Source organism: Hemiscyllium ocellatum, chromosome 21, assembly GCF_020745735.1.
Source record: "Hemiscyllium ocellatum isolate sHemOce1 chromosome 21, sHemOce1.pat.X.cur, whole genome shotgun sequence".
Lineage (NCBI taxonomy): Eukaryota > Metazoa > Chordata > Chondrichthyes > Orectolobiformes > Hemiscylliidae > Hemiscyllium > Hemiscyllium ocellatum.
Window position 1 is genome coordinate 66830629 of NC_083421.1, and position 72089 is coordinate 66902717.

Genomic DNA, 72089 nt, shown 5'->3' on the forward strand with positions numbered 1-72089 from the left:
GTGCTGCGCCTCGATGACACACCAAGAGTCCAGGCTCTGAGGCCTACTGCCACTACTGCGAGGAGTGTTGGTCCACATTACCGACGCTGTAGCCATCACCCTGCCAACACCACTCTAGCCTCAAAGATGAAGATGAAATGAAGAAAAGAAAAATGATGGAAAATACATAGAGAAAACAATGCTGCCAGTCTCAATCGGTCAGGTTCTAATGAGCCAGAACACTACCTGCCCTACCTCGCTGTAATGCAGAGACTCGAACAAACAGCTCTGCTAACCATCCACCCTAAACTTGGGGTCTGCTACATGGATGACACCTTTGTCATCACTAAACGAAACAAATTAGAGGAAACCTTCAAGACCACCAATAATACCCTTACTGGCATAAAAGTCACTAAAGAGGAGGAAAGCAACAACAAACTGCCATTCCTAGATGTCACAGTGGAATGAACAGCCAATAGGGAACTTCAAACCAGCATCTACAGGAAAACAACACATACAGACCAAATATTGAACTACAGAAGCAATCATCCCAACATCCACAAACGAAGCTGCATCAGAACATTATTTCAACAAGCCAACACACACTGCAGCACAGAGGAACTATCCAGAACAGAGGAGAATCACCTATACCGTGTATTAAAAAAGAATGGGTACCCAGTGAACACAGTACGCAGATTTCTGAGCATAAAAACCCAAACGCGCAGACAAAACACATTCAGAAACACTAGCCACTCTCCCTTACATCAAAGACATCTGGGAAATGACTGCCAGATTACTCAGACCTTTTGGCATCATGGTAGCCCACAAACCCACCAACACACTAAAACAGCAGCTAATGAACTTGAAATACCCTACACAGACAACAAGCAAAACTAATGTCATTTACAAAATATCTTGCAAGAACTATAACAAACACGTCATTGGACAAACAGGCAGAAAACTAGCCACCAGGATACATGAACATCAATTAGCCACAAAAATGCATAATCCTCTCTTAATAGTATCTATACATACAGATGAGGAAGGACACCACTTTGACCGGGACAACACATCCATCCTAGGACAAGCCAAACAAAGACATGTGCGAGAATTTCCAGAAGCATGGCATTTCAATCTGAACTCTGTCAACAAACACACTGACTTGGATCCCATTTACCACCCCTGAGAAAAAAAACAAGAAATGACATCACCACAGGAAACTACATCACCAACCAAGGAAACCTAAAACCATAAATAAAAAGCAGGCCATACCACCAATGCTTTATCCGGAGGCTCACTGATGATGGTGATGAAATGTCTGAAACCAAGCCTTCCAGCTCAGTGAGCAAACCTACACCCACTACCTGCCCTACTGGCACCAAAAATAGGTGGGAAGGCAAGTGATGAAGACAACTCAAAGAATTTACAGAGGGATACAGACAAGTGGGCAAAAAAAGGGGTTATAGACTTTTCAGGAAGAATGGAGGAGCTGAATATTATTTAAGTGGAGAAAGACTACAGAAAGCTGCAGCACAGAGTTATTTTGGGGTTTTGTGCAATGGTCAAAAAAGCTAGCATACAAGTTAAGTGAGTAATAGGGAAGGCAAATGAACTAGACTGCAGTGGTTCAAGAAGGCAACTCGCCATCACTTTCTCCAGGGTAACTAGAGGTGGGCAATACTGCTGGCCCAGACAGCAATGCCCTGGCCCATGAATGAATGAAAGCGAGAAATAAAAAATAGGGAAGCTGTGCTAAACATTTATAAAGTTCTATTAAGGTCACAACTTGAATATTGTGTCCAGCTGTAGTCCCTGTACCTAAGGAATGATGTGAGAGTCTGAGTGAGTGGATGAATATTCTAAGGATGATGTGCCTAAGTTCCAGGATTAACTAGCAGAAACTGGCGGTTGTTTCCCTTGTAGGTTGGGGGAGATATGATTCACATGATTATGACAAGTTTAAATAAGGCAGACAAAGAAAAGCTGTTCAAATAAGCCTATGGGGCAACGTTTTAGAAGATACAATAGAAGAGAATTTGAGTTGTCTAGACATCGTAATCAGCACCTGGGACATTATGACAAAGAATGTATGGCAAAGAACAAGGTGTTTTTTTTTAGCTTGTGTTTATGCTTCACATGCGACAATGCTGTCACTTTAAAAAGGTTTTGTCCTCTGTTTTGAAGAGAATATATAAAGGCAGAGGTGCTGAAGTGTCTACTGGAGACATCTTAAGTCAATAAATTAAGTCAATAAATTGTAACAATGGAAGGGGAGTGGTTAGTTCTCATAGATCAGGCTTTCTAGTTTTTGTAGCTGTAGCAGTCAGAAGATGTTTGGGTCCCAGAAGGGTTGGAGTTTCAGAAAATGATTCCAAGCTGCTACTTCTTCTGAAATCTCTCTTGATGTTGTTTCCTCCTGGACTGGAGAACTGCATCTAAGAATCGGTGCCTGAATTTACCTTTCTTGCCAAGGCATGTGTTTATGGGATGGTACTATATTAGAACAATTAATTAGTAATTGGCACTGTATCTATTATTCAGTTAAGTTTTCCAATAATAGTTATTCTAAATTCCAATGTTCTTTTGTTTATATTTTAACTATAGTGTTTAAATAAATTTTGTTTTGCTTAATATCGAGTAGTTTGACCAGTTGCATCACAACAGGAAATGCACTTCACATCTACCTATAAAATAAGAAAAGGTTTGGGTCTAGACTATCTTCTTAAAATATTTTGAGGGGGTCTGGTCTTGTCTACAACACATGTAAGTCTCAACTGATCGTCTTCAAGCCAAAACTACTTTGCTCCATATATTCTTCTCACTCATGTTTCTCTAAGTATGTAACTGGTTAGTGTTTGGAATGCACTGCCTAAAATATTGTGCTGGATACAGATTTATTAGTAGCCTTCCACAGGAAAATAATAAAGAAGAAAAAAAACCTTCAAAGGCATAGAGAAATGATGGAATAGAACTAACTAAATTGTTCTTTGGTACAGCCAGACCAAATGGTCAGAATTTCCTCCTGTTTTGTGATACTGTTGTATGATTTGCCTTAACTACTCCTGTGGAAGTGAGTTCCTTAGCCACCTCTCTCAGCAACAAAGCATGAGGCCTCACTTCCCAAGCTCCAGTTTAAGCAGCAGCTTGGAGCTGATCTGATCAATGATGCCCTTTCAAAATATTTCTCTTTCCAAAAATCCCTGCCATTAATTTCAGCTAAAATTAAAATATGCAGCTTATGACACACCTCTCTGTGACAATATATGAAATGAATAAGTGTTTACAGTTTGGATAGAAAGTTACATTTATTTAGTTTGTTATGAATGAGATGTGTTTATTTGAATATTGAATCTGCAAACTGTACGTGACTAAATCCTGGGCAGCAGATTGCAACAAAGTGCAAGTGACTTGAGGAGAAAGATGTCAAGTGGAGAATCCCAGCCTGTACATTCTGTTAGATATATCAATCACTTTGTTGCTTCATTTTGTTCATTTTAGAATTGGTTATTATTCATTATGTATCTGAAATTACATGAGAGATTTCTATATTAAAATGTGAGGCATAGATGCAAGTTTTGAACATAACAGGAACTGTTTCCACAGTGTCTATATTTTGCTTGCCCACTTTTTCTTCCTAATTCAGATTTTTAAAGAATGCAGATAAATTGACAAATAGTGAACAAATTGACAAACTCACACATGGGACCAGTGTTTAACAGAACAGAAATACAATATAACTTCAATTAAGCAAGTTTGGAAAAGATTGAATAGGGTAAATATTAGAATTGGGGCCAGCTAAAACAGGAAATTAAGAAATATAGAGAATGTGGCAGTTCAGGAGATGGTTGCAGTTGGTGAGAAAGAGAGGCCAGGTTTGGCATGAGAGAGAAAAAGAGAATTCAAGAGGGAGTTGGAATGATACAAATCAAAGGTGTATGCGTGGCATTGTATTTATGCAAGAGATTGAAAACTTAGGCATCAATGTGTAGGAAATTATCATTTGAATTTTGTGATTACATGAGGGTGAAGGAAGCACTGGAGCATGAAGAAGACAGAAACATAGGGTTTGGCATTTGTGTCCATGCCTGCTCTCTGCAACACAATTCACCGAGTGGTGAGGGAATTGCTGAAAGGTGAGGGAGCTGTAGGAGGGAGAGGACATTGCTGGAGAAGAGGAAATTGATGGAGAGAGAGGGAGAGGGAGATGCTGTGAGCTGAAGAGGTTGCTGGAAGGGAAAGCGTTGACCGAGATGATGAGAGTTGCTGGAGGTAGAGAAAGAGGGAGTTGCTGGAGACTGAGGGGATTGCTAGAGGAGGAGTTGTTGGAGGGAATTGGCGAGAGTTGTCAAATACCAAGGGAATTGTTGAGGCAGAGGGTGAGGAACCTGCTGTGTCTTTTATGGATGAGATTCCACTGAATGGTTCAGTAAATAACAACAGTGAGACACAAGAGGGTTGTTGTCTAAGTCCAGTGAAACATGACAATTAAATGAAGAGAATGTTTCTTGTTACATGATTCCTGTATTTCACCTTTAATCATGTTTGCAAACCAGGCTTATGGTTTGACATGGCATTAACAGGTTATTATAAGTTGATTCACTAGTCCCACAATTGCTTGCCTAGAGCTTCACTTCAGGCTGTGATACAGTAGATACAATACATAAATTACATTAGACAGAACCTCCAGATATAATACAATATTCCTTCATGAATATTTAGAGTTTGAAATCTTTTTCCAAAGAAGAGTTTTGATGTTGTTTAACAGCAAAGAATGATGAACCTCCATCTGCCTCGCCAACCCATTCAGTCTCATGCAGATCTGGAGTTGTTTTTGTAATTCATCTCTGAAATTGATGGGTGCCCCATATAACAAATACTCCTGTAATAAGCCACAAATCTTGGCCAGATTTGGTTGTATCAGTTCAGTATTGCATTGCTTCACTAGTTTGTCACAGGTTGCTGTGCAGTCTTTCCCATGTGTGCAGTCTGTGTTATGCTCACAGTAGCGTCCTTTATAGAATCCTTTAAGAGTCATTTCTGTCACCATCATCCTTAAGTTCACCATCTTAAAATCATACTTGTCATCGTAGCCAATGTTACCTGGGTCCGTGTCACAGATGTAAAAGCTCCCATAAGTGCCATGAAAAATTTCCTCCACAAATTCCAAGAGGCCAATGGTGATTTCTGCTCTGTGTGGCCATGCTGGAGCAAACCATTGGTTTAGGCTCGTCCGTACGATCGAGGGCAAGACTACTTCAAGGAAACGTGGCAGCTTGAGGCTGTAAAGTGAGTGGTATGGGATCTTCTCAGTGATGTACAGATCTCCACAGTAGCCCAGCAACTGCGCTGTATGCTCCTTTTCATGCAGTGAAATAATCAGCAAAAACTCATTGAGCTGAAGCAATGCCCAGATAGACTTTGCTTCAGCTAAGGACACCTTGTTGTCCCGGTTGATATCTGCCATGCTGATTATTCTGTTGACAAGATTTCCAAGTGATTGCTGATCTCCAAGACTGGACTGAAAAAATGAGAGCATTATGAATGTCAGCATTATCAGAATCCTGCATAAAGCCCGAGGGTCACTACAGCTGAAAGCTGATCACAGAATTGGGGAAATTTCCTGAACAAAGTAGTGACAGAAATTTGGTGAATGTGTGATTCCCTGGTAAAGAATAGGTGGGGAGTACAGGCATTTAAAAGTGTGAAACTGCAAGCCAATGAGCTATAAGTGGTTGATTGACCTTCGTATCATTTATTGTAACTGGCGGTTGTTAGAACAATTGACGTCCAAGGGGATGACAAGTTATTTGGTGATGTGCAGGAATGTAATATTGAGGTTAAAATCAAATCAAACAAAGAAAGTACAGTACAGGAACATGCTCAAGGCCACCAAGACTGTCCTGGCACACAATACCTTTCTAAACTAGAAACCTTTTGCCTCTACGCAGTCCATATGCCTCTGTTCCCTGCCTATTCATGTATCTTCAAGATGCATCTTAAACAAGTATTCACTTCCACCATCTCTTCTAGCACTGCATTCCAGGCACTACACCTGCTGTGTAAAAAACTCAACTCTCACATCTCCTTTAAACTTTCCCCGTTTCATCTTAAACTTATGTCCCTGAGTAATTGGCATTTCTACCTTGGGAAAAGGACTCTGACTATCCATTCTATCCACAGCTCGCATACTTTTGTTAACTTCTATCATGTTACTGCCCAATGTTCAACGTTCAAGTGAACACAAACCGTTTGTTCAAACTCAGCTCATAGCTAATGCCCTCCAAACCAGTCAACATTCTGGTAAACAAAAACAGAAATTGCTGGAAAAACTCAACAAGTTTGGCAGCATCTTTAGAGAGAAAGCAGAGTTCATGTTTCAGATCCAGTGACCTTTCTTGAGTTAACTTTACTTTCTCTCAACAGATGCTGTCAGACCTGCTGAGTTTTTCCAGCAATTTCTTTTTTGCTTCTGATATCCAGCATCCACGGAACATAGAATGTTACAGTGCAGTACAGGCCCTTCAGCCCTTGATGTTGCATCATCCTGTGAAATTAATCTGATGCCCATCTAACCTATACCGTTCTAATATTATCCATATCTATGTCCAATGCCCATTTAAATTGCCTTAACATCAGCGAGTCTACTACTTTTGCAGGCAGGCCATTCCACACCCCTACTACTCTCTGAGTAAAGAAACTACCCCGATGTCTGTCCTAAATCTATCATCCCTCAGTTTAAAGCTATGTCCCCTCATGTAAGCCTTCACCATCTGAGGGAAAAGGCTCTCACTGTCCACCTATCTAACCCTCTGGTTCATCTTATATGTCTCAATTAAGTCGCTTCTCAACCTTCTTCTCTTGAAAGAAAACAGCCTCAGTTTCCTCAGCCTTTCCTCGTAAAACCTTCCCTCCATACACGGCAACATCCTAGTAAATCTCCTCTGAACCCTTTCGAAAGCTTCCACATCCTTCCTATAATGCGGTGACCAGAACTGCACGGGATGCTCCAAGTGTGGCCTTATCAGTGTCTTGTACAGCTGAAGCATGACCTTATGGCTCCGAAACTCAATTCACCTACCAATAAATGCCAACACACCATATATCTTCTTAACAACTCTAATCAACCTGGGTGGCAATTTTCAGGGATTTATGCACCCGGACACCAAGATCTCGCTGCTCATCTACACTGCCAAGAATTTTACCATTAGCCCAGTATTCTGCATTCCTCTTAGTTCTTCCAAAATGAATTACCTCATACTTTTTCACATTAAACTCCATTTGCCACATCTCAGCCCAGGTCTGCATCTTATCTATGTCCCTCTGTAACCTAGAACATCCTTTGACACTATCCACAACTCTGCCTACCTTAGTGTCATCTGCAAATTTACTAACCCAACCTTCTACGCCCATATCCAGATCATTTATAAAAATGACAAATAGCAGTGGCCCCAAATTAGATCCTTGCAGCACCCACTGCTAACTGAGCTCCAGGGTGAACATTTCCCATCAACCACCACCCTCTGTCTTCTTTCAGCTAGCTAATTTCTGATCCAAACCGCTAAATCACCTTAAATCCTGAAACGCCGTATATTATGCAATAGCCTACCATGTGAAAACTTATCAAACACTGTACTGAAGTTCATATACACCACATCAACTGTTTTTCTTTCATCCATCTGTTTTGTCACCTCCTCGAAGAACTCAATAAGGTTTGGAGGCACGACTACCCTTCACAAAACCATGTTGACTATCCCTAATCAAATTATTCCTTTCCAGATGATTATAAATCCTATCTCTTACAACCTTTTTCAGCATCTTATCCACAATTGAAGTAAGGCTCACTGGCCTATAATTACAGGACTGCAATCTCCTCCCTGGCTTCCCAGAGAATCTGAGGATAAATTCCATCCAGCGCAGGAGTCTTACCTATTTTCAGATCTTCCAAAATTGGTAAAACCTCCTTTGTCAACTGCAATCCCATCTAATCTAGTAGCCTGTATCTCTGTATTCTCACTAACATTGCTCTTTTCCAGCGTGAATACTGACAAAAAGTATTCATTAAGTGCTTCTCCTATGTCCTCAGATTCCACACATAACTTCCAACTACTGTCTTTGATTGACCCTAATCCTACTCTAGTCATTCTTTTATTCCTGATATACTGACAGAAGGCCTTAGGGTTTTCCTTGATCCCATCTGCCAACAATGTCTCATGTTCCCTCCTGGCTCTTCTTAGCTCTCTCTTTAGATCTTTTCTGGCTAACCTATAACTCTCAAGCCCCCTAACTTAGCCTTATGCCGCATTCTCACATAAACCTCATCCTCACATAAACCTTCTTCTTCCTCTGGACAAGAGCTTCAACTTCTTTAGCAAACTATGGCTCCCTCTCTCGACAAATTCCTCCCTGCTTGAGGTATATCCTTTTCAAGGACCCACAGTAACTGTTCCTTGAATAAGCTCCACATTCCAAGTGTGTCCATCCCCTGCAGTTTCCTTCCCCACCCTATGCATCCTAAATCTTGCCTAATCGCATCATAATTGCCTTTTCTCCAGTTATACCTCTTTCCCTGCGGTATATACCTATCCCATTTCATTGCTGTTGTAAACGTAACTGAATTGTGGTCACTATCGCCAAAGTGCTCACTTACCTCCAAATCTAACACCAGGCCAGGCCCATTCCCCAGTACCATATCCAAAATGGCCTCGCCCCGGGTTTACTGTGTCAGAAAACCCTCCTGCACACATTGAACAAAAACTGACCCATCTAAACTACTTGAACTATAGTATTCCCAGTCAATACTGGGAACGTTAAAGTCTCCCATAACAACTACCCTGTTACTCTCGCTCCTATTGAGAACCATCTTTCCTATCCTTTCCTCTACATCCCTGGAAGAATTCAGAGGCCTATAGAAAACGCCCAACAGGGTGACTTCTCCTTTCCTGTTTCTAACCTCAGCCCAAACTCCCTCAGTAGACAAGTTCTCAAAGATTCTCTCAGCTGCTGTAATACTACCCTTGATTAACAATGACACACCCCCACCTCTTTTACCATTTTCTCTGTTCTTGCTGAAACATCTAAATCCCGGAATCTGTAGCAACCATTCCTGTCCCTCCTCTAGCCATGTCTCTGAAAAGGCCACAACATCAAAATTCCAGGTACCATCCCATGCTGCAAGTTCACCCACCTTATTCTGGATGCTCCTGGCATTGAGGTACACACATTTCAAACCAACATCCTGATTGTCTGTGCCCTCTCGTGACCTTGTAAACCTTTCCCTGACCTCACTACCCTCAACCTCCTGTACACTGGAACTACAATTCAGGTTCCCATCCCCCCGCTGCATTGGTTTAATCCCCTCCAAAGACCATAAGCATATATTCTCCCTCGGATAGTGGTACCCCTCTGGTTCAGGTGAAGACTATCTTGTTTGTAGAAGTCCCACCTTCCCCAGAAAGATCTCCAATTATCCGAAACCCTCCCTATTGCATCTTCCCTGCAGCCACGTGTTTAGCTCTGCACTCTCCATATTCCTCACTTTACTAGCACGTGGCACAAGCAACAAACCAGAGATAACAACTCTGTTTGTTCTAGCTCTAAGCTTCCACTCTAGCTCCCTGAATTTCAGCCTTAAATCCCCACCTTTCTTCCTACCTATTTTGTTGGTGCCAATGTGGACGACGACCTGGAGCTGCTCCCCCTCCCCCTCAAGGATCCTGAAAACACTGATCAGAGACATCACAAACCCTGGCACCTGGGAGGCAGCACACCAACCGTGTGCACATGGGAGGCAACACTACAGGTGACCCTTACCTCCCACATACTGCAGGAGGAACATTCAACTGCCCTAACCTCTATTCCCACTGTTCTAAATTCCCAAATAGACCGCTGAAAATAAGCGAAAGAAAACACTTGTCACCTTACCGACCGACACACATAACTTTTTTTTGGTTAGAGGAAGAGGATGGGTAGGAGACGCTACCCAAGGAGTGTTTTGGACAAAGCAACCACCCAAATATGTGACCTCGTGACCTCTCCAACTGCCAGGAACTGAAGAAAACCAGAACTAAGAAGAAATTTAAACTGTATACTCATGTATCCCAACAGGCTCCGTTGCTTTTTGGTGACCTCATGACCTCTCCAACAGCCTTCTGGAACATCTTGGTAAACCTTTTCTGTACCATCTCTAAAGCATCCACATCCTTCTGGTAGCATATACACCAAATTCAACACGTGGCCTCCACTTGACGACAGGAGGAAGAACGCCTCATCTTCTCAGCACATGGCATCAACCTCGATTTCAACTGTTTCCCCATCTCCACTCCCCACACTTCATCCTAGATCCAACCCTCCAACTCGGTACCGCCCTCTTCAACTGTCCTACCTGACCATCTTCTTTCCCACCTATCCGCTCCACCCTCTCCACCGACTATCACAATGGCCCATTCCTGCTCATAATTTCTATCTTTTATGGACAGGTCATTCCCATCTCAAGGCAGAAAACAAAGTCAGTTGCATAAAAGATTGAAGCTTGATGGATAAGGTCTATTTACCCTATCCATGACCCTCATGATTTTATAAACCTCTATAAGGTCACACCTCAGCCTCTGACACTCTAGGGGAAACAGCCCCAGCCTGTTCAGCCTGTCCCTATAGCTGAAACCCTTCGACCCTTGCTACATCCTTGTAAATCTTTTATGAACCTTTTCAAACTTCATGACATCCATCTATAGAAGGGAAAACCAGAATTGCTCACAATATTCCGAAACTGGCCTAACCATAGTCTTGTACAGCTGCAACGTGATCTCCCAGCTCTTACACTCAATGGTGCTCTGACCAATAAAGGAAAGCAGAGTTAGAACATAGAACAATACAGCACAGAAGAGGCCCTTCGGCCCTCGATGTTGCGCCAACCTGTGAACTATTCTCAGCTCATTCCCCTACAGTATCCCACCATCATCCATGTGCTTATCTAAGGACTGTTTAAATCTCCCTAATGTGGCTGCGTTGATTACATTGGCAGGTAGGGCATTCCACACCCTTACCACTCTCTGCGTAAAGAACCTGCCTCTGACATCTGTCTGAAATCTATCACCCCTCAATTTGTAGTTATGCCCCCTCATACAACCTGACATCATCATCCTCGGAAAAAGAATCTCCCTGTCTACCCTACCTAATCCTCTGATCATCTTGTATGTCTCTATCAAATCCCCTCTCAGCCTTCTTCTTTCCAATGAGAACAGAGCCAAGTCTCTCAGCCTTTCCTCAGAAGACCAGGCAACATCCTGGTAAATCTCCTCTGCACCTTTTCCAATGCTTCCACATCCTTCCCGAAATATAGCAACCAGAACTGTACACAATATTCCAAGTGCGGCTGCACTAGCAGTTTGTATAGTTTCAGCCTGAGATTGCAGCTCCGGAACTCAATCCCTCTACGAATAAAACCTAACACACCGTACACCTTCCTCACAGCACTATCAACCTGGGTGGCAACTTTCAGGGATCTGTGTGCATGGACTCCAAGATCTCTCTGCACATCTACACTACCAAGAATCTTCCCATTGACCCAATACTCTGCCTTCCTGTTATTCTTCCCAAACTGCATCACCTCACATTTAGCTGCATTGAACTCCATTTGCCACCTCTCAGCCCAATTCTGCAGTTTATCTAAGTCTCCCTGCAACCTGTAACATTCTTCCACACTGTCCACTACTCCACCGACTTTAGTGTTGTCTGCAAATTTACTGATCCATCCACTTATGCCTGCATCTAAGTCATTTATAAAAATGACCAACAGCAGTGGTCCCAAAACAGATCCTTGTGGCACACCACTAGTAACCGGACTCCAGGCTGAATATTTTCTATCAACCATCACTCACTGCCTTCTTTCAGAAAGCCAGTTTCTAATCTAAATCACCCTCAATTCCATGCCTCTGCATTTTCTCCAACAGCCTACCCTATGGAACCTTATCAAAGGCTTTACTGAAGTCCATATATACCACGTCAACTGCCCTACCCCCATCTACATGCTTGGTCACCTTCTCAAAATACTCAATGGAGGTTTGCGAGACATGACCTGCCCTTGTTCAATGCTATTCAGGGGAAAGAGAATTGTTGGGATGGGGGGTGGTTGCAGTTCAGGGAAGGGCAGGGGTCTCATGGGGAGTCATTCACTCAGACGGTATTGACATTCACTGGGCGAAGGTTGCAAGGAAAGAAATTGGAGACTTATAGGGAAATACTATTGAACCAACCTTCAAGAATGTCAGCACCATCTCCTTGAATTCGTCCATTGAGGTCCCTCTAGTTGGTTTGTCAAACAGTACAAGATCCTTCCGAGGTAATGTCTCAGAATTGAGATCTACTCTGAAGGCTTCTTCTATCCCACATTTGATAATGACCTCTTTATTTCTCCAGACTCCCCCGTAAACCTGTGGGGGTGAAACATGGAAACATGACACAAAAACCCAGGTTGGCCAAGGTGCTTCTTACTTTCCTTATGAACTCCCAAATTTGCATTTTGTTAGATCATTTGATATCTGTATTCACTAGTTTTTGTTTCTCAATGTCATCTCCTATGATTCGAGGATGATAAAAAAAAACAAAGTTTATCTAGTTTACCTTCTACCATCCTGTTCATCATCTGATACACAAATAATTGGCTTGTTGACTAATTCTGTCCATGAACAGTTAATATTGTTCAATGAATTGACACCAGGGCCAAATATTAACCGAGGAAGTCTCAGGCCTGCTCAAGCCTGGGGAGATAAAGCTCAGAATGGGTGATTGCATTACATATCACCTAATTTCTGTATGCAGAAATGATATTGAGCTTCCTGGTGCCTGCCACTTCACCACCTCACCGTGTTCACTGGCCAACGTCTCTGTCTCAGGTTTGCTACAGTACTCCGGTGAAGTCCAGAGCAAGCTGGAAGAATGGCATCACATTTTCCACTTTGGGACTTTGCAGCCTTCAGAACTCAAAATCAAGTTCAATAACTTTAGAGTCTGAGCATCATCCCCCATGTCTATATCCCAATACCTACACATCAGCCTTATCATCACATGAGCTGCTACCACACCATCCTATCACCAGCTATTGATGATCCCAGGATGACCTTTACCCATTCCTCCATGCAAAGGCAATGGCTTTGTGGTAATATTACAAGCATATTAATCCAGAGACCAGGTAATATTCTGGGGACCTGGGTTTTAATCCCATGGGGCAGGTGGTAGAATGCAAATTCAATAAAATTCTGGAATTAAAAATCTACAGATGGCCATGAAACTATTATCAATTGGCAGAAAATTCCATCTGGTTCACTAAAGTTCTTTCAGAAAGGAAATTGTGATGTCTGCCTGGTCTGATAACATGTGACTCCAAATCCAAAGCAATATGACTGACTCTCAACTTCCTTATGGGCAATTAGGGATGAGCAATGAACACTGGCTTGATCAGCAACACTCACGTCCTGTGGGTACAGTCATATAATCATCAAGTCAAACAGCACAGAAACAGACCCTTCAATCCAGCCAGTCCACGCTGAACATAATCCCAACTAAACCAGTCCCACCTGCCTGCTCCTGGCCCATATCCTCCAGAACTTTCCTATTCATGGATCTATCCAAATGTCTTTGAAATATTGTAACTGTATTTGTATCCACCCACTTCCTCAGGAAGTTCATTTCACATGTGAACCACCCTCTGTGTAAAAAAAAGTCTCTTATGTCTTTTTTAAATCTCTCCTCTCACCTCAAAAATGTGCCCCGTTGTCTTGAAATTTGCCATCTTAGGGAAAAGACAACTACTGTTAACTCTATCTATACCTCTCAGTACTTTACAAACGTCTATCAGATCACCTCTCAACCTTCCATGCTCTAATGAAAAAAGTCCCAGCCTATCCAGCCTTCCTTTATGACTTCAATTCCTGGCAATATCCTGTTAATTCTCTTCTGAACCCTCCCTAATAAAATTAAGAACCATTTCTTGCAATGAATACCAAGTCATACAAGCGATGGAGCCACATCTGACTCCTAATGAGCATGGTTACAACTATGCGTTGACCTCTTCATTCTCACAGCAGCTGATTGTCCTGTCAATGTTGAGTACTATTCTGACTATATGGGAGGTGAATCAGCTGCCATAATGACTCCGGGAGATTGTAGATTGCCTGACACAGCACCATGGTGCAGAAGGCCATTCAAGAGGGGGGAGCAAATAGACAAGTAGTGGTTATAGGGGATTCTGTAATTAGGGGGACAGATAGTATCCTTTGCAAGCCGGATCGGGAGTCTCGCATGGTGTGTTGCCTGCCCGGTGCCAGGGTGCGGGACATCTCCGACCGGCTTGAAAGGATATTGGAGCGGGAGGGGGAGGATCCAGTTGTTGTGGTCCATGTTGGTACTAACAACATAGGCAAGACTAGGGTGGAGGACCTGTTTGAGCATTACAAAGCACTAGGCAGGAAATTGAAGCACAGGCCCTCAAGGGTCATAATCTCCGGATTACTGCCCGAGCCACGTGCCAATTGGCATAGGGATAAGAAAATTAGGCAAGTAAACACGTGGCTAAGAGATTGGTGATGGAAAGAGGGATTCCACTTCATGGGACATTGGCATCAGTTTTAGAACAGGGGGGATCTGTACCGTTGGGACGGTCTCCACCTGAACCGATCAGGTACCAATGTTCTAGCGAAGAGGATAAATAGGGTGGTCAGTAGGACTTTAAACTTCTGAGCTGGGGGAAGGGAAAGTGAAAGCGACAGGGAGTATGGAGTTAAATGGAAAGATAAGCAACAGGATAGCATATGTGCAGGCGGATCTAAACTCGAGGCAGACTGGAATGCAGTAAAAAGGAAGGATAACTTAGGACATCTTATGACTTCCAATATCTCTAATGATAAAGTTAGCATTAAGGCACTTTACCTGAATGCTCGTAGCATTCGTAGCAAAGCAGATGAACTAATGGCACAGATCATTGTGAATGATTATGATGTGGTAGGCATCACGGAGACGTGGTTACGGGGGGGTCAGGACTGGCAGTTAAACCTCCAAGGATTTTCAACTTATCGAAAAGACAGAGAGGTGGGCAGAGGGGGTGGGGTTGCCTTGTTAGTTAAGAACAAAATTAAATCTATGGCACTGAATGACATAGCGTCGGATGATGTGGGGTCTGTGTGGGTGGAATTGAGGAACCACAAAGGCAAAAAAAAACCATAATGGGAGTTATGTACAGACCTCCTAACAGTGGTCAGGACCAGGGCGCAACATGTACCGGGAAATAGAGAAGTCATGTCAGAAAGGCAAGGTCACGGTGATCACGGGAGACTTCAATATGCAGGTGGACTGGGTAAATAATGTTGCCACTGGATCCAAAGAAAGGGAATTCATGGAATGCTTACAGGATGGCTTTTTGGAACAGCTTGTCATGGAGCCCACAAGGGAGCAGGCTATTCTGGACCTAGTGCTTTGTAATGAATTTATAAAAGATCTTAAAGTAAGGGAACCCTTAGGAATTAGCGATCATAGTATGGTAGAGTTCAGTCTGGAGTTTGAAAGCGAGAAGACAAAATCGGATGTAATGGTATTACAGTTAAATAAAGGTAATTATGAGGGCATGAGAGAGGAACTGATGAAAATAGACTGGAAGCAGAGCCTAGTAGGGAAGACAGTAGAGCAAAAATGGCAGGGGTTTGTGCGTATAATTGAGGACACTGTACAGAGGTTCATCCCCAAGAAAAGAAAGATTATCCGGGGAGGGATTAGACAGCCATGGCTGACAAAGGAAGTCAGGAAATGTATTAAAGAAAAAGAGAGATCCTATAAAGTGGCCAAGAGCACTGGGGAGTCAGAAGATTGGGAAGGATACAAAAACAAACAGAGGATAACAAAGAGAGAAATATGGAAGGAGAGGATCAAATATGAAGGTAGGCTAGCCAGTAATATTAGAAATGATAGTAAAAGTTTCTTTCAATACATAAGAAACAAATGCCAGGCAAAAGTAGACATTGGGCCACTTCAAACTGATGCGGGAAGCCTAGTGATGGGAGATAAGGAAATAGCAGGAGAACTTAACAAGTACTTTGCGTCAGTCTTCACAGTGGAAGACATGAGTAATATCCCAACAATTAAAGGGAGTCAGGGGGCTGAGTTGAATATGGTTGCCATTACAAAAGAGAAAGTGCTAGAAAAGCTAAAAGGTCTTAAAATTGATAAATCTCCTGGCCCCAATGGGATACATCCTAGACTTCTGAGAGAGGTGGCTGAGGAAATAGCGGAGGCATTATTTGAGATCTTTCTAAAGTCACTGGGGTCAGAGAAAGTCCCGGATGATTGGAAGATCACTGTTGTAACCCCATTGTTCAAGAAAGGATCAAGACAAAAGATGGAAAATTATAGGCCAATTAGCCTAACCTCGGTTGTTGGTAAAATACTAGAATCCATCATTAAGGATGAGATTTCTAAATTTTTGGAAGAGCAGAGTCTGATTAGAACAAGTCAACATGGATTTAGTAAGGGGAGGTTGTGCCTGACAAACCTGTTGGAATTCTTTGAAGAGGTGACAAGTAGGTTAGACCAGGGAAACCCAGTGGATGTGGTCTATCTAGACTTCCAAAAGGCCTTTGATAAGCTGCCACACGGGAGGCTGCTGAGCAAGGTGAGGGCCCATGGTGTTCGAGGTGAGCTACTGGTATGGACTGAGGATTGGCTGCCTGACAGAAGGCAGAGAGTTGGGATAAAAGGTTCTTTTTCGGAATGGCAGCCGGTGACAAGCGGTGTCCTGCAGGGTTCAGTGTTGGGGCCGCAGCTATTCACATTATATATTAATGATCTGGATGAAGGGACTGGGGGCATTCTAGCAAAGCTTGCTGATGATACGAAGTTAGGTGGACAGGCAGGTAGTACTGAGGAAGTGGGGAGGCTGCAGAAAGATCTAGACAGTTTGGGAGAGTGGTCCAGGAAATGGCTGATGGAATTCAACGTGAACAAATGCAAGGTCTTGCACTTTGGAAAAAAGAATAAAAGCATAGACTACTTTGTAAATGGTGAGAAAATTCATAAAGCCAAAGTACAAAGGGATCTGGGAGTGCTAGTCGAGGATTCTCTATAGGTAAACATGCAGGTTGAGCCCGTGATTAAGAAAGCGAATGCAATGTTGTCACTTATCTCAAGAGGGTTAGAATATAAAAACACCGTTGTGCTACTGAGACTTTATAAAGCCCTGGTTAGGCCCCATTTGGAGTACTGTGTCCAGTTTTGGGCCCCACACCTCAGGAAGGACATACTGGCACTGGAACGTGTCCAGCGGAGATTCACACGGATGATCCTGGAATGGTAGGTCTAACATACGAAGAATGGCTGAGGATCCTGGGATTGTATTCATTGAAGTTTAGAAGATTAAGGGGAGACTTAATAGAAACTTACAAGATAATACATGGCTTGGAAAGGGTGGACACTAGGAAATTGTTTCCGTTAGGCGAGGAGACTAGGACTCTTGGACACAGCCTTAAAATTAGAGGGGGTCAATTCAGAACAGAAATGCGGAGACATTTCTTCAGCCAGAGAGTGGTGGGCCTGTGGAATTCATTGCCGCAGACTGCAGTGGAGGCCGGGACGCTAAATGTCTTCAAGGCAGAGATTGATAGATTCTTGATGTCACGAGGAATTAAGGGCTACGGGGAGAACGCTGGTAAGTGGAGTTGAAATGCCCATCAGCCATGATTGAATAGTGGAGTGGACTCAATGGGCCGAATGGCCTTACTTCCACTCCTATGTCTTATGGTCTTATGACTGCACACTTCAACTGTTCTGACATCCCTGACATTGTGATGAGTGAGAATGCATTTCAATTTACAAGGAAAGGATTCAGCCACTTCATAAAGTACAGGGAAATTCAACACCATTATTCATCCCCAGACTTTCACCAGTCAAATAGAAAAGCTTCTAAATCATTAAAAAAATCAAGCAATGAGGGGTGTATTGAAGGCAATCCTTGAGTGGTGAAACACACCTACTGAAGATGTGGAGGATCATTTAGTACAAAGACTAACGTCATGCTGTACCCAAACTGGTCCTCAAATAGCAAAGACATTGCTGATGTCAAAAGTAGTTACAGGCATGAGTGAAACAAATCAAGGTGAAACATTTCAGCAAGACTGTCATAACATTGCCAGAATTGAGCAATGGAAGGTACAAATCTTCAGTGCTCTCATCAAGAGTCAGCTCAATGCCAACTTGTGATAAGCATAGAAGAGTTTTTCCATTTTTCAGACCCAATGACATGAATGACCAGACACACCACTGCAACTGCTGGGACATTTGCAAAGCAGGAGAACCTGTTCCTCAACTCCCAACACCAGATTACGAAGATGTGAACTTATTTCCTGCACAGACCACAAATAAACCACCAATCCAGAAGCCCCCCAGCAGCCCACCAATGGAATAGGAATACCATTAATTACCGTGGAGCCAAGTGACACAAAATCGATACTCCCTAGAGAAGGAACATCACCCACATGAACAAGGCACAACTTTACCGTGAAGAAGCTAGTATGATTTTGAGACTGTGTGCACAATATGTGCAGAGACTAATGGGAATAATGAACTGATGATGCTTGAGAACAGTTGTGCTCAAGAAGGATAACTTGAGGAATTCACAGTGTAGATGATTATGTATAGTATTATTTTTTGTGTTTTTGTACAAGAAAGGTTTCATGATAGAAATGCAATCCTCTCCTAATATAGATCTTGGTTTGACATTGTCATGGGATGTCCACCCATAAGGCACTCCCTTCAGGCAACCAGTTTAATTCAGTAACTGCACAAGCCAGACTGTTTTCCTGTGAGCCTGCAACAAAACGTGAACCTTGCCAGTGACACTCAAGTCTCTTGAACAAATAAAGATCTCATATTCTCGAAAATATCTGTTGTACAAAAATGGCAATGACATTTTCTTGAATCATATAATTTCCTGGGCTCAGTTGCCTCTCTGATTCAAATGTTCATCACTTACTGCACGAGGAAATCATATCTTCACTAAACATTCACCTTTTCACTTCAAAATCCAGGGGCCAATTTCACTTGATGTTTTGCTGTGATCTAACATGGTTCACTGAGAGTTCAAGTTCTGAGTCATGATGAAGAGCTGTTTAAATTAATCTTTTATACTCTTCAAGTTTTAGCCGCATTGGGACATTTGAAATGTTGCTTATGACTTTTGGCTGCACATTTTGTCTGTATTTAAACACTTGCTTCATAGGCTGCAACATGGAAACCACTTCACAAACACTCAAAGATGGAATCACCAAAAGATCAAATACCTGATGCACTGGGCTTGACGACAAACACTGTTGGAACAGCAGCGTTTTTTCCTCACACAAGTCCTTGCAGGCAGAGCCAGAAATGATGCCTTTCTTATAACGATCACACTGGGGGGATAAAATTAAACTCTGCAGATTATAGTTTGTTAAATAACTGTTCCCCAGATCAACAAAAGAAAGATTCCAGATTCATAACAAATATCCAAATTCTTCATACTTACAATTATCATCTGACAGATGTGACCACGGCATAATTCTGAGTAGGACGAGTAGTGCAAGTAAAGTACCCAACCACCCAGGAGGATTCCTAACCACAGCAAGAATAGGTACTTCACTTTAAAACCAGGGAGACGCTTCTATCAAAAATACACAGAGGTTTTAGTTATAAATACCAAACATTAAAGCTCATACATTTTTCCTTGAGCAGTTAAAGTAAAGATGGCAAGTGATGTTCATTCCATCTTGGCCGAGGGTGAGAAATTTCTCCCACAGTCTTCCCCTTTCCACCCTCATGAATGATGTAGCTGAGCTGTTTGGGTTTTTCTCTGGGAATCATGCAGTGAGTGAGGCACAACTGGTCCCACTGCAAAGATTTTACAGCTTCAGAAATTCTGGCATCACATTTCAAGGCCAGCTGAAGACCAGGGCAGATGCTCCCTGTCTCAGACTGCAAGACTCGACCCTGAAACTGTCTCAGAAACTTCTGAAGCTTTTGGTAGATTGGGGGGGTGGGGATGGGAATGTTTCTCCTGCTGATCATCACATGAGGCCATTTCAATCGAGCCAGCTTGTCTGAATTCACATTGCAGCATGGGTCAGTGTTGTGTCCTGAATGAAGCAGACTATTCAGCAGAAAGAAGATCAGTGACTTTCTGCCCTCCACAAAAGTACCACCATTTTCTCTCTAACTTTCATTCATGCAGAGAGGAACACAGTTAACATTTCAAGCTGATTATGACTCTTCTACTACAGAATTCAGTCATATTAGACTTGAGATAGAACATAGGACATAGAAGGATACAGCGCAGTACAGGCCCTTCGGCCCTCGATGTTGCGCCGACCGAATCCTACCTAACCTATACTAGCCCAATAACTTCCAAATGCCTATCCAATGCCCGCTTAAATGAACATAAAGAAGGAGAGTTCACCACTGATACGAGCAGGACATTCCATGAACTCACAACCCACTGTGTGAAGAATCTACCCCTAACATCTGTCCTATACCTACCACCCCTTAATTTAAAGCTATGTCCCCTAGTAACACCTGACTCCATTAGCGGTAAAAGGTTCTTAGTATCTACCCTATCTAAACCCCTAATCATCTTATACACTTCTATCAGATCTCCCCTAAACCTTCTCTTCTCCAATGAGAACAGCCCCAAGTGCCTCAGCCTTTCCTCATAAGATTTTCCTACCATTCCAGGCAACATCCTGGTAAACCTCCTCTGCACTCGTTCTAAAGCTTCCACATCCTTCCTATAGTATGGCGACCAAAACTGCACACAATACTCCAGATGAGGCCTCACCAGAGTCTTATACAACTGCAACATGACCTCAGGACTCCGGAACTCAATTCCTCTGCCAATAAAGCCCAGTACACCATATGCCTTCCTCACAGCACTATTTACCTGGGTGGCAACTTTCAGAGATCTGTGTACATAGACACCAAGATCCCTCTGCTCATCCACACTTCCAAGTAGCCTACCATTAGCCCAGTAATCCATCATCTTGTTATTCCTACCAAAGTGAACAACTTCGCACTTAGCTACATTGAATTCCATTTGCCACATTTCCGCCCAGCTCTGCAACTTATCTATATCCCGCTGTAACCTACCACTTCCTTCCTCACTATCCACAACTCCACCGACTTTCGTGTCATCCGCAAACTTGCTTACCCAGCTTTCAAGTCCTTCCTCTAGATCATTTATAAAGATAACAAAAAGCAATGGTCCCAAAACAGATCCTTGTGGTACACCGCTAGTAACTGCGCTCCAAGATGAACATAATCCATCAACTACTACCCTCTGTCTCCTTCCAGCCAGCCAATTCCTAATCCAAACCTCTAATGTATCCTCAATGCCATACCTCCGAAGTTTTAGCATTAGCCTACCATGGGGAACCTTATCGAACGCCTTACTAAAATCCATATACACAACATCTACTGCTTTACCCTCATCCACTTCCTTAGTCACCTTCTCAAAGAACTCAATAAGGTTTGTGAGGCACGACCTGCCCTTCACAAAACCATGCTGGCTATCCCTGATCACGTTATTCCTACCCAGATGTTCATAAATCTTATCCCTTACCATTCTCTCTAAGACTTTGCCCACCACTGAAGTCAGACTCACTGGCCTATAGTTACTAGGGCTATCCCTACTCCCTTTCTTGAACAATGGGACCACATTCGCTATCCTCCAGTCCTCTGGTACTATTCCCGTTGACAATGACGACATAAAAATCCAGGCCAATGGCTCTGCTATCTCCTCCCTAGCTTCCCATAGGATCCTGGGGTAAATGCCATCAGGCCCAGGAGACTTATCTATATTCATCCTTTCCAATATTCCCAAAACCTCTTCCCTGCATATTTCCAGGGCATCCATTCTAATTATTTGTGATTCCATATTCACATCAGCAACAGTGTCCTGTTCCTGAGTGAATACTGATGAAAAGTACTGATTTAATGTCTCTCCAATCTCCTCCGCCTCCACACACAACTTCCCACTACTATCCTTGACTGGACCGATACCTACCCTAGTCATCCTTTTATTCTTGACATACCTATAGAAAGCCTTTGGGTTTTCCCTAATCCTACCAGCTAAAGACTTTTCATGTCCCCTTCTCGCTTCTCTTAGCTCCCTCTTTAGCTCCTTCCTGGCTACCTTATAACTCTCAATCGCCCCTACTGAACCTTCACGCCTCATCTTTACATATGCCGCCTTCTTCCCTTTCACAAGGGACTCCAATTCCTTACTAAACCACGGCTGCCTCACAAGGCCCTTTACACCATGCCTGACTGGTACATACCTATCGAGGACACGCAGTAGCTGCTCCTTGAACAATCCCCACATCTCATTAGTGTTCTTCACTTGAAGCCTGTTTTTCCAATCCACACAACCTAAGTCATGCCTCACTGCATCATAATTTCCCTGCCCCCAGCTATAGCTCTTGCCCTGCGGCGCACGATTATCCCTCTCCATCACTAAAGTAAAAGTCACCGAGTTGTGGTCACTGTCCCCGAAGTGCTCACCTACCTCCAAGTCTAACACCTGGCCTGGTTCATTACCTAGAACCAAATCCAATATAGCCTCCCCTCTTGTTGGCCTGTCGACATATTGTGTCAGGAAACCCTCCTGCACACATTGTACAAACACCGACCCATCTAATGAACTCGAGCTGTAGCTCTCCCAGTCAATATCTGGGAAGTTAAAGTCCCCCATAACAACCACCCTGCTACCTTCACTCTTTTCCTGAATCATCCTCGCAATATTATCCTCTACTTCTCTAGGACTATTAGGAGGCCTGTAGAAAACACCTAACAGGGTGACCTCACCTTTCCTATTTCTAACCTCAGCCCAAACTACCTCAGATGGCAAGTCCTCTTCCATCGTCCATTCCACTGCTGTGATACTGTCTTTGACAAGTAATGCCACGCCTCCCCCTTTTTTACCACCATGTCTGATCCTACTAAAACATTTGAACCCTGGAACGTGCAACAGCCATTCTTGTCCCTGTTCTACCCACGTCTCTGTAATGGCCACAACATCGATGTTAACACTGTTTTTCTCTCCAAAGATACTACCAGACATTCTGAGTTTCTCCAACACTTCTTGTCTTTATTTTGGTATCCACAGTATTTTGCTTTTATTATCAATGCCTTTCTGTTTTCCTGCAGGAAAATCTGCCCCTCACCACCTGGACTGACTCCACATCAGCCCAACTGACTTACCTGTAATTCCCACCCTACTTGGACTTGATCTGCAGGACTGACCAGGGCCCAATCCCAGTACTTACAGATTCATGTAGGACCAAGTGCCTGTCTCAGCGAGTGTAATAGGACATGCCGTTTGACTGATGTGGCGGTACCCCATGATTAAGTGCAGTCTCCCTTTAACCCACTGAGGACTCTTTCCATTTGCCTTTCACACATCATCATTTGTTTAAACCACATTCAGTCTGTTGCTGCACAAACTGCTGACCAACGATGTAGCACGATGCTACACAAAAATTGGTTCACCCCCATCTGACTAATAGATGACAGATCAATGCTCCCCACTGTCACAAACTGGCACCTCGCTCTCTACATTCAAACAAAAGCTAAATTACAGAAGCTGGCAAGAGAAAATGAGAACTGCAGATGCTGGAGGTCAGAGTCAAGAGTGTGGTGCTGGAAAAGCACAGCAGGTCAGGCAGCATCCGAGGGGCAGGAGAATCTATGTTTCAGGTATGAGCCCTTCATCAGGAATGAGGCTTATGGGTCAGGGAGGCTGAGAGATAAATGGGAGGGGGGTGGGGCTGGTGGCGAAGGTAGAAGGGCATGCAGGTCTTGGGCCTCCTTCATTGTCCAACCCTTACCACCCAACACTTGGAGGAGGAATGCCTCATATTAGAACATAGAACATAGAAGGATACAGCGCAGTACAGGCCCTTCGGCCCTCGATGTTGCGCCGACCGAATCCTACCTAACCTATACTAGCCCAATAACTTCCAAATGCCTATCCAATGCCCGCTTAAATGACTATAAAGAAGGAGAGTTCACCACTGATACGGGCAGGGCATTCCATGAACTCACAACCCGCTGTGTGAAGAATCTACCCCTAACATCTGTCCTATACCTACCACCCCTTAATTTAAAGCTATGTCCCCTAGTAACACCTGACTCCATTAGCGGTAAAAGGTTCTTAGTATCTACCCTATCTAAACTCCTAATCATCTTATACACTTCTATCAGATCTCCCCTAAACCTTCTCTTCTCCAATGAGAACAGCCCCAAGTGCCTCAGCCTTTCCTCATAAGATTTTCCTACCATTCCAGGCAACATCCTGGTAAACCTCCTCTGCACTCGTTCTAAAGCTTCCACATCCTTCCTATAGTATGGCGACCAAAACTGCACACAATACTCCAGATGAGGCCTCACCAGAGTCTTATACAACTGCAACATGACCTCAGGACTCCGGAACTCAATTCCTCTGCCAATAAAGCCCAGTACACCATATGCCTTCCTCACAGCACTATTTACCTGGGTGGCAACTTTCAGAGATCTGTGTACATGGACACCAAGATCCCTCTGCTCATCCACACTACCAAGTAGCCTACCATTAGCCCAGTAATCCATCATCTTGTTATTCCTACCAAAGTGAACGACTTCGCACTTAGCTACATTGAATTCCATTTGCCACATTTCCGCCCAGCTCTGCAACTTATCTATAACTCCGCGGGGGCATGGGAACCAGGACTGTAGCTTTAGGGTACAGGACCTTGAGTGTAGGGAGGTTAGGAATAATGCAGCGATCTCTAAGGAGGGTGCCTGTAACCAGAAAGGAGGATTGAAGTGTGTATACTTCAATGCCAGAAGTATAAGGAATAAGGTAGGTGAACTTGCAGCGTGGGTTGGTACCTGGGACTTCGATGTTGTGGCCATTACAGAGACGTGGGTAGAACAGGGACAAGAATGGCTGTTGCACGTTCCAGGGTTCAAATGTTTTAGTAGGATCAGACATGGGGGTAAAAAAGGGGGAGGCGTGGCATTACTTGTCAAAGACAGTATCACAGCAGTGGAATGGACGATGGAAGAGGACTTGCCATCTGAGGTGGTTTGGGCTGAGGTTAGAAATAGGAAAGGTGAGGTCACCCTGTTAGGTGTTTTCTACAGGCCTCCTAATAGTCCTAGAGAAGTAGAGGATAATATTGCGAGGATGATTCAGGAAAAGAGTGAAGGTAGCAGGGTGGTTGTTATGGGGGACTTTAACTTCCCAGATATTGACTGGGAGAGCTATAGCTCGAGTTCATTAGATGGGTCGGTGTTTGTACAATGTGTGCAGGAGGGTTTCCTGACACAATATGTCGACAGGCCAACAAGAGGGGAGGCTATATTGGATTTGGTTCTAGGTAATGAACCAGGCCAGGTGTTAGACTTGGAGGTAGGTGAGCACTTCGGGGACAGTGACCACAACTCGGTGACTTTTACTTTAGTGATGGAGAGGGATAATCGTGCGCCGCAGGGCAAGAGCTATGGCTGGGGGCAGGGAAATTATGATGCAGTGAGGCATGACTTAGGTTGTGTGGATTGGAAAAACAGGCTTCAAGAGAAGAACACTAATGAGATGTGGGGATTGTTCAAGGAGCAGCTACTGCGTGTCCTCGATAGGTATGTACCAGTCAGGCATGGTGTAAAGGGCCTTGTGAGGCAGCCGTGGTTTAGTAAGGAATTGGAGTCCCTTGTGAAAGGGAAGAAGGCGGCATATGTAAAGATGAGGCGTGAAGGTTCAGTAGGGGCGATTGAGAGTTATAAGGTAGCCAGGAAGGAGCTAAAGAGGGAGCTAAGAAAAGCGAGAAGGGGACATGAAAAGTCTTTAGCTGGTAGGATTAGGGAAAACCCAAAGGCTTTCTATAGGTATGTCAAGAATAAAAGGATGACTAGGGTAGGTATCGGTCCAGTCAAGGATAGTAGTGGGAAGTTGTGTGTGGAGGCGGAGGAGATTGGAGAGACATTAAATCAGTACTTTTCATCAGTATTCACTCAGGAACAGGACATTGTTGCTGATGTGAATATGGAATCACAAATAATTAGAATGGATGCCCTGGAAATATGCAGGGAAGAGGTTTTGGGAATATTGGAAAGGATGAATATAGATAAGTCTCCTGGGCCTGATGGCATTTACCCCAGGATCCTATGGGAAGCTAGGGAGGAGATAGCAGAGCCATTGGCCTGGATTTTTATGTCGTCATTGTCAACGGGAATAGTACCAGAGGATTGGAGGATAGCGAATGTGGTCCCATTGTTCAAGAAAGGGAGTAGGGATAGCCCTAGTAACTATAGGCCAGTGAGTCTGACTTCAGTGGTGGGCAAAGTCTTAGAGAGAATGGTAAGGGATAAGATTTATGAACATCTGGGTAGGAATAACGTGATCAGGGATAGCCAGCATGGTTTTGTGAAGGGCAGGTCGTGCCTCACAAACCTTATTGAGTTCTTTGAGAAGGTGACTAAGGAAGTGGATGAGGGTAAAGCAGTAGATGTTGTGTATATGGATTTTAGTAAGGCGTTCGATAAGGTTCCCCATGGTAGGCTAATGCTAAAACTTCGGAGGTATGGCATTGAGGATACATTAGAGGTTTGGATTAGGAATTGGCTGGCTGGAAGGAGACAGAGGGTAGTAGTTGATGGATTATGTTCATCTTGGAGCGCAGTTACTAGCGGTGTACCACAAGGATCTGTTTTGGGACCATTGCTTTTTGTTATCTTTATAAATGATCTAGAGGAAGGACTTGAAAGCTGGGTAAGCAAGTTTGCGGATGACACGAAAGTCGGTGGAGTTGTGGATAGTGAGGAAGGAAGTGGTAGGTTACAGCGGGATATAGATAAGTTGCAGAGCTGGGCGGAAATGTGGCAAATGGAATTCAATGTAGCTAAGTGCGAAGTCGTTCACTTTGGTAGGAATAACAAGATGATGGATTACTGGGCTAATGGTAGGCTACTTGGTAGTGTGGACGAGCAGAGGGATCTTGGTGTCTATGTACACAGATCTCTGAAAGTTGCCACCCAGGTAAATAGTGCTGTGAGGAAGGCATATGGTGTACTGGGCTTTATTGGCAGAGGAATTGAGTTCCGGAGTCCTGAGGTCATGTTGCAGTTGTATAAGACTCTGGTGAGGCCTCATCTGGAGTATTGTGTGCAGTTTTGGTCGCCATACTATAGGAAGGATGTGGAAGCTTTAGAACGAGTGCAGAGGAGGTTTACCAGGATGTTGCCTGGAATGGTAGGAAGATCGTATGAGGAAAGGCTGAGGCACTTGGGGCTGTTCTCATTGGAGAAGAGAAGGTTTAGGGGAGATCTGATAGAAGTGTATAAGATGATTAGGGGTTTAGATAGGGTAGATACTAAGAACCTTTTACCGCTAATGGAGTCAGGTGTTACTAGGGGACATAGCTTTAAATTAAGGGGTGGTAGGTATAGGACAGATGTTAGGGGTAGATTCTTTACACAGCGGGTTGTGAGTTCATGGAATGCCCTGCCCGTATCAGTGGTGAACTCTCCTTCTTTATGTTCATTTAAGCGGGCATTGGATAGGCATTTGGAAGTTATTGGGCTAGTATAGGTTAGGTAGGACTCGGTCGGCGCAACATCGAGGGCCGAAGGGCCTGTACTGCGCTGTATCCTTCTATGTTCTATGTTCTATGTTCTATGTTCTATATCCCGCTGTAACCTACCACTTCCTTCCTCACTATCCACAACTCCACCGACTTTTGTGTCATCCGCAAACTTGCTTACCCAGCTTTCAAGTCCTTCCTCTAGATCATTTATAAAGATAACAAAAAGCAATGGTCCCAAAACAGATCCTTGTGGTACACCGCTAGTAACTGCGCTCCAAGATGAACATAATCCATCAACTACTACCCTCTGTCTCCTTCCAGCCAGCCAATTCCTAATCCAAACCTCTAATGTATCCTCAATGCCATACCTCCGTAGTTTTAGCATTAGCCTACCATGGGGAACCTTATCGAACGCCTTACTAAAATCCATATACACAACATCTACTGCTTTACCCTCGTCCACTTCCTTAGTCATCTTCTCAAAGAACTCAATAAGGTTTGTGAGGCACGACCTGCCCTTCACAAAACCATGCTGGCTATCCCTGATCACGTTATTCCTACCCAGATGTTCATAAATCTTATCCCTTACCATTCTCTCTAAGACTTTGCCCACCACTGAAGTCAGACTCACTGGCCTATAGTTACTAGGGCTATCCCTACTCCCTTTCTTGAACAATGGGACCACATTCGCTATCCTCCAGTCCTCTGGTACTATTCCCGTTGACAATGACGACATAAAAATCCAGGCCAATGGCTCTGCTATCTCCTCCCTAGCTTCCCATAGGATCCTGGGGTAAATGCCATCAGGCCCAGGAGACTTATCTATATTCATCCTTTCCAATATTCCCAAAACCTCTTCCCTGCATATTTCCAGGGCATCCATTCTAATTATTTGTGATTCCATATTCACATCAGCAACAGTGTCCTGTTCCTGAGTGAATACTGATGAAAAGTACTGATTTAATGTCTCTCCAATCTCCTCCGCCTCCACACACAACTTCCCACTACTATCCTTGACTGGACCGATACCTACCCTAGTCATCCTTTTATTCTTGACATACCTATAGAAAGCCTTTGGGTTTTCCCTAATCCTACCAGCTAAAGACTTTTCATGTCCCCTTCTCGCTTCTCTTAGCTCCCTCTTTAGCTCCTTCCTGGCTACCTTATAACTCTCAATCGCCCCTACTGAACCTTCACGCCTCATCTTTACATATGCCGCCTTCTTCCCTTTCACAAGGGACTCCAATTCCTTACTAAACCACGGCTGCCTCACAAGGCCCTTTACACCATGCCTGACTGGTACATACCTATCGAGGACACGCAGTAGCTGCTCCTTGAACAATCCCCACATCTCATTAGTGTTCTTCTCTTGAAGCCTGTTTTTCCAATCCACACATCCTAAGTCATGCCTCACTGCATCATAATTTCCCTGCCCCCAGCTATAACTCTTGCCCTGCGGCGCACGATTATCCCTCTCCATTACTAAAGTAAAAGTCACCGAGTTGTGGTCACTGTCCCCGAAGTGCTCACCTACCTCCAAGTCTAACACCTGGCCTGGTTCATTACCTAGAACCAAATCCAATATAGCCTCCCCTCTTGTTGGCCTGTCGACATATTGTGTCAGGAAACCCTCCTGCACACATTGTACAAACACCGACCCATCTAATGAACTCGAGCTATAGCTCTCCCAGTCAATATCTGGGAAGTTAAAGTCCCCCATAACAACCACCCTGCTACCTTCACTCTTTTCCTGAATCATCCTCGCAATATTATCCTCTACTTCTCTAGGACTATTAGGAGGCCTGTAGAAAACACCTAACAGGGTGACCTCACCTTTCCTATTTCTAACCTCAGCCCAAACTACCTCAGATGGCAAGTCCTCTTCCATCGTCCATTCCACTGCTGTGATACTATCTTTGACAAGTAATGCCACGCCTCCCCCTTTTTTACCCCCATGTCTGATCCTACTAAAACATTTGAACCCTGGAACGTGCAACAGCCATTCTTGTCCCTGTTCTACCCACGTCTCTGTAATGGCCACAACATCGAAGTCCCAGGTACCAACCCACGCTGCAAGTTCACCTACCTTATTCCTTATACTTCTGGCATTGAAGTATACACACTTCAATCCACCCTTCTGGTTACAGGCACCCTCCTTAGAGATCACTGCATTATTCCTAACCTCCCTACACTCAAGGTCCTGTACCCTAAAGCTACAGTCCTGGTTCCCATGCCCCCGCGGAGTTAGTTTAAACCCTCCCAAAGAGCACTAGCAAACCTCCCCCCAAGGATACTGGTGCCCCTCAGGTTCAGGTGTAGCCCATCCTTTTTATAGAGGTCCCACCTTCCCCAGAAAGGACCCCAGTTGTCCAGAAACCGGAATCCCTCCCTCCTGCACCATCCCTGTAGCCACGCATTTAACTGCTCTCTCTCCCTATTCCTCGACTCTCTATCACGTGGCACGGGTAACAAACCAGAGACTACAACTCTGTTTGTTCTAACTCTGAGCTTCCAAGCTAGCTCCCTGAAAGCCTGTCTGACATCCTCACCCTTCTTCCTACCTATATCGTTGGTGCCAACGTGGACCACGATCTGGGGCTGCTCCCCCTCCCCCTTAAGGACCCGGAAAACACGATCAGCGACATCACGTACCCTTGCACCTGGGAGGCAACATACCAAACGTGAGTCCCTGTCGCCCCCACAAAACCGTCTGTCTGTACCCCTCACTATCGAGTCCCCAAGAACTATTGCTCTACCTTTCTCCACCCTACCCTTCTGAGCAACGGGGCCAGGCTCCGTGCCAGAGGCCTGAACCTCGTTGCTTGCCCCTGGTAAGTCATCCCCCCCACAAGTATCCAAAACGGTATACTTGTTCTTGAGGGGAATGACCACAGGGGGTCCCTGCACTGGCTTCCTCCTCCCACTCCCCCTCACTGTCACCCATCTATCTTGAACTTTCGGAGTAACTACTTGCCTAAAGCTCCGATCTATGACCTCCTCTGCCTCCCGAATGATCCGCAGTTCATCCAACTCCAGCTCCAGTTCCCTAACACGGGCTTGGAGGAGCTGGAGATGGGTGCACTTCTTGCAAGTGTAATCAGCAGGGACGCTAATGGCTTCCCTCACCTCAAACATGTTGCAAGAGGAACATTGCCCTCTCTGCACTGCCATCCCTCTAAAAGTAAGCTTTCCTTAAAAAAAAACAACAAAACCAACTAAATCTAAAGAAACAAACAAGGAAAATGCAGCACTTACCCGCTAGTCACAATCGGTCTTATTATTAGGTTAGAGGAGGTGGAAGGGTGGGAGGCACTACTCGTGTAGTGCTTTGGGTGACTCTCCTGCGTGTTTAAATAAGGGGAGAAAAAAAAACCTTACCCAAGTAACCTAGTGCGCCTTCCGGGTCTGCTACCGCTTTTTTTGAAAGAAAACTTTAAATTTTTAACTATTAAATAAACGACCAAACTTACCCACCAGCCGTCGCGAAGTCTTCCGCCTTGGGATCCTGCAACTACACGGGATCAATGTGGATTTCAACAGTTTCTTCATTTCTCCTCCCCTCACATTATCCCGGTCCCAAGCCTCCAACTAGGCACCCCCCTCTGGACCTGTCCATCACCGTTCCCATCTATCTGCTCCACCCTCCTCTCCAGCCAATCACCTTCCCTCTCACCTTCATCTATCTATTACATTCTCAACTCCAACCCCAAACCCCTCCCATTTATCTCTCAGCCCCCCAGCACACAAGCTTCATTCCTGATGAAGGGCTTATGCCTGAAATGTCAATTCTCCTGCTCCGCGGATGCTGGCTGACCTACTGTGCTTTTCCAGCATCACACTGTTGACTGCAGAGGCTGGCACCCTTGAACTGAGTACCAAAACCCTTGGACATTAAGAAAGGAATGTGAGTGAACCATAGACTGGGACCCTCTAATACAAAGATACCTTAAATCCAAAGTGTTGAAGGTCTAAAGTGGTATCTGAGCTGATCCAAGAGCAAGCAGGATGATGTGGTGAGGCTGGTGGTTCCCTGACACTAACATGCGTTGATGAAGGATCAATGATGATGGTAGTCAGAGAGCATGCTGCAATGTTGTACCATTCAAGATCAGAGACAGTTACAGAGAGTGGTGAACTCGGCCCAGACAATCACAAAGGCCAACCTCCCATCTATAGAATCCATCTACCAGGCCCGCTGTCAGGGAAAGGCCACCAGCATTCTCAAAGATCCATCCCACCCTGGCAATGTTTTTCTACAACCTCTACCATCGGGGAGAAGGTACAGAAACCTGAACACACACCAGCCGGTTTCACAACAGTGTCTACCCTCCTGTTTTAGATTACTGAATGGACTCTCAAACTCATAACATTCGCCTGTACCTGTGTTTTTGTTTTTGCCACTGTTCATCTATTATTTATTTATCTGTTGTACTAACTCGGTGACCTGCCTGTATTGCTCGCAAAACAAAGTTTTTCCCTGTGCCTTTGTACACGTGACAATAAATTCAATTCAATGTTGTTAAGATCATAAGACATAGGAGTGGGCATTAGGACATTCAGCTGATCCAGTCTGCTCCACCATTCAATCATGGCTGATACGTTTCTCAACCCCAATTTCTCGCTTTCTCCCTGTAATCCTAAATCCCCCGATACTCAAGAACCTTTGTATCTCAGTCTTAAATATATTCAATGACTTGGCCTCCACAGCCTTCTGTGGCAATGAATTCCATAAATTCACTGCTCTCTGGCTGAAGAAGTTTCTCCTTATCTCTGTTCTAAAAGGTCTATGACAGGGTGCCATACAAGAGGCCACTGAGTAAGATAAGGGCCCATGGTATCAGAGGCAAGGTGCTAGCATGGATAGAAGATTGACTCTCTGGCAGAAAGCAGAGAGTGGGGATAAAAGGGTCCTTCTCAGGATGGCAGTTGGTGACAAGTGGTGTTCCCTTTACTCTAAGGTTGTACCCTTGGTTCTGAGCTTCTCCGACCAATGGAAGCATCTTCCCAACATTCATTCTGTGCAGATCTTTCAGAATTTTGTACGTTTCAATTAGATTGCCCCCTCATCCTTCTAAACTCCATCGAGCATATACCAGAGTCTTCAAATGTTCCTCATATGTTAAGCTTTTCATTCCTGGGACCATTCTCATGAACCTCCTCTGAACACGCTCCAGGGCCAGTACATCCTTCCTGAGGTTTGGGGGTCCAAAACTGCACACAATTCTCCGAATGTGGTCTGACCACAGCCTTACAGAGCCTCAGAAATACATCTTTGGTTTTATATTTAAGTCCTCTCAAAATAAATGCCATCATTGCATTTGCCTTCCTAACTACTGACTCAACCTGGAAGCTTACCGTGAGAGAATCCTGGACTAGAACTCCCAAGTCTCTTTGCACTTCAGACTTGAGAATTTTCTCCCCACTTAGAAAATAGCCCACGTCTCTTTTCTTCCTACTAAAGTGCATGACCTCTCACTTTAACACATTGTACACCATATGCCACTTCTTTGCCCGCTCTCTAACCTGTTCAATCCTTCTACAGCCTCCCTGCCTCCTCAATACTACATGTTCTTCTACCTATCTGTGTATCATCTGAAAACTAAACCAGAATGCCTTCAGTTCCTTCAACTAGATTGTTAATGTATAAAGTGAAAAGTTGTGGTCCCAACACTAAGCCTTGTGGAACACCATCCCAAGAAGAACCTTTTATCCCCACTCTCTGCTTTCTGCCAGACAGCCAAGCTTCTATCCATGCTAGCAACTTGCCTCCAACACCATGGGCTCTTATCTTAGTCAGTAGCCTCCTTTGTGATACCTTGTCAAAGACCTTCTTGAAGTCCAGATAGGTAAGGGGTGGTAGGTATAGGACAGATGTTAGGGGTAGATTCTTCACACAGCGGGTTGTGAGTTCATGGAATGCCCTGCCCGTATCAGTGGTGAACTCTCCTTCTTTATGTTCATTTAAGCGGGCATTGGATAGGCATTTGGAAGTTATTGGGCTAGTATAGGTTAGGTAGGACTCGGTCGGCGCAACATCGAGGGCCGAAGGGCCTGTACTGCGCTGTATCCTTCTATGTTCTATGTTCTATGTAACATCTATTAGCTCTCCTCGGTCTAACCTACTTGTTACTTCCCCAAATAATTCTAGCAGATTTGTCTGACACTACCTCCCCTTGGTGAACCCATACTGACTTTGCCCTATTTTAATAAACACTTCCAAGTATTGTTCTGGAGAAGCAGAAGACATGCCAAGATGTGCATTCAGCAAGTTGCAGTTGCCAAATACCCATTTTGTTTCACCTGCTGGGGATTTGCACCATCTAACTTCTTGGCAGGAGAAAGGGAAATTGAATTTGCAAACAAGTCAGGTGAGTTGGGCTTTAATGAGATGAAATGTGTGGAAATAAGGTAGTTACCATTCAAGGGTAAGATTTTGAAGATCCAGTTTAAGGCTTGAGGGAAAATTTCAGAAAACCTTTCTCCAAATCAAGAATCTGTTCCTTTCAAACTGACCTCACTCTCACCATCACTCGAGTTAATACTGTCCCATACAATATCTCCCATGGTTTTCACCAATAGGCTAGACAATGCAGTCACCAATACTACTGCTGTTATTCTCACCAGTACTCTGACAATATTCTCACCAGTACTCTGACAATATTCTCACCAGTACTCTGTCAATATTCTCACCAGTACTCTGTCAATATTCTCACCAGTACTCTGTCAATATTCTCACCAGTACCCTGTCAATACTCTCACCAGTACTCTGACAATATTCTCACCAGTACTCTGTCAATATTCTCACCAGTACTCTGACAATACTCTCAACAGTACTGTCAATATTCTCACCAGTACTCTGACAATATTCTCACCAGTACTCTGTCAATATTCGCACTATTACTCTGACAATATTCTCACCAGTACTCTGTCAATATTCTCACCAGTACTCTGTCAATATTCTCACCAGTACTCTGTCAATACTCTCACCAGTACTCTGACAATATTCTCACTATTACTCTGTCAATATTCTCACCAGTACTCTGACAATATTCTCAACAGTACTCTGACAATACTCTCACCAGTACTCTGACAATACTCTCACCAGTACTCTGACAATATTCTCACCAGTACTCTGACAATACTCTCACCAGTACTCTGTCAATATTCTCACTATTACTCTGACAATATTCTCACCAGTACTCTGACAATATTCTCACCAGTACCCTGACAATATTCTCACCAGTACTCTGACAATATTCTCACTATTACTCTGTCAATATTCTCACCAGTACTCTGACAATACTCTCAACAGTACTGTCAATATTCTCACCAGTACTCTGACAATATTCTCACCAGTACTCTGACAATATTCGCACCAGTACTCTGACAATATTCTCACTATTACTCTGACAATATTCTCACCAGTACTCTGTCAATATTCTCACCAGTACTCTGTCAATACTCTCACCAGTACTCTGACAATATTCTCACTATTACTCTGTCAATATTCTCACCAGTACTCTGACAATATTCTCAACAGTACTCTGACAATACTCTCACCAGTACTCTGTCAATACTCTCACCAGTACTCTGACAATATTCTCACTATTACTCTGACAATATTCTCACCAGTACTCTGTCAATATTCTCACCAGTACTCTGTCAATACTCTCACCAGTACTCTGACAATATTCTCACTATTACTCTGTCAATATTCTCACCAGTACTCTGACAATATTCTCAACAGTACTCTGACAATACTCTCACCAGTACTCTGTCAATACTCTCACCAGTACTCTGACAATATTCTCACTATTACTCTGACAATATTCTCACCAGTACTCTGTCAATATTCTCACCAGTACTCTGTCAATACTCTCAGCAGTACTCTGACAATATTCTCACTATTACTCTGTCAATATTCTCACCAGTACTCTGACAATATTCTCAACAGTACTCTGACAATACTCTCACCAGTACTCTGTCAATACTCTCACCAGTACTCTGACAATATTCTCACTATTACTCTGACAATATTCTCACCAGTACTCTGTCAATATTCTCACCAGTACTCTGTCAATACTCTCACCAGTACTCTGACAATACTCTCACCAGTACTCTGTCAATATTCTCACCAGTACTCTGACAATATTCTCACCAGTACTCTGTCAATACTCTCAGCAATACTCTGACAATATTCTCACCAGTACTCTGACAATACTCTCACCAGTACTCTGACAATATTCTCACTATTACTCTGACAATATTCTCACCAGTACTCTGTCAATATTCTCACCAGTACTCTGACAATATTCTCACCAGTACTCTGTCAATACTCTCAGCAGTACTCTGACAATATTCTCACTATTACTCTGTCAATATTCTCACCAGTACTCTGACAATATTCTCAACAGTACTCTGACAATACTCTCACCAGTACTCTGTCAATACTCTCACCAGTACTCTGACAATATTCTCACTATTACTCTGACAATATTCTCACTATTACTCTGTCAATATTCTCACCAGTACTCTGACAATATTCTCAACAGTACTCTGACAATACTCTCACCAGTACTCTGTCAATATTCTCACCAGTACTCTGACAATATTCTCACCAGTACTCTGTCAATACTCTCAGCAGTACTCTGACAATATTCTCACCAGTACTCTGACAATACTCTCACCAGTACTCTGTCAATATTCTCACTATTACTCTGACAATATTCTCACCAGTACTCTGACAATATTCTCACTATTACTCTGACAATATTCTCAGCAGTACTCTGTTAATACTCTCACCAGTACTCTGTCAATACTCTCACCAGTACTCTGTCAATACTCTCACCAGTACTCTGTCAATACTCTCACCAGTACTCTGACAATATTCTCACTATTACTCTGACAATATTCTCACTATTACTCTGTCAATATTCTCACCAGTACTCTGACAATATTCTCAACAGTACTCTGACAATACTCTCACCAGTACTCTGACAATATTCTCACCAGTACTCTGACAATACTCTCACCAGTACTCTGTCAATATTCTCACTATTACTCTGACAATATTCTCACCAGTACTCTGACAATATTCTCACTATTACTCTGACAATATTCTCAGCAGTACTCTGTTAATACTCTCACCAGTACTCTGTCAATATTCTCACCAGTACTCTGTCAATACTCTCACCAGTACTCTGTCAATACTCTCACCAGTACTCTGTCAATATTCTCACCAGTACCCTGACAATACTCTCACCAGTACTCTGACAATATTCTCACCAGTACTCTGACAATATTCTCACCAGTACTCTGACAATATTCTCACCAGTACTCTGTCAATATTCTGATCATTAATGTTACCATTACACGCATCAATATCCTTGTCAAGGCTCTCGACAGTACTCCATAAATACTCTCATCATTATTCTTGTTATTACTCTAGTCACACTAAGACCATAAGACCTAGGAGTGGAAGTAAGGCCATTTGGCCCATCGAGTCCACTCCGCCATTCAATCATGGCTGATGGGCATTTCAACTCCACCTACCCTCATTCTCCCAGTAGCCCTTAATTCCTCGTGACATCAAGAATCTATCAATCTCTGCCTTGAAGACATTTAGCGTCCCGGTCTCCACTGCACTCTGCGGCAATGAATTCCACAGGCCCACCACTCTCTGGCTGAAGAAATGTCTCCGCATTTCTGTTCTGAATTGACCCCCTCTAATTTTAAGGCTGTGTCCAAGAGTCCTAGTCTCCTCGCCTAACGGAAACATTTTCCTAGCGTCCACCCTTTCCAAGCCATGTATTATCTTGTAAGTTGCTATTAAGTCTCCCCTTAATCTTCTAAACTCCAATGAATACAATCCCAGGATCCTCAGCCATTCCTCGTATGTTAGACCAACCATTCCAGGGATCATCCGTGTGAATCTCCGCTGGACACGTTCCAGTGCCAGTATGTCCTTCCTGAGGTGTGGTGACCAAAACTGGACACAGTACTCCAAATAGGGCCTAACCAGAGCTTTATATAGTCTCAGTAGCACAACGGTGCTTTTATATTCTAACCCTCTTGAGATAAGTGACAACATTGCATTCGCTTTCTTAATCACGGACTCAACCTGCATGTTTACCTATAGAGAATCCTCAACTAGCACTCCCAGATCCCTTTGTACTTTGGCTTTACGAATTTTCTCACCATTTACAAAGTAGTCTATGCTTTTATTCTTTTTTCCAAAGTGCAAGACCTCGCATTTGTTCACGTTGAATTCCATCAGCCATTTCCTGGACCACTCTCCCAAACTGTCTAGATCCTTCTGCAGCCTCCCCACTTCCTCAGTACTACCTGCCTGTCCACCTAACTTTGTATCATCGGCAAACTTCGCTAGAATGCCCCCAGTCCCTTCATCCAGATAATTAATATATAATGTGAACAGCTGTGGCCTCAACACTGAACCCTGCAGGACACCGCTTGTCACCGGCTGCCATTCCGAAAAAGAACCTTTTATCCCAACTCTCTGCCTTCTGTCAGACAGCCAATCCTCAATCCATACCAGTAGCTCTCCTCGAACACCATAGGCCCTCACCTTGCTCAGCAGCCTCCCGTGTGGCACCTTATCAAAGGCCTTTTGGAAGTCTAGATAGACCACATCCACTGGGTTTCCCTGGTCTAACCTACTAAGGAGGTGTTAATGTCAGGGTTTCCACTGCTGAAGGCTGCATTGGTCTTGGAGCAATGAATTGAATAAGTAGAGCCACCAATCAGACAGAAACAGAACAATATCAGTGTTGCTGACTTCAAGATGGTAACAGGCAAAAAAAGGAGATAAGGCTGCTACAGGATACAGAGGAGAAGTGGGGAAGAGGTCTGTCACCCAATGAATACAATTCCAGACTTCCAGTGGGGACTGTGGCTGGGTTTGGAATTTCTGACCAAAACCCCTGATTGTTCAAAGTTTGTGAAAAGATTTGTAGCTCGGGTGCTCGTTGTTGTGGTTCTGTTCGCCGAGCTGGGAATTTGTGTTGCAGGACAAAAGACCCGATACCCAGCACGAGCCAAACCAATGTATTGTACAAAATCCCATGCAAAGACTGCACAAAACACTGCATAGGACAAACAGGAAGACAGCTAACAACCCGCATCCATGAACACCAACTAGCCACGAAACGACACCACCAGCTATCCCTAGTAGTCATACACTCAGATGACAAACAACATGAATTCGATTGGGACAACATCACTATTATAGGTCAGGCCAAACAGAGAACAGCCAGGGAATTCCTAGAAGCATGGCACTCATCCACAAATTCTATAAACAGACACATCGAACTAGACCCTATATACCGACCACTGCAGCGGACAGCAACTGACAACTGGAAGCGGCAGATTCAAACCACTATAAATGCCGGAGGAATCAGCACAGAAGCGCTTCACAGGAGGCTCCCAAGCACTGAAGATGTCACCTAGAAAGGGGACGAAACGTTTGCAACAAAAACTCCCAGCTCGGTGAACAGAACCACAACGACCCTGATTGTATTAGAAGGCTGATAGCCAAGTTCAGCACCCAGGAACTTGACCTCAAGCGGGATCTTGGATTCATGCTGCACTCCAGGTGACCTCATCACACTATACACTCTCACACATACAAACACACCCTCAGGTGCGCGCACACACACACACACACACACACACACTCTTCTCCTCACATGCACACATACTCTGCTCCATTCACACAGACACACACACACAGACACACACACGCATACTCTTCTCCTCACATGCGCACATACTCTGCTCCATTCACACAGACACACACACACACACACACACACACACTCTCTCACACAGACACACCCTCTCACACAGACACACACATGCACACTCTCAGATGCATATACTCCCTCACTCTCACATACTCTCTCAGATGCATGTACACCCTCAGACTCACTCTCTCAAACACACACATTTTCCTCTCTCCCTCTCACACTTACACTCTCTCCATCCTCCACACAAACACACACACGCGCACGCGTACATACATATAAATCTCTGGGGTGAGTTTGCATTTGCAGATATATTCTATTTTGTTCAAAAAGCCACAATTTATAGACAATCAATGTGGTATCTTATAAACTCCTATTTTGGATATAAAACCCCAGACTGAATTCAGATAAAGACACAGACAGACTCCAGATAAGATCTCATGATAAAATACATTGTTTGATCACATGTGTCACCTCCTTTACATTGATAACATCTTAAGTTATCTCAAGTCAGTGACTTGAAAGAAGTTCTGGGATTTGTATATTAATCAATCGAAACCCATACCTCCATTATAACCGATTAAAGATTTAAGAGCCATCTTATGTGTTCAATTCGTTCGCAAATGTTGTATGACCCTTTGATATTTTCCTTATAAATTCTGTGTCTAAGGACTTCGTCTCTCACTAACACCTGATGAATGAGCAGTGCTCTGAAAGCTACTGACTTCAAATAAATCCATTAGAATATTACCTGGTGTGGTGTGATTTTTGACCTTTGGTATTGGAATGCGTTATAGATCATTTAAAAAGAACAAGTTCAGAGAAATGAAAAGCCCAGGCATGTCCAAGGAGATGGGGCAGAAAGAACAGTAAAATGGAGGATGGACCAAAGTTAAAAGGCAGAAGAGGTTCTCTGGCGGCAAGGGGAGATAAAATGAGTGAAATCAAGTAAGTTGGAATATGCTTGTGACCTTTCATCTGATGTTGGACTGGAGCCTGGCTCATTCATTGTCATTGTTTGAACATTGTCATGACCCATCTGAGAAAATGCATTGACCCTCACTACTGCTGATGTTACCAAAAACTTAATGATTTAATCAGTGTATGCAAAATCCCCTGTCTGATAGAATCAAAACACTGACCAGGTGCCTGCACTTAAAAAGAACTATTGTATATTACAAATAAGTAAATTCTAGTCACAAGTAAACAGCCATGAATTATCAACAAATGGCTCTACAATAATACCCTTACTGGCATGAAATTCACTAAAGAGGAGGAAAGCAACAACAAACTGCCATTCCTAGATGTCACAGTGGAGCGAACAGCCAATGGGGAACTTCAAACCAGCATCTACAGGAAAACAACACATACCAACCAAATATTGAACTATAGAAGCAATCATCCCAACATTCACAAACGTAGCTGCATCAGAACACTATTTCAATGAGCCAACACACACTGCAGCACAGAGGAACTACAACTACAGAGCAGAGGAAAATCACCTATACCGTGTATTAAAAAAGAATGGGTACCCAATGAACACAGTTCATCGATTTCTCAGCAACAAACTCAAATAAATTGACAAAACACATTCAGAAACACTAGCCACTCTCCCTTACATCAAAGACATCTGGGAAATGACTGCCAGACTACTCAGACCCCTTGGCATCATGGTAACCCACAAACCCACCAACACACTAAAACAGCAGCTAATGAACTTGAAGGACCTATACAGACGACAAGCAAAACTAATGTCATTTACAAAATACCTTGTAAGGACTGTAACAAACACTACATTGGACAAACAGGCAGAAAACTAGCCACCAGGATACATGAACATCAACTAGCCACAAAATGACACGATCCACTCTCACTAGTATCGTTACATACACTTCGACTGGGACAACACATTTATCCTCTGACAAGCCAAACAGAGACACGCACGAGAATTCCTAGAAGTATGACATTCCAACTGAAACTCTATCAACAACACATTGACTTGGATTCCATTTACCACCCACTGAAAAAAAGAACAGGAAATGACATAACCACAGGAAGTGACATCACCGACCCAAGGAAACCTAAACACACAAATAAAAGCAGGCCATACCACCAGTGCTTCATCCAGATGTTCACGGAAGATGTTACCTCGTATGGTAATGAAACGTCTGAAAATGAACCTTCCAGCTCAGCGAGCAAACCTACATCCACATCCAAATGGCTCTACTTGTTAAAACACTTCCACAGACCCATACACAGATACAGGCAAACAAACAAAATTGATTATATAAATAGTGGGAAAAATTACAAGGAAATAGTTCAAATGTATAGACTACCGGGTATGCTGATATGATCCATTTGGTTTGCCAGAATTTTTTGTTCTTCAACCTCCTCTCATAGAATCATAAAAATCATATTGTACAGAGAGACCGTTAGGCCCATCGAGCCTGTACTGTCGAATCTGTGCTATGGTTTTATTTATAGCATGAGGTCCACAGCCTTAAATGTTATGACATTTCAAGTGCTTAGCCAAATATTTTTTTTTAAATTGTGAGGTTTCCTGCCTCAACCACTCTCTAGGCAGTGCATTCCAGATTCCCAACACCGTCTGAGTGAAAAAAACTTTCCACAAATACCTCTAAACCTCTTACCTTTCACCTCAACTAATTTGACCCCTCAACTAAGGGGACCCTCGTTATCTGGATCTCAAGTGCTTTTACCTTCATTATGAGTCTCCCATGTGGGACTTGGCAAAGGCTTTGCTGAAATCCATAGCATCCACATCAAATGCACAACTATATCTACGTTCTTGGTCATCTTCCCAAAAAGCACTGCTGCCTCACAGCGCCAGAGATCCGGGCTCATTTCTGCCTCAGGCGACTCTCTATGTGGAGTTTGCATATTCTCCCCGTGTTTGCGTGGGTTTCCTTCGGGTGCTCTGGTTTCCTCCCACAATCAAAAAAAAGTGCAGGTTAGGTGAATTGGCCACGCTACATTGCCTGTAGTGTTAGGCGAAGAGGTAAATGTCTGGGTGGGTTGCGCTTTGGCGGGTCGGTGTGGACTTGTTGGGCCGAAGGGCCTGTTTCCACACTGTAAGTAATCTAATCTAATATGTTAAGCATGACCTCCCTCTGACAAAGCCATGCTGGTTATCCCCAATTAAGCCTTGCCTCTTTAAATAGAGACAAATTGTCCCCTTCAGCATTTTCTCAGTAATTTCCCTACTATTGATGTGAGATTCACTGGTCTGTAATTTCTTGGTTTATCTCGATCAACATTTTTGAAAAATGGAACAACATGAAACTTAAAAGGGTTCAGAAAAGGTTTACAAGGAATTTGCCAGTGTTAGAGGATTTGAGCTACAGGGAGATGCTAAATAGGTTGGGTCTATTCCCCCTGGAGCATTGGAGGCAGAGAGGTGACAATATAGAGGTTTATAAAATCATGAGGGGCATGGATAGGATAAATAGACAAGATCTTTTCCCTAGGGTGAGGGGAGTCCGGAACTAGAGGGCATAGGTTTAGGGTGAGAGGGGAAACATTTAAAAGGGACCTAAGGGGCAACTTTTCACACAGATGGTGGTATGTCAGAGGAAATGGTGGAGGCTGGTACAATTACAACATTTAAAAGGCATCTGGATGGGTATACAAATAGGAAGGGTTTGGAGGGATCTGGGCCAGATGCTGGCAAATGGGAATAGATTAGGTTGGGATAACTGGTTGGCATGGACCAGTTGCACCAAAGGGTCAATTTCTGTGCTATACACTTCTATGACTCGATGAGGTTGCCCTCCAGTCCTCTGGCACCTCCCCTGTGACTAGAAAGGAATTAAAAATTTGTTCAGTGACTTTCTGCCTCATCCCCAAAAGCAGCTTACAATACTACTCATCCAGACCTGGGGATTTGTCCACTTTTACACCTGCCAAAACCTTCAATAACTCCCTTTGTCAATCTGCTGAAGAACCTCACAGTCCATCTTTCAGAATTCTGTAACTATATCCTTCTTCTCCTGGATAAAGACAGATCGCAAACTATTTATTTAATACTACCAATGTACACAGGCTCCACAAACAAATTTCCCTTTGGTTCCTAATAGGCCACATTCTTTCCCTGTTATTTCCTTCTTGATAATTATAGAATATCTTGGGATTCTCCCTAATCTTGGCTGCCAATGCTTTTTCATGCCCTCTCTATGTTCTCATAATTGTTTTCTTACATCTCTCACCTCACACTTTCTGTACTGCAACAGCATCTTTATTGATTTGCTCCTTTTGTGTCTGTTAAATGTCTCTCTTTTCTTATCCAGTCCTACATATTTTGAGACATCCAGTGTTCACTGGACTTGTTGCTCCTACATTACATCCTAAATGGAACATTCTGGGCTTGTACTCTTGCCATTTTATTTTAGTATGCTCCCAGCCCCCATTGTTCTGTTGTCAGTTTAACCCGGTCACTGTTCTGAGTCAGCCCATCCGATCAAGATCCCATTGTACCCTGAGGTAATCTTCTTCACTGTCCACTACATTTCCAATTTTGGTGTCATCTGCAAACTTACTCACTATACCTCCTATGTTCACAGCCAAATTATTTATAAATGACAAAAATCAGTGGATAAAGCACCAATCCTTGTGGCACATCACTGGTCACAGGCCTCCAATCTGAAAAGCAACCCTCCACCACCGCCCTCTGTCTCCTACCTTCAAGCCAGTTCTGCATCTAAATGGCTAGTTCTCCCTGTATTCCGTGTGAAATAACCTTGCTAACCAATTTACCATGAGGAACCTTGCCAAATGCCTTAATGAAGTCCATATAGATCACATCCATAGCTGTGCCCTCATCAATCCTCTTTGTTACTTCTTCAAAAAAACTCAATGTAATTCATGACACATGATTTTCCACACTCAATGGCGGCATGGTGGCTCAGTGGTTAGCACTGCTACCTCTCAGCGCCAGGGACCCGGGTTCAATTCCCAGCTAGGGTGACTGTCTGTGTGGAGTTTGCATATTCTCCCTGTGTCTGTGTGGGTTTCCTCCGGGTGCTCTGCTTTCCTCCCAGAAGATGTGCAGGTCAGGTGAATTGGCCATGCTTAATTGCCCATAGTGTTAGGTGCAGTAGTCAAGGATAAAAATACGGTAAGGGAATGGGTCTGGGTGGGTTATTCTTCGGAGGGTCAGTGTGGACTTGTTGGGCCAAATGGCCTGTTTCCATACTGTAGGGAATCTAACATAATCTAATCAGAGATACAAATAGCTCAGCAAGGGGCCCAGCAATCGCTTCCCACAGCGTTCTAGGGTACACCTGGATCTGGGGATTTATTCACCTTTATGTGTTTTAAGACATCCAATACCTTCTCCTCTGTATTGTGGACATTTTCCGAGATGTCACCATCTTTTTCCCCACATTCTATATCTACCATGTCATAGAGAGTCATAGAGATGTACAGCATAGAAACAGACCCTTTGGTCCAATCCGTCCATGCCAACCAGATATCCTAACCCAATCTAGTCCCACCTACCAGCACCCGGCCCATATCCCTCCAAACCCTCCCTATTCATATACCCATCCAAATGCCTCTTAAATGTTACCATTGTACCCGCCTCCACCACATCCTCTAGCAGCTCATTCCATATACATTTTAGACTTACAGTGTGGAAACAGGCCCTTCGGCCCAACAAGTCCACACCGACCCGCCGAAGCGCAACCCACCCATACCCCTACATATTACCCCTTACCTAACACTACGGGCAATTTAGCTTGGCCAATTCACCTGACCCGCACATCTTTGAACTGTGGGAGGAAACCGGAGCACCCGGAGGAAACCCACGCAGACACGGGGAGAACGTGCAAACTCCACACAGTCAGTCGCCTGAGTACCACCTCTGTGTGAAAAAGTTGCCCCGTAGGTTTCTTTTATATCTTTCCCCTGTCACCCTAAACCTATGCCCTCTAGTTCTGGACTCCCCGATCCCAGGGAAAAGACTTTGTCTATTTATCCTATCCATGCCCCTCCTTATTTTGTAAACCTTTATAAGGTCACCCCTCAGCCTCTATTGCTCTAAGGAAAACAGCCCCAGCCTGTTCATGCCTCTCACTATAGCTCAAATCCTCCAATACTGGCAACATCGTTGTAAATCTTTTCTGAACCCTTTCAAGTTTCATAACATCTTTCCGACAGGATGGAGACCAGAATTGCACGCAATATTCCAACAGTGGCCTAACCAATGTCCTGTATAGTCGCAATATGATCTCCCAACTCCTGTACTCAATACTCTGACCAATAAAAGAAAGCATATCAAACACCTATCTACCTGCGACTCCACTTTCAAGGAGCTATGAACCTGCACTCCAAGATCTCTTTGTTCAGCAACACTTCCTAGGACCTTACCATTAAGTGTTTAAGTCCTGCTAAGATTTGCTTTCCCAAAATGCAGCACCTCGCATTAATCTGAATTAAACTCCATTTGCCACTTCTCAGCCCATTGGCCTATCTGGTCAAGATCCTGTTGTAACCTGAGGTAACCCTCTTTGCTGTCCACTACACCTCCAATTTTGGTGTCATCTGCAAACTTACTAACTGTGCTTCTTATGCTCGCATCCAAAACATTTGTGTAAATGACAAAAAGTAGAGGACCCAGCACCGATCCTTGTGGAACTTCACTGGTCACAGGCCTCCAGTCTGAAAAACAACCCTCCACTGCCACCAGCTATCTTCTACCTTTGAGCCAGTTCTGTATCCAAATGGCTAGTTCTCCCTGTATTCCGTGAGATTAAACCTTCCTAACCTCTCATAGGAAACCCTCTCATGAAGATCCTTGACAAATGCCTTATTGAAGTCCATATAGATCACATCTACCGCTCTGTCCTCATCAATCCTCTTTGTTACTTCATCAAAAAACTCCATCAAGTTTGTGAGACATGATTTCCCATGCATAAAGCCATGTTGACTGTCCCTAATCAATCCTTGCCTTTCCAAATACATGTACATCCTGTCCCTCAGGATTCTCTCCAACAAACGAGGTCAGGCTCACTGGTCTATAGTTCCCTGGCTTGTCCTTACCACCCTTCTTAAACAGTGACACCACGTTTGCCAACCTCCAGTCTTCCGGCACCTCACCTGTGACTATCTATGATACAAATATCTCAGCAAGGGGCCCAGCAATCACTTCTCTAGCTTCCCACAGAGTTCTCAGGTACACCTGATCAGGTCCTGGGGATTTATCCAGCTTTACCCGTTTCAAGACATCCAGCACTTCCTCCTCTGTAATCTGGACATTTTGCAAGATGTCACCATCTATTTCCCGACAGTCTATATCTTCCATATCCTTTTCCACAGTAAATACTGATGCAAAATACTCATTTAGTATCTCCCCCATTTTCTGCGGCTCCACACAAAGGCCGCCTTGCTGATCTTTGAGGGGCCCTATTCTCACCCTAGTTACCCTTTTGTCCTTAATGTATTTGTAAAAACCCTTTGGATTCTCCTTAAGTCTATTTACCAAAGCTATCTCATGTCCCCTTTTTGCCCTCCTGATTTCCCTCTTAAATATACTCCTACTGTCTTTATACTCTTCTAAGGATTCACTCGATCTATCCTACCTATACCTGACATTTGCTTCCTTCTTTTTCTTAACCAAAAACCTCAATTTCTTTAGTCATCCAGTGTTCCCTACACCTACCAGTCTTTCCTTTCACCCTGACAGGAATATACTTTCTCTAGATTCTCGTTAACTCATTTCTGAAGGCTTCCCATTTTCCAACCGTCCCTTTACCTGCAAACATTCACTCCCCCTCTCAATCAACTTTTGAAAGTTCTTGCCTAATACTTTCAAAATTGGCCTTCCTGCAGCTTTTAGACCTTCTCTATCCTTTTCCATCACTATGTTAAAACTAATAGAATTATAGTCACTGGCCCCAAAATGCTCCCCCACTGACACCTCAGTCACCTGCCTTATTTCCCAAGAGTAGGTCACCCAAATAACTTCCCTGGATGTATTTCAGGGAATATCCTCCCTGAGTTTAATTTAGATAAATGTGAGGTGTTGCATTTTGGAAAGGCAAATCCGGGCAGGACTTATGGGAAGAGTTGCTGAGCAAAGAGGCCTTGGAGTGCAGGTTTATAGTTCCTTGAAAGTAGAGTCTTAGATCGATAGGATAGTGAAGAAGGCATTTTGTACGCTTTCCTTTATTGGTCAGAGCACTGAGTACAGGAGTTGGGAGGTCATATTGTTCAGGACATTGGTTAGGCCGCTGTTGGAATATTGTGTACAATTCTGGTCTCCCTCCTATTGGAAGGATATTGTGAAACTTGAAAGATTTCAGAAAAGATTTACAAGAATGTTGCCAGGGTTGGAGGGTTTGAGCTTCTGGGAGAGGCTGAATAGGCTGGGGCTGTTTTCCCTGGAGCGTCAGAGGCTGAGGGGTGATCTTAGAAGTTCATAAATCATGAAGGACATGGATAGGGTAAACAGACAAGGTCGTTTCCCTGGGTTAGGGGAGTCCAGAATTAGAGTACATAGGATTAAAGTAAGAAGAGCTGGATGAACTGAGGATTATTCGAGAGGCTGAGAGGGTGATTGATAGAAGCTACAGGGACATAGTTACGCCGGAGAACAGAGGTAGCTGGGAAGGGGAAGAAGCATGCAGTGCAGGGTTCCCCTGTGGTCGTTCCCCTAAACAATAAATATACAGCTTTGGAAACTGTTGGGGGGGACAGCCTTGCAGGTGTAAGCTGCAGTGACGGGGTCTGTGGCGTGAGGTCTGGCTCTGAGACTCAGAAGGGAAAGGGGGAGAGGAGGACAGCGCTAGTTATAGGAGACTGTCTAGTTAGAGGGACGGACAGGCGGTTCTGTGGACATGGGCGAGACTCTCAGATGGTTTGTTGCCTCCCGGGTGCCAGGGTCCGAGACGTCTCGGACCGTGTCTTCAGAATCCTTAAGGGGGAGGGTGTGCAGCCAGAAGTCGTGGTACACATTGGCACCAACGACATAGGTAGGAAGAGGGGTGGGGAGGTCATTCAAGAGCTCAGGGAGTTAGGCTGGAAGCTAAAAGCTAGGACAGACAGAGTCATCATCTCTGGGTTGTTGCCGGTGCCACGTGACAGCGAGGCAAGGAATAGGGAGAGAGTGCAGTTGAACATGTGGCTGCAAGGATGATGTAGGAGGGAGGGCTTCAGGTATTTGGACAATTGGACTGCATTCTGGGGAAGGTGGGACCTGTACAAACAGGACGGGTTGCACCTGAACCAGAAGGGCACCAATATCCTGGGGGGCAGGTTAGCTAGCACTCTTCGGGGGGGGGGGTTAAACTAATTTGGCAGGGGGATGGGATCCGGACTTGTAGTCCAGCAAGTAAGCTAGCTGTGTGTCAGGATGTCCAAGAATGTAGGGAGGCTGTGGAGAAGGTAGCACTGACAGGGAATACTTGCGGACACAGAGATGGGCTCAAGTGCGTATACTTCAACGCAAGGAGTATCAGAAATAAGGTGGGTGAACTTAAGGCGTGGATTGGTACCTGGGACTACGATGTTGTGGCCATCACGGAAACGTGGATAGATGAGGGACAGGAATGGTTGTTGGAGGTTCCTGGTTACAGATGTTTCAGTAAGATTGGGGGGGTGTGGTAAAAAAGGAGGGGGGGGTGGCATTGCTAATTAGAAATGGTATAACGGCTGCAGAAAGGAAGTTTGAGGGGGATCTGCCTTTGGAGGTAGTATGGGCTGAAGTCAGAAATAGGAAAGGTGCAGTCACCTTGTTGGGTGTTTACTATAGGCCCCCCAATAGCAGCCGAGATGTGGAGAAACAGATTGGGAAACAGATTTTGGAAAGGTGCAGAAGCCACAGGGTCGTAGTCATGGGCGACTTCAACTTCCCAAATATTGATTGGAAGCTCTTTAGATCAAGTAGATTGGACGGGGCGGTGTTTGTGTAGTGTGTCCAGGAAGCTTTTCTAACTCAGTATGTAGATTGTCCAACCAGAGGGGAGGCCATATTGGATTTGGTACTCGGTAATGAACCAGGACAAGTGATGGGCTTGTTAGTGGGTGAACATTTTGGTGATGGTGACCACAATTCTGTGACTTTCACCTTGGTTATGGAGAGAGATAGGTGCGCACAACAGGGTAGATTTTACAATTGGTGGAAGGGAAATTACGATGCTGTAAGACAGGATTTGAGGAGTATAAGTTGGGAGCATAGGCTGTCAGGGAAGGATGTGGTGGAAATGTGGAACTTTTTCAAGGAGCAGATACGACGTGTCCTTGACATGTATGTACCTATCAGGCAGGAAAGAAATGGTCGTGTGAGGGAGCCTTGGTTGACGAGGGAGGTTGAATGTCTAGTAAAGAGGAAGAAGGAGGCTTACATAAGGTTGAGGAAACAGGGTTCAGACAGAGCAGTGGAGGGATACAGGATAGCCAGAAGGGACCTGAAGAAAGGGATTAGGAGAGCTAAGAGAGTGCATGAAAAATCCTTGGTGGATAGGATCAAGGATAACCCCAAGGCCGTTGATGCGTATGTGAGAAACACGAGAATGACGAGAACGAGGGTAGGTCCGATCAAGGAAAGTAGTGGGAGATTGTGTATTGAGTCAGAAGAGATAGGAGAGGTCTTGAATGAGTACTTTTCTTCAGTATTTACAAATGAGAGGGACCATATTGTTGAAGAGGAGAGTGTGAAACGGACTGGTAAGCTAGAAGAGATACTTGTTAGGAAGGAAGATGTGTTGGACATTTTGAACAACTTGAGGATAGACAAGTCCCCCGGGCCTGACGGGATATATCCTAGGATTATGTGGGAAGCAAGAGAGGAAATTGCAGTACCGTTGGCAATGATCTTTTCGTCTTCACTGTCAACGGGGGTGGTACCAGGGGACTGGAGAGTAGCGAATGTTGTGCCCCTGTTCAAAAAAGGGAATAGGGATAACCCCGGGAATTACAGGCCAGTTAGTCTTACTTCTGTGGTAGGCAAAGTAATGGAAAGGGTACTGAGGGATAGGATTTATGAGTATCTGGAAAGACACTGCTTGATTAGGGACAGCCAGCACGGATTTGTGAAGGGTAGGTCTTGCCTTACAAGTCTTATTGAATTCTTTGAGGAGGTGACCAAGCATGTGGATGAGGGTAGAGCAGTGGATGTAGTGTACATGGATTTTAGTAAGGCATTTGATAAGGTTCCCCATGGTAGGCTTATGCGGAAAGTCAGGAGGCATGGGATAGAGGGAAATTTGGCCAATTGGATAGAAAACTGGCTAACCGGTCTAAGTCAGAGAGTGGTGGTAGATGGTAAATATTCAGCCCGGAGCCCAGTTACAAGTGGAGTTCCGCAGGGATCAGTTCTGGGTCCTCTGCTGTTTGTAATTTTTATTAATGACTTGGATGAGGGAGTCGAAGGGTGGGTCAGTAAATTTGCAGATGATACAAAGATTGATGGAGTTGTGGACAGTGAGGAGGGCTGTTGTCGGCTGCAAAGGGACTTAGATATGATGCAGAGCTGGGCTGAGGAGTGGCAGATGGTGTTCAACCCTGCCAAGTGTGAGGTTGTCCATTTTGGAAGAACAAATAAGAATGTGGAATACAGGGTTAACGGTAGGGTTCTTAGTCAGGTGGAGGAACAGAGGGATCTTGGGGTCTATGTACATAGATCTTTGAAAGTTGCCACTCAGGTGGATAGAGCTTGTAAGAAGGCCTATGGTGTATTAGCGTTCATTAGCAGAGGGATTGAATTCAAGAGTCGTGAAGTGATGTTGCAGCTGTACAGGACTTTGGTTAGGCCACATTTGGAGTACTGTGTGCAGTTCTGGTCGCCTCATTTTAGGAAAGATGTGGAAGCTTTGGAGAGGGTGCAGAGAAGACTTACCAGGATGTTGCCTGGAATGGAGAATAGGTCGTACGAGGATAGGTTGAGAGCTCTCGGCCTTTTCTCGTTGGAACGGCGAAGGATGAGGGGTGACTTGATAGAGGTTTATAAGATGATCAGAGGAATAGATAGAGTAGACAGTCATAAACTTTTTCCCCGGGTACAACAGAGTGTTACAAGGGGACATAAATTTAAGGTGAAGGGTGGAAGGTATAGGGGAGATGTCAGGGGTGGTTTCTTTACCCAGAGAGTGGGGGGGCATGGAATGCGCTGCCCGTGGGAGTGGTAGAGTCAGAATCATTGGCGACCTTTAAGCGGCAATTGGATAGATACATGGATGGGTGCTTAATCTAGGATAGATGTTCGGCACAACATCATGGGCCGAAGGGCCTGTTCTGTGCTGTATTGTTCTATGTTCTATGTTCTATAAGAGAAAGATTTAAAAGAGATCAAAGGGGCAACTTTTTCACACAAAGGTGGTGCATGTATGGAATGAACTGCTAGATCAAGTGTATAGATTAGAATGGTGCTGGAAAAGCACAGCCAGTCAGGCAGCATTCGAGGAGCAGGAAAATCGACGTTTCAGGCAAACGCCCTTCATCAGGAATGCAGTCCTCACTTTTGCCTGCTAAATGAAGTGGTACAATTACAACATTTGGATGGATATATGAATAGGAAGGGTTTAGAGGGAAATGGGCCATGTGTTGGCAAATGGGACTAGATTAGGTTAGGATATCTGGTTGGCATGGACGGATTGGACCGAAGGGTCTGCTGTACATCTCTATGATTCTTCCTTAGACACACTATGCTATATTTTAATAAAAGCTGACTTCCACAAATCCAAAACCCTTTTTGCAGCCCTTTTATTAGTTTTCCATAACAAATTTAAAGTGTACAATGCTTCCCCACTAACACCTGCCCAGTTTCATTCCCAGAATTCAGTCCAGCACTGCACTGGCCTTTGTTGGATCATTTTCATGTTGATATAAAAACCTCTCCTCTATACATTTCAAGTAATCTGCTCCCTCTGAACTCTTTATACTATAATTATCCCAATTAAAGTTTGGTCCCAACTGAAATTGGCCTCCTCCATGGGTTGTCATCATTACAGATACCAGTCTTCAGCTAATTCAGTTCACTCCATGTGCTATTAATAAACCAAGGGGAGATGATGGCCTAATGATAGTATCACTGATCTATTAATCCAGAGACCCAGGGACAATGTTCTGGGAACACAGGTTTGAATCCAGCCACGGTAGATGGTGCAACTTGAATCCAATAAAAAGTCTGAAATTAGGAATCTAATGTGACCATGAATCCATTGTCGATTATTGGAAAAACCCATCTGGTTCGCTGATGTCCTTTAGGGAAGGAAACCTGCCATCTTTACCTGGTCTGGCCTACACATGACACCAGAACCACAGCATTGGTTGAATCTCAACTACTCTTTGGGGCAACTAGAGTTGGGCAATAAATGCTGGTCTGGGTAGTGACGTCCACATCCCAAGAGTGAATTTAAAAAATGGTTTGAGACACTAGTACTGCAAAGGCTATGGGCCCTGACAACATTCCAGCAATACTACTGAAGACTTGTGCTCTGGAACTTTCCATTCCCCTTGCCAAACTCTTCCATTACAGTTACAACACTGGCATCTACCCAACAATGTGGAAAATTGCCAGTTATGTCCTGTACATAAAAAGCAGCACAAATCCAACCTGGCCAATTACCACCCATCAGTGTACTCTTGACCATCAGTAAAGTGATGGAGGGTGTCATCAACAGTGCTATCAAGTAGTATCTGTTCAACAATAACCTGCTCAGCGATGCCCAGTTTGGGTTCCCTCAGGGCCACTCAGCCTGTCCTCCCCCCCTCCCACCACAGGATTAGTTTAAACATGGACAAAAGAAGCTGAATTCCAGTGGTGAGATAACATCAAGACCACACTTGACTGAGTGTGGCATCAAAGAGCTGTAGTAAAACTAGAACCAATGGGTATCAGGGGGCAAACTCTCTGATGGTTAGAGTCATACCTGACACATAGGAAGATGATCATGGATGTTGAGGTCCATCATCACACTCCAGGACATCTCCGCAGGAGCTCGCCAGGGTAGTGTCCTAAGTCCAAAGATCTTCAACTCTTCATCAATGACCTTCCCTCCATCATAAGGTCAGAAGTGGGGATGTTCGCCAATGATTGCACAGTGCTCAGCACCATTCAGGATACCTCAGATACTGAAGCAGTCCATGTTCAAATTCAACAAGATCTGGACAATATCCAGGCTTGGGCTGACAATGCGGCAGGTAACATGTATGCTACACAAATGCCATCACCAATAACAGACAATCTAACCACTTTCCCTTGACATTCTATGGTATTATCATCACTGAATTTTCCTATTATCAACATTTTGGGGATTACCATTGACCAGAAACTCAGCTGGATTCATCATATAAATACAGTGGTTATAACAGCAAGTCAGAGGCTAGGAATACTGCAGCGAGTCACACATCTACTGATTCCCCAAAGCCTGTCCACCATCAACAAGGTACAAGTCAGGAGTGTGATGGAATACTCTCCACTTGCCTGATGGGGGCAGCTCCAATAACACTCAAGAGACTCAACTCCATCCAGGACAAAGCACCCTGCTTGACCTGGCACCACATCCACTCCCTCCACCATACACTCTTAGTAGCAACAGTGTGTACCATCTACAAGATGAACTGCAGAAATTTACCAAAGATCCCTCGACAGCACCCTCCAAACCCACAACCACTTCCATCTAGGAGAGCAAGGGCAGCAAGTACATGGGAACACCATCATCTGCATGTTCTCCTCCAAGTCACTCACCATCCGGACTTGGGAATACGTTGCCATTCCTTCACTATTGCTGCGTCAAAATCCTGGGATTCCCTTCGCTAAGGGAATTGTGGGTCAACCTACAGCACACGGACAGCAATGGTTCAAGAAGGCAGCTCACCAACATGTTCTCAACGGCAACTGAGGATAAGCAATAAGTACTGGCCAGCCAGCAATGCCCGCATCCAATAACTGAATTTAAAAGAACACACATATAATAACTCTAGTACTACTTTTACACACCTCAGTGAATAATGTAAATATTTGCTCCTCAATTATCCGTTGACTGTTTGGGGGCTTATAATGGACTCCAATTAGTGTGACTGCAGCATTTTTATTCCTAAGTTCTACACATAGAAACAAAGAAACTAGGAGCAGGGCATTTGTTCCTTCAATTCTGCTACACCATTTATTATGATCATGGCTGATCATCCAATTCAATGGCCTATTCTTGCTTTGCCCCATTTCCTTTCATCCCTTTAGCCCCAACAGCTATATCCAAATCCTTCTTGAAATCATACAATTGTTTGGCCTTGACTACTTTCTGTGGAAGTGAATTCTACAGACTCATCGCTTTCTGGGTGAAGTCATTTCTCCTCATCTCAGTCCTAAAGAATTCACCCGATATCCTTAGACTGTAACCCATGCTACTGCACTTCCATGCCATCGGGCACACCCTTTCACCATCTACTCTGTTTAGTCCTGTTAGAATTTTATAGGTTTCCAATGACAACTCCTTATTCTTCTGAATCCTAACTGATCCAACCTTTCCTCCTATGTGTATCCTGCCTTCCTCAGGAATCAGTCTGGTAAACCTTTGATGCTCTACTTCAATAGCAAGAACATTATTCCTCAGACAAGGAGACTAGAACTGCACATAGTATTCCAGGTGTAATCTCACCAAAGCCTGTAAAACTTGAGCAAGACATCACTGCTCCTGTACTCAAATCTTCTCCCTGTGAAAGACAACAAACTGTTTGCCTTCTTGACCACTTGCTGCATTCTTACCTTCAGCAATTGCTACTTGAGTCACCCAATCCCATTGCACATTTCCCCCCTCTCATTTCATAGCTATTCAGAGAGTAATCTGCCTTCCTGATTTTGCTCCGAAAGTGCATAATCTCACATTTATCCATATTATACTGCATCATCCATACATCTGCCCACTCACTCAACTTGTCCAAATCACATGAAACATCTCTGCATCCTGCTGACAGGTCACCCTCCAAACCAGCTTTGTGTCATCTTCAAACTTGGAGATATTACATTTAGTTCCCTCATCTAGATCATGAATATAAGTTGTGAATAGCTGGAATCCAAGCACTGATCCCTCCGGACACCACTAATCGCTGCCTGCCACTCTGAAAAGGACACGTTTATTCCTACCCTTTGTTTCCTGTCTACAAACAGGGTGTGCCATCCACTGCCCCTCTCCTAGTCCCAGTGCCTCTGCCACAGCCACGGCCCTGGTTACAGACTGACAGTGCTTTGGGCTCAAAATGTTGACTGGGATCCAGCTCCTTCGCAGAGCCCCGGCTGCAGCACCTCTCGGTTTGTTCCCTTTGAGCATCTGCATTCATTGCGGACCCAGTGCCGGGGCTTGCAGCAGCCAGTGAGGCCGCACGGTCCCGGCCCCAGAGCCCAACCACTGTCCGCATTGCAGGGACCGAGAGGCCGCTAACACCGGCCTTACCCCCCGGGGCCCCGATACCTGCAATCCCCTGGAGAACGGGCAGGAAAGCAGCAGCCTCCACGTCCGTGCTCTCATCCTCCGACAAACCGACAGCATCCTCCCTGAACCGGAGCCGGGAGCAGCCGCCGCCGCCAATCCCTTTCAGCGACTGGATGCAGCTTCTCGCTACTGGGGCATCAGCAGCACCGAGGCCAGTGCCAGACCCAGTGTAACTCCCAGTGCCAGACCCAGTGTAGCTCCCAGTGCCAGACCCAGTGTAACTCCCAGTGCTACTGCCAGTGTCAGATCCAGTGTAACTCCCAGTGCCAGACCCAGTGTAACTCCCAGTGCTACTGCCAGTGCCAGATTCAGTGTAACTCCCAGCGCAATATCAAGTGTAACTCCTAGTGCCAGGTCCAGTGTAGCTCCCAGTGCCAGTACCAGTGTAACTCCCAGTGCTGTTCCCAGTGCCAGATCCAGTGTAACTCCCAGCGCTGTTCCCAGTGCCAGACCCAGTGTAACTCCCAGTGCTGTTCCCAGTGCCAGATCCAGTGTAACTCCCAGCGCTGCTCCCAGTGCCAGACCCAGTGTAACTCCCAGTGCTACTGCCAGTGTCAGATCCAGTGTAACTCCCAGTGCCAGACCCAGTGTAACTCCCAGCGCTGTTCCCAGTGCCAGATCCAGTGTAACTCCCAGTGCTGCTGCCGGTGCCAGATTCAGTGTACCTGCCAGTGCTGCTCCCAATGCCAGATCCAGTGTAACTCCCAGCGCTGCTCCCATACTAGATCCAGTGTAACTCCCAGCACTGCTACCAATACCAGATCCACTGTAACTCCCCATGCTGCTGCCAGTGCCAGATCCAGTGTAACTCCCAGTGCTGGTCCCAATGCCAAGCCCAGTGTAATTCTCAGTGCTGGCCCCAGTGCCAATCCCATTGTAACTCCCCGTGCTGTTCCCAATGCCAAGCCCAGTGTCACTCCCAGTACTGATCCCAATGTGGTTTACTAAAGAAGTTGAATCTCTTGTCAAGAGGAAGAAGGCAGCTTATGTTAGGATGAGACATGAAGGCTCAGTTAGAGTGCTTGAGAGTTGCAAGTTAGGCAGGAAAGACCTAAAGAGAGAGCTAGGAGGGCCAGGAGGGGACATGAGAAGTTGTTGGCAGATAGGATCAAGGAAAACCCTGAAGCTTTCTATAGGAATTTCAGGAATAAAAGAATGACTGGAGTAAGATTAGGACCAATCAAGGATAGTAGTGGGAAGCTGTGCGTGGAGTCCGAGGAGACAGGGGAAGCACTAAATGAATATATTTCATCAGTATTCACACTGGAAAAAGACAATGTTGTCCAGGGGAATACTGAGATACAGGCCACTAGACTGGAAGGGTTTGAGGTTCACAAGGAGGAGGTGATTGCAATTCTGAAAAGTGTAAACATTGATAAGTCCCTGGGCTGGATGGGATTTATCCTAGAATTCTCTGGGAAGCCAGGGAGAGCCTTTGGCTTTGATCTTTTTGTCATCATTGTCTACAGGAATAGTGCCAGAAGACTGGAGGATAGCAAATGTTGTTTCCTTGTTCCAGAAAGGGAGTAGAGACAACCTTGGTAATTATAGACCAGTGAGCCTTACTTCGATAGTGGGTAAAGTGTTGAAAAGGATATAAGAGAGAGGATTCATAATCTTCTAGAGAGGAATAAGTTGATTAGGGATAGTCAACACGGTTTTGTGAAGGGTAGGTAATGCCTCACAAATCTTGTTGAGTTCTTTGAGATGGTGACCAAACAAATGGATGAGGGTAAAGCGGTTGATGTGATGAATATGGATTTCAGTAAGGCACTTGAGAAGGTTCCTCACAATAGGCTATTGCACAAAATACAGAGGCATGGGATTGAGGGTGATTTAGCAGTTTGAAGCAGAAATTGGTTAGTTGAAAGAAGACAGAGGGTGCTGGTTGATGAGAAACGTTCACCCTGGAGTTCAGTTACTAGTGGTGTACCACAAGGATCTGTTTTGGGGCCACTGCTGGTTGTCATTGTTATAAATGACCTGGATGAGGGCATAGAAGGAGGGGTTAGTAAATTTGCAGATGACGCTAAGGTCGGTGGTGCTGTGGACAGTGCAGAAGGATGTTGTAGGTTACAGAGAGACATAGATATGCTGCAGAGCTGGGCTGAGAGGTGGCAAATGGAGTTTAATGCGAAAAAGTGTGAGGTGATTCACTTTGAAAGGAGTAACAGGAATACAGAGCACTGGGCTAATGGTAAGATTCTAGGTGGTGTGGATGAGCAGAGAGATCTTGATATCCATATACATAGATCCCTGAAAGTTGCCACCCAGGTTGATAGGGTTGTTAAGAAGGCATACGGTATGTTAGCTTTTATTGGTAGACGGATTGAGTTTCGGAGCCACGAGGTCATTTTGCAGCTGTACAAAACTTTGGTGTGGCTGCACTTGGAGTACTGTGTATAGTTCTGGTCACCACATTATAGGAAGGATGTGTAAGCTTTGCAAAGGATTCGTAGGAGATTTACTAGGATGTTGCCTGGTATGGAGGGAAGGTCTTATGAGGAAAGGCTGAAGGAATTGAGACTGTTTTTATTAGAGAGAAGAAAGTTGAGAGGTGACTTAGTTGAGACATGTAACGTAATCAGAGGGTTAGATGGGGTGGACAGTGAGAGCCTTTTTCCTCGGATGGTGATGGCCAGCATGAGGGGACATAATGTTAAATTGAGGGGTGATAGAAATAGGACAGATGTCAGAGGTAGTTTCTGTACTCAGAGAGTAGTAGGGGCATGGGACGCTCTGCCTGCAACAGTAGTAGACTCACCAACTTTAAGGGCATTTAAATGGTTATTGGATAAACATATGGATGAAAATGGAATAGTGGAGGATAGATGGGCTTCAGATTGGTTCCACAGGTCAGCATAACATCAAGGACCAAAGGCCCTGTACTGCGCTGTATTGTTCTACGTTCTGTGCCAACCCCAGTGTAACTCTCAGTGTTGTCCCAGTGCAGATCCAGTGTAACTCCCAGTGCTGATCCCAGAGCCAATCCCAGTGTAACTCTCCATCCTGGTCCCAGTACTAATCCCAGTGCAACTCTCAGTGCTGATCCCAGTGCCAATCCCAAAGTAACTCCCAATGCTGATCCCCGTGTAACTCCCACAGTAACTCCGAGTGCTGGTCCCAGTGTAACCCATAATGCTGGTTCCAGTGCCAGTCCCAGTGCAACTCTCAGTGCTGATCCCAGTGCCAATCCCAAAGTAACTCCCAGTGCTGATCCCAATGTAACTCGCAGTGTAACTCCTAGTGCTGGTCCCAGTGTAACTCCCAATATTGGTTCCAGTACCGATCCCTGTGAAACTCCCTGTGCTGGTCCCAATGCTAATCCCAGTGTAACTCCCAGTGCTGGTCCCAATGCCAATCCCAGTGTAACTCCCAGCACTAGTCCCACTGCCAATCCCAGTGTAATTCCCAATGCTGAGCCCAGGTCCAATCCCAGTGTAGGTCCCAATGCCAATCCCAGTGTAACTGCCAGCACTAGTCCCAGAACAATTCCCAATGTAACTCCCATTGCCAATCCCAGTGTGACTCACAGTGCCAATCCAAGTGTAGGTCCCAATGCCAATCCCAGTGTAACTCCCAGTACTAGTCCCAGGACAATTCCCAGTGTAACTCCCAATGCTGGTCCCAGGTCCAATCCCAATGTAGGTCCAAGTGACAATCCCAGTGTAATTCCCAGTACTTGTCCCAGTGTAAATCCCAGTGTCAGTTTCAGAAGAAAATCCAGTGTCAGTCCTAGTGTAACTTCCAGTGCTGGTCCCAGTGTAACTTTGAATGCCAGTTCCAGAGCCAGAGACAGTTTCAGTCCAAATGGTAAAGAGGGGTTCCCAGTGCTCATTCCATTGACAGAGCTACTGCCAGAACCAGTCCCAGTGTAATTCCCAGTACGCATTCTCACTGACAAAGTCAGTGCCAGTCCCAGTGTAATTCCCAGTGGCAGAGGCAGTGCCAGTCCTGGGAATAGAGTCAGTGTCAGTTCCAGTGTAGAGACAGTGACAATCACAGTGGCAGAATGAGTGCAGTTCCCAGCATTGGAGATGTCACCAATCCTAACCACAACAATCACTGCAGAAATATGAAGAGGTAATGACTTAGTGGTGTTATTGCTGAACTGCTAATCCAGAGAGCCACATTCTGGGAACCTGGAATTGAATCCTGCCATGATAGGTGATGGAACTTGAATTAAATAAAGGTCTAAAAAAACCCATTTGTTCGCCCTGTGTCCTTCAGGGAAGGAAATCTGCCATCTTCACCTGATCTGGCCTACATGTAATTCCAGACCCACAGCAATGTGGTTGTCAACTGCCTCTGAAATGGCCCAGCAAATCACTCAGTCGTGTCAATCTCTATGAAATTTCAACCAGAAATGAAACCAGACAGATCATCTGGCATCAACCTAGGCACTAGAAAAGACAATGGCAGAAATTGCTCTATTGACCCTGTAAAGTCCTCCTCACCATCATCTGTGGGCTAATGCTAAAATTGGTAGAGCTGTCTTACAGTCAAGAGTGTGCTGCTGGAAAAGGACAGCAGGTCAGGCAGGATCTGACGATTCCTGATGAAAAGCTCTTGCCTGAAACATTGATTCTCCTGCTCCTCAGGTGCTGCCTGACCTGCTGTGCTTTTTCGGCACCACACTCTTGACTCTGAGCTCCAGTATCCACAGTTCTCACTTTCCCCAGCACTGTCTCACAGAGTAGTCAAACAACAGTCATACTCATAGTCATACTCACAATAGTCATACTCACGGAATCATAACTTACAATGTCCCAGACACCACCATCACTAACCCTGGATATGTTATGTCCCACCGTAGGACAGATCCAGAAGAAGTGTTGGCACAGTGGTATACAGTCAGGAAGGAGTTGCTTTGAGAGTACTCAGCATTGATTCTGGATCCCATAAAGTTTCATGACTTCAGGTTAAACATGGCCAAGGAAACCTCGTACAGACTACCACGTACCACCCTCCTTTAGCTGATGAATCAATACTCCATGTTGAATGAAACTTGGAGGAAGTGCTGAGGGAAGGTAGGTTGCATGTACTCTGGATAGGGCAATTCAATCCCCACCGCCAAGTGTGGCTCAGAAGCAGTACTACTGATCGAGCTGGTCAGATCCTAAAGGACATAGCTGCCAGACTGGGTCTGCACTATGGTTAAAAATCACACAACATCAGGTTATAGTTCAACAGGTTTATTTGGAAGCACTAGCTTTTGGAGCGCTGCTCCTTCATCAGTGCTTCCAAATAAACCTATTGAACTATAACCTGGTGTGTGAGATTTTTAACTTTTTACACCCCAGTCCAACACCAGTGTCTCCAAATCTGCACTATGGGTAATTTATCATGGCCAATCCACCTAACTTGCACATCTTTGGACTGCGGGAGGGAACCATAGCACCCAGAGGAAACTCATGCAGACACAGGGCAAACATGCATACAGTTGGCCGAGGCTGGAATTGAACCCAGGTGCTGGTGGGCAGCAGTACTATCTACTTTGCCACCTTGCCTCCCCTTCCCCTTTTCCCCCTCCCATAGTGTCACTACAATGAAGAAAGCGTCAATTTGAACCATTATGTCTTCATTGACACTCCGAACAGCATCCCATCCCTATAACATAATAGGGACTTTTATCACAGCTAATCCACCTAAACTGCCTAGTCTTTGAACTATGGCAGGAAACCTGAGCACCCATAGGAAACGCACACAGACAGTTGCCCGGGGAGGAATTGAGCCCTAGTGCTGTTAGGTAACAATGCTAACCACTGTGACACTGTGCTACTGTGCCATCCATTCTGAGAAATGCCAAGTGGATGATCCATCCAGCCTTCTCCAGTGGTCCCCAGCCTCACAGGAGCTACTTTTCAGCCAAATTGATTCACTCCATGTGATATCAAGAAATGGTTGGAGGCATTGGATACTCACAGCCCTCTGCAGGATTCCAGTCATCGCATCCTATCAATCAGACAAACATCCGTTCGTAAATACTCTCTGCTTTCTGAGGGTCAGTCAATCTTCCATGTATGCTGATACGTTTCTCCAACAAGCTTTTATTTTCCATAAAAATATTTGACGTGGCACCTTTACAAATGTTACCCTTTGAAAGAGTGCCAACAAATTGGTTAAAATTATTTAGTTGGACAAAAACACGCTGACTCTTCCTGATTATCTTGCGTTTTTCTAGGTTATAATTTCCAGCTATAATATCTTTAATGATTGACTCTAAGACCTTCTCTATGAAATACATCAAACTAACTGCCTATAGTTTCCCATTTTCTGTCTTTTGAACGGAGAGGTTTAATTTGCTACTTTGCAGCCTGATGGAGTGTTTCTTGAATTGAGTGAATTTTGGAAAATTTATCTCTATGGCATCTACTACCTCATGAGCAATCTCTAAGGCCCAAGGATAAAATCTATCTGGACCCAGAAAATTGTCAGCCAATAGCTCCATTGATTTGCTCAGTCCCACTCCTGTCCAGGTTGTAATTTCACTCAGTGCCTCTCTCCCTCCCCCCTTCTGGTTTATACCTATTTCTGGAATCATTTTTCTGTACTCTCTAGTGAAGACAGAGAAAAATATTTGTTCGTTTTATCTATAATTTCTTTATTATCCGCTAATAATTTGCAATTATCACTCCTTTAAAGATTCATGCTATCTGTTCTATCTTGCTTCCTCTCACACTAAATCTTTCCTCCTGATTAATCTTTCAGTCACTCACTACCAATCTTTGTATTCTGACCTGCCACTCATCTTTGCTCAGTTATATGCTTTCTCCTTTAGTTTGGTGCTTACCCTAACTTCTTTAATTAACTACAAAATTAGTAGAATCGTTCTTTACAATTGGATTTACAATTTACTCAGTTATTCTGAGTATTCTAAAAAATCCATGAAAGTCTGCAATTATGGTATGATCTGACCAGAGTCTGAGCAACATGTGCAACGGTGAGCTGTGTGGCAGAATCAGACAAGGAGTCTGGTAAAGCCCATCACCACAGCAGCATCTTTTATGCTTTACACAAGCCATGAGGTGAGTTTCTTGCGAGGCAATTGCAATGTGCCAATAAAGGAAGATTATTGCTTGTTAAATACCATGGCATTAATATTCAGCTGTTTATCTTACAAATTTCACCAAACAATCTATGTCAAGAAAACACAACATGGAAACAAATTGAGTACATGCAGATTCAGCTCTCCACTTGCTCTGAATGATTTGTGTGTTATATCCAACCAAACAATATGTCATGGTATGCTCCATGTGTGCTAGCTGTGCACATCTCTTGTCCATAGATATTGACATCTGGCATGTGCTAACCCCGCACAACCATCATCTTTCCAATAGTCTACAGGACACACAGAGTCACACTGCACAGCACAAGTGTCAAACAGTTGCTGTAGTGAGACTCTGCAGGACAAGCACCCAGTTCATAGACTGGACCAGGCTGCCTTTCAGAGTTGTTCACTTGGTCTCTTAGCACTTGTTCCTTAGCATATGCCTGCTTGCTCATGCCACCTGTCCCATGCCTTTCTGTCGTAGACAGGCAGGAGGCTGGAAGAACGCAGCAAGCCAGGCAGCATCAGGAGGTGTAGAAGTCGACGTTTCAGATGTAACCCTTCTTCAGGACTGGGGATGGGTGTGGGGAGGAGATGCAGATAAACGGAGTGGTGGGGGCAGGGTGGTGAAGTGGGAATAGATGAAGACAGGTAGAGCATACGACCTGGTTGGTCAATGGGAGGAGAGCCTGGGAAGGGAGTTGGGGAATGAGGAGGGAGGTTATTTGAAACTGGAGAACTCAATGCTGAGACCTCCAGGCTGTAGGGTGCCCAGGCAGAAGATAAGGTGTTTTTCCTCCAATAGGCACTGTGGTTTGTTTTGGCAATGGAGTTGGACAAGGATGGTCATGTCGAAAAGGGAGTGGGAAGGGGAACTGAAATGGGCAGTGACCAGGAGATCCAGTTAGCCCCTGTGAACCCGGCTGAGATGATCGGTGAAACGCTCCCTAAGTTTAGGTTCAGTCTTCCAGACGTGGAGAAGACCACATCGGAAGCACCTGATACAGTAACCTAGGTTGGAGAAAAGGCAGGTGAACCTCTGTGTCAGCTGGAAGGACTATTTGTTAACAGCCTAGTGGTAACTGTTAATTCAGAGACCCAAGTAATGTTCTGGAGGACCTGGGTTTGAATCCCGCTACAGTAGATGGTGGAATTTGTAATCAACAAAATCTGGAAGTAAGAGTCTAATGATGACTGTGAATCCATTGTTGATTGTTGGAAAACCCCATCTGGTTCACTCATGTCCTTTCAGGAAAGAAACTGCCACCCTTACGTGGTCTGGCCTACATGTGACTCCAGCCCACAGCTATGTTGTTTGACTCTTACCTGTCCTCTGGGTAATTAGGGATGGGCAATAAATGCTGCCTGGCCAGCAATGCCCTCATCCTGTGAATGAATAAAGGAAAAAAAATATATGGTCAGGCTGCATGTCAGTAGGGAGCTGTCCAGGGTAGTGAGGAAAATCTTGCTGTACAGCAGACTGAGATGCCAATCCATCATCTCCAGTGTATGCCAGCTGCATGCTGGCAAACATATTGCACACATATCCCATCAAATGTCCACGTGAAAAACTGGTGGTGGCCAGTCCTCAGTCCTATCAGAGCAAGCCTTTGTCAGGGGATCATTCAGGGACACAGTCCACAGTCAGTTGCCTGCTCAAGGACAATGGAGTTAGAGTCCGGGGAGTGGGAAGCAGCATTGCTGAGGAGAATCATACATCATCAATGGGGGAACTGAAAGGTTAGCAATCAGGCTCTGGTTTGTCATGTCCAGGGGCTGCTTGTTGAAGCCAGTCAGAAATCTACACTGAATATTGTCCTCGAACCCCATCTGCCAATCTTTCAGGAGTGTTTCAAGGGGAACTATAGAGGATCACTACCAGGTAACTTTTTTTAACTCACTTCCATTTCAAACATGTGTTTACGTGCTGTGTTATTATTTTATCTGACATTTAGTAACAAATAAATTTACTCTTTAATTAATTCAAGGAAACTTGGCTGAATTGGCTCATTTTAAAACATCTTGATTTGGTCTAGGTGAATGGTATCCTATAAGGGAGATGAGTCCATTTCAAATTAACTTCGTTATGAACAAACAAGTGGGTGGGTGAATAAAGAAAGAGAGCTACACCTGAATCAAGAGATAAGGGTTTAAATCTCACCTGTTCCATCTCTGAACAGTTGAAAAAAATAAAGAAAGGGAGCTAGTTCAAAACATTTGGGTGACTCCACCTGGAACTGTAAGACGTTAGAGCTGTTCATATGGGCACTGGTTGTACCAATGTCCAGCTCTGCTGTGATTCTCATTGGTCATCCTGAGAATGACCACTCACCCTTTACTCCTTGTAAACTTCTGATTTGTAGATAAAGTGTTTGTGATATTGGAATCTGCAGCCAAAAAAAAAATTCTTTATGAAGTTCTAACCCATACTCAAGTTTATCATAAAAATAAAGCAATCAAACAAACTTCTTTTTCTCAAAGTAACAGTTGAGAAATCTGCCAATACGTTCACTACTGCCATCTACTGCAAGTCTACGTTCACAGGTCGACTTGTATATCAGGATTCCTACAGCTCCACATGCTACAAGATCAATCTTATTGGCACCTTATCTGCTACCTGCTGGCCATGTAAGCTTGATGCTGAGAAAGGACATTTCAAAGCAATCTTGCATGACAACAGATATCTCGATCAAACCATTACTCACTGTAAATTCAAAAAACTCATGAAGGGGACTGCGTCCACTACTTTTCACCATGAACAGTGCCAGTCCACCCCAGAAGGACTTGGTGTCCAAAAATGTGAACGACGGGTGAAATGAACCGTCTCACATTACTGCTATGCAATGAAGCCAAGAATGTTTCTCTCCGTCAACAGGATGTTGCCACTAACTTAAAAAGACAGTTTGTCTATCACACAAATGAGACGAAAAGAGAGGTGCTGGAAAGGCACAGCAGATCAAGTAGCATCCAAGGAGCAGGAGCATAAACCCTTCATCGCAAATGTCACACAAAAGAGTAATGTGGTATGATAAGGCTAGAAGACATAGGAGCAGAAATTAGGCCATTCAGCCCATCAAGTCTGCTCTGCCATTCAATCATGACTTATGAGTTTCTCAGCCCTATTCTCCCGCTTTCTCCTCATAACCTTTGATCTCACTGATACTTAAGAACCTATCTATCTCTGAATTAAATATACTCAATGACCTGGCCTCCACAGCTTTCTGTGGTAGTGAATTCCATAGATTCACCACTCCTTAGGTGAAGAGGTTTTGCCTTACCTCTGTTTGAAAAGGTCTTCCCTTTACTTCAAGGATGTGCCTCAGGTCCTGGTCTCTTCTACCCATGGAAACATCTTCCCAAAATCGACTCTGTCCAGGCCATTCAGTATTCTCTCATTTTCAATGAGATCCCCCGTCATCCTTCTAAACTTTATCAAGTATAGATCTAGAGTCCTCAAACGTTCCTCACATGTTAAGTTTTTCATTCCCAGGACCGTTCTTGTGAACCTCCTCTGAACTCATTTGAAGTTTGATGGAATTAGACAGGAACTAGCAGGGGTTGATTGTTTGGAGTAATTTGTTTGCAGGCAAAGGGACCTGTGGCAAGTGGGAGGCCTTCAAAAATGAGAGAGCTAGAGTTCAAGGTCTATATGTTTCTGTGAGGGTGAAGGGCAAGGTTGGCAGGAATAGGGAACCCTGGATGACAAGTGATATTGGGATTTTGACCAGAAAAAAGAAGGAAGTTCAGGTACAAGTAGCTTGGATCAAGGGAATCCATGGAGGTATACAGGAGTTTACTGAAGAAGGAAATCAGGAGGGCAAAAAGGGGGCCTGAGATAGCCTTGGATTAGAAGATTAGGGTGAATCCAAATAGGTACTTTAAGGTACATTAAAAGAAAAAGAATAACTAGAGAGAGAATAGTACCCCTCAAGGACCGAAGTAGACATGTATGTGTAGAACTGCAGGAGACGGGCGTGTTCCTCAATGGATATTTCTCCTCTGTGTTTACCATGGAGAAAGACATGAAGACTTGGGAACTTGGGGAAGTTAGTGGTGATATCTTGGGGACAGTCCATATCACAGTACAGAACATGTTGGAATATATTAGAACATAAGAAGGTGGATAAGTCTCCTAGTCCTGACCAGGTATATCCAAGAACACTGCAAGAGGCTAGAGAAGAAATTGCGAGGGCCTGGCTGATGTTTTTGCATCATCATTAGCCACGGGTGAGATCCAAGAAGACTGGAGGGTAGCAAATGTTGTGCCCTTATTCACTTGAAAAGATTCTGAGAGATAAGATATCCATGCATTTGGAAAGACGAGATTTGATTAGGATTAGTCAGAATGGCTTTGTATGTGGGAAATCATGCCTCACAAATTTGTTAGAGTTCTCTGATGAAGTTCTCTAACTCCGCGGGGGCATGGGAACCAGGACTGTAGCTTTAGGGTACAGGACCTTGAGTGTAGGGAGGTTAGGAATAATGCAGCGATCTCTAAGGAGGGTGACTGTAACCAGAAAGGTGGATTGAAGTGTGTATACTTCAATGCCAGAAGTATAAGGAATAAGGTAGGTGAACTTGCAGCGTGGGTTGGTACCTGGGACTTCGATGTTGTGGCCATTACAGAGACGTGGGTAGAACAGGGACAAGAATGGCTGTTGCACGTTCCAGGGTTCAAATGTTTTAGTAGGATCAGACATGGGGGTAAAAAAGGGGGAGGCGTGGCATTACTTGTCAAAGACAGTATCACAGCAGTGGAATGGACGATGGAAGAGGACTTGCCATCTGAGGTAGTTTGGGCTGAGGTTAGAAATAGGAAAGGTGAGGTCACCCTGTTAGGTGTTTTCTACAGGCCTCCTAATAGTCCTAGAGAAGTAGAGGATAATATTGCGAGGATGATTCAGGAAAAGAGTGAAGGTAGCAGGGTGGTTGTTATGGGGGACTTTAACTTCCCAGATATTGACTGGGAGAGCTATAGCTCGAGTTCATTAGATGGGTCGGTGTTTGTACAATGTGTGCAGGAGGGTTTCCTGACACAATATGTCGACAGGCCAACAAGAGGGGAGGCTATATTGGATTTGGTTCTAGGTAATGAACCAGGCCAGGTGTTGGACTTGGAGGTAGGTGAGCACTTCGGGGACAGTGACCACAACTCGGTGACTTTTACTTTAGTGATGGAGAGGGATAATCGTGTGCCGCAGGGCAAGAGCTATAGCTGGGGGCAGGGAAATTATGATGCAGTGAGGCATGACTTAGGATGTGTGGATTGGAAAAACAGGCTTCAAGAGAAGAACACTAATGAGATGTGGGGAGTGTTCAAGGAGCAGCTACTGCGTGTCCTCGATAGGTATGTACCAGTCAGGCATGGTGTAAAGGGCCTTGTGAGGCAGCCGTGGTTTAGTAAGGAATTGGAGTCCCTTGTGAAAGGGAAGAAGGCGGCATATGTAAAGATGAGGCGTGAAGGTTCAGTAGGGGCGATAGAGAGTTATAAGGTAGCCAGGAAGGAGCTAAAGAGAGAGCTAAGAGAAGCGAGAAGGGGACATGAAAAGTCTTTAGCTGGTAGGATTAGGGAAAACCCAAAGGCTTTCTATAGGTATGTCAAGAATAAAAGGATGACTAGGGTAGGTATCGGTCCAGTCAAGGATAGTAGTGGGAAGTTGTGTGTGGAGGCGGAGGAGATTGGAGAGACATTAAATCAGTACTTTTCATCAGTATTCACTCAGGAACAGGACACTGTTGCTGATGTGAATATGGAATCACAAATAATTAGAATGGATGACCTGGAAATATGCAGGGAAGAGGTTTTGGGAATATTGGAAAGGATGAATATAGATAAGTCTCCTGGGCCTGATGGCATTTACCCCAGGATCCTATGGGAAGCTAGGGAGGAGATAGCAGAGCCATTGGCCTGGATTTTTATGTCATCGTTGTCAACAGGAATAGTACCAGAGGACTGGAGGATAGCGAATGTGGTCCCATTGTTCAAGAAAGGGAGTAGGGATAGCCCTAGCAACTATAGGCCAGTGAGTCTGACTTCAGTGGTGGGCAAAGTCTTAGAGAGAATGGTAAGGGATAAGATTTATGAACATCTGGGTAGGAATAACGTGATCAGGGATAGCCAGCATGGTTTTGTGAAGGGCAGGTCGTGCCTCACAAACCTTATTGAGTTCTTTGAGAAGGTGACCAAGGAAGTGGATGAGGGTAAAGCAGTAGATGTTGTGTATATGGATTTTAGTAAGGCGTTCGATAAGGTTCCCCATGGTAGGCTAATGCTAAAACTTCGGAGGTATGGCATTGAGGATACTTTAGAGGTTTGGATTAGGAATTGGCTGGCTGGAAGGAGACAGAGGGTAGTAGTTGATGGATTATGTTCATCTTGGAGCGCAGTTACTAGCGGTGTACCACAAGGATCTGTTTTGGGACCATTGCTTTTTGTTATCTTTATAAATGATCTAGAGGAAGGACTTGAAAGCTGGGTAAGCAAGTTTGCGGATGACACGAAAGTCGGTGGAGTTGTGGATAGTGAGGAAGGAAGTGGTAGGTTACAGCGGGATATAGATAAGTTGCAGAGCTGGGCGGAAATGTGGCAAATGGAATTCAATGTAGCTAAGTGCGAAGTCGTTCACTTTGGTAGGAATAACAAGATGATGGATTACTGGGCTAATGGTAGGCTACTTGGTAGTGTGGATGAGCAGAGGGATCTTGGTGTCCATGTACACAGATCTCTGAAAGTTGCCACCCAGGTAAATAGTGCTGTGAGGAAGGCATATGGTGTACTGGGCTTTATTGGCAGAGGAATTGAGTTCCGGAGTCCTGAGGTCATGTTGCAGTTGTATAAGACTCTGGTGCGGCCTCATCTGGAGTATTGTGTGCAGTTTTGGTCGCCATACTATAGGAAGGATGTGGAAGCTTTAGAACGAGTGCAGAGGAGGTTTACCAGGATGTTGCCTGGAATGGTAGGAAAATCTTATGAGGAAAGGCTGAGGCACTTGGGGCTGTTCTCATTGGAGAAGAGAAGGTTTAGGGGAGATCTGATAGAAGTGTATAAGATGATTAGGGGTTTAGATAGGGTAGATACTAAGAACCTTTTACCGCTAATGGAGTCAGGTGTTACTAGGGGACATAGCTTTAAATTAAGGGGTGGTAGGTATAGGACAGATGTTAGGGGTAGATTCTTCACACAGCGGGTTGTGAGTTCATGGAATGCCCTGCCCGTATCAGTGGTGAACTCTCCTTCTTTATGGTCATTTAAGCGGACATTGGATAGGCATTTGGAAGTTATTGGGCTAGTATAGGTTAGGTAGGATTCGGTCGGCGCAACATCGAGGGCCGAAGGGCCTGTACTGCGCTGTATCCTTCTATGTTCTATGTTCTATGTTCTAAGTGACCAGGAAGGTTGACGAGGGCAGGATGGTAGACGTAATCTATATAGATTTCAGTAAGGCCTTTGATAAGGTTCCACATGGCACACTTCTCTGGAAGTTTTGATCACATGGAATCCAGGGTGAGTTGGCAAATTGGATACAAAATTGACTTGATGATAGGAAGCAGAGGGTAATAGTGAAGCATGCTTGTCAGGCTGGAGCCTGTGACTAGTGGAGTGCTTCAGGGGTTGGTGTTGGGCCTATTGCTGATTATTATTGTATCAATGATTTGGATGAGAATATACAAGGTGTGATTAGTTTGCTGATGATACTAAAATAAGCAGCGTCATGAACAGTGAGAAAGATCATCAGAAATTGCAGCAGGACCTTGATCAGATGGGAAGTGGGCTCAGAAATGGCAAATGGAGTTTAATATAGATAAGTGGTCTTGCATTTTGGAAAGTCAAATCAAGTTAGGACTTTCATGGTGAATGGTAGCATCTTAAGGAGTGTAGTGGAACAAAGGGATCTTGGAGTTCAGGTTCACATTTCTCTGAAAGTGGAGTCACTGATAGACAGGACAATGAAGAAGGATTTTGGCACACTAGCCATCATCAGTTAGGGCATTGAATATAGAAGTTGGGAAGTTATCTTGCAGTTATACAGGACATTGGTGAGGCTGCGCTTGGAGTAGTGTATTCAGTTTTTGTCACCTTGTTATAAGAGAGATAGGAGAAGTTATTAAACTAGAAAGAGTGCAGAAGAAATTTACAAGGATATTGCCAGGACTCAATGGTCTGAGTTATAGAGAGAGTTTGAACAAACTAGGACTTTTTTCTTTACAGCATCACAGACTGCAGGAGACCTTGTAGAAGTAAAGCTCATGAGAGACATGGATAGGGTGAATGTACTCTGTCTTTTTCCCAGGGTTGGGGAAACGAGGACTAAAGGGCATCAGTTTAAGGTTGGACAGGAAGAAATAAAAAGAGAACCTGAGGGACAACTTTTTTTACACAGAGGGTGGTACACATATGGAATGAGCTGCCAGTGGACGTGGTTGAGGCAGGTACATTAACAACATTTAAAAGACATTTGGACAAATACATGGTTAGGCAAGGATTAGAAGGATATGGACCACGTGCAGGGAAATGAGGTTAGTGTGAACAGACATTTTGGTCAGCTTGGACCAGTCTGGGCCAAAGAGCCTGTCTCTGTTCTGTAGGACTCTAACTACTGACTCAACCTGAAAGTTTACCTTGAGAGATTCCTGGACCAGGACTTTCAAGTCTCTGTGAAATTCAGAGTTTTATTTAGAAAATAGTTCATGCCTCAATTGTTCTTACCAATGTGCATGACCTCACAATTTCCCATGTTGTACTTCATCTGCCACTGCTTTGCCCATTCTTGTACTCTATCCAAATCCTCCTGCAGCCTCCCCACCTCCTCAATGCTACTTGTCCCTCTATCTATCTTTGTATTGTTTTCAAATTTAACCAGAATGTCTTCAGTTCCTTTATCGAGATTGTTAATGTATAAAGTGTAAAGTTGTAGTCTTAATACTGAGCTTTGCAGAACACCACTCAGGCTGCCATCCTGAGAAGGACCCTTTTATCCCCAATCTCTTCCTTCTGCCAGATAGCCAATCTTTTATCCACGGTAGCACCCTGTCTCTAACAGCACCCTGTCAAAGGTCTTCTTGAAGTCCAGGTAGATAACATTCACAGGCTGTTCTTGGTCTAAGTTGCTCTTTACTCCCTCAAAGAATTCTAGTAGATTTGTCAGGCATGATCTCCCCTTGATGAAACCATGCTGACTTTGCCCTATTTTACCAGACACTTCCAAGTATTCAGAAACCTCATTCTTCA

At 44.4% G+C, this 72089-nt stretch overlaps 1 protein-coding gene across 2 annotated transcripts; it reads right to left on the bottom strand.

The window, feature by feature from the left end:
- Positions 1–4553: 4553 nt before the first annotated feature.
- On the bottom strand, positions 4554–55963 carry dipk1b (divergent protein kinase domain 1B). Of its 2 annotated transcripts, none has more exons than XM_060841174.1 (5): positions 55789–55963; positions 19517–19651; positions 19296–19403; positions 12231–12407; positions 4554–5497 (listed from the first exon to the last, which is right to left on the bottom strand). In XM_060841174.1, the coding sequence occupies exons 1-5, from the start codon at positions 55864–55866 to the stop codon at positions 4685–4687; spliced, it is 1311 nt and encodes a 436-aa protein (XP_060697157.1). In that variant the 5' UTR covers positions 55867–55963; the 3' UTR covers positions 4554–4684. The 2 variants fall into 2 exon arrangements, with proteins under 2 accessions (XP_060697157.1, XP_060697156.1); XM_060841173.1 differs by having other exon boundaries at positions 19296–19424.
- Between the last annotated feature and the right edge of the window lie 16126 nt (positions 55964–72089).

What these genes read in the sequence shown, in the direction of transcription:
- dipk1b (XM_060841173.1), bottom strand. Translation starts at nt 55,866, where the DNA reads ATGCTGTCGGTTTGTCGGAGGATGAGAGCACGGACGTGGAGGCTGCTG. An exon ending in ACATCTGTCAGATGATAATT is followed by an intron (nt 19,425 to 19,516) that starts GTAAGTATGAAG and finishes TATAATCTGCAG; the next exon opens with AGTTTAATTTTATCCCCCCA. An exon ending in CGTCAAGCCCAGTGCATCAG is followed by an intron (nt 12,408 to 19,295) that starts GTATTTGATCTT and finishes TCACCCCCACAG; the next exon opens with GTTTACGGGGGAGTCTGGAG.